We start from the raw sequence: 72,089 nt of genomic DNA, 5'->3' as shown, positions 1-72,089 counted from the left end.
AGCAGGAAAACATTCACCCAAACTACGCATGACGTAAAGTCAATTTGCAATCCAGCCGTGCTTAGGTCAGGATGGTAGTTTTGAGGAACATCTGCTTCCATAAAGCAAAACTGATCCCAGAGAATATTTTCACTTCACAGTAAACATTCTCCTTCCAACAAAACCTCATGCTGATCCCCTTTGCTTGCACAGTTACTGCTTCAAAACATTTGTGCAAGTCTGAATCAGTTTGACTTGTATTTCTCCACATAATGTCTTAGCAAATGCATTAAGGGATAAGAGGTACTCTGGAACTAATACATCTCCCTCACATAAGAAATCAGTAGTTCAGCTGAGAAAAGCCATGAACTTTAAAAAGATGTCTTTCTGTTTTATGAGGTGAAAATAATAAACCTGCCTTTGTTGAGATCTGCTTTTTCAAGAAGCGTCATGCATTTCAGAAACCCTCTGTCTATCAACCATGTTGTTTCAGAGTTGTTTTGACAGTGAGGTCAAAATTACTGTCTTACAGGTAAGAACCTGCCAACACAGACACTGGAAATTACAAGGAGATTAGCCATTGGGATAATTTGAGAAAGGAATGTTAATGTCTTTTGGAAAACTCCAACAGAAATGCCACACTGATAGGAAAAATGTTTCGAGTGTTATAAAGCAGATGTCAAATTTGGCTGGAATCTGGTGAAGATAGATCTTCACCGATTTTCTATCAGGGAAGATAGGTCAGAAGGACTACTAGAGGAATTAAAACTTTTTTTTTAAGGAGTGGAAGACACAGCTTTTTGGATCCCTTCTAGGCCAACACAGAACAATTCCAACTTTTCTGGCCTTGGATCCCCAGGTGTTAGGAAATCATAGAGAACTCATATTTATTATGCATTTCAGACTCCCATTTCTTGAGCACAGTCAAATAGGAACATATAGAATATTTGTTCATGAAGAAGTAAATAACAATCATTATCCTTATAGATATTAAAACATCTGGCAAAGTTAATTGTAGTGACAGGTCAATTAATCATAGAGTAATTTATAATTTTCAGTACTTTCCTACCCTCAAAAAAAAAACTATCACTCAGGCTGAAAATGATCCATATTCTATATGGAATAATAAATAATTTTTGGTATGAAATGTACCAATTGGCAACTTACCAATTTTGTTTATGACCTCCCTTGAAAGCAGTATAATTTTGGTAAGAAGAAAATCATCATCTTTCAGTTACCTTAGAAAGTTTTGTTTTGTTTTGTTTTCTTTTAACTTTCAAGAAATCAGACATCTTTCCAAATTAAAAATTGAAATGTTGATTTCCCCACCTCCCAAAGCCCCTACCCATGCTTGTTCCTGGGCAAGAGTGTGCTTGTGTCAGCTAAAACTGTGGACTAAGATGAGCACAAACTTAGAAAAGTGCTTTTAGAAGGAAAATAACTGGGACAGACAGAATTATACCTCTCAATTTATGACATCCTTATGTCATAGCAAATTCTTGTAAGACATCTTTTTATGATGTTTTAGACCTTGTTCTGCTTACAAAGCTGTAGCATACTTCCTCGTGGCATACAAGATAAATAGATGACTTACAATATAGCAAAATCAAATACGATGTGAAGACTGTTCTGAGTTTTTTGCTTGTTAACATACATCAACCTCGTAAAATACCAGATCTGCTGACCTTTACCCAGTAATTACCAGTTTAGATATTTGTCTTGTGCATCAGGGTGACTCTTTCACCTTCTGCACAGAAGCTTGACTGGCTTCTATGCCAATGCTATTTGTTTGGATTAATGAGTTAACATGAGAAAGTGAAGTGTCCTACTCATTCCGATACCTTGCTATGACTGCTTATTGTTGTACAACGCGCATGGTAAAAGGTATCTTCTCTATAATGAAAGGTAAAATGAAATTGACTCCTCCACGCCTTCCTGTTTCTGTCATCTTGTATGAATGTCAGGGGCAGGTTCCTGGTTCATAACCTTTTTACCTCTTGAAAATGTTAAACATAAACCACTCTCTGATAAGCGGAGAGGGTGCATTTTGCAAGGGAGTTATAGAACAGATAAGAGTTAAGAAACCTGACTTAAACTTTTCTCTCTGACTCGTGGGAAGTTCCTGCTTCATGTATACAAAATTAGTTTATAGGAGAGATAACAAAAGGTGTAGGGTACCACATCTTGTGTAATAATTATAAATTCTAAATTATAAGAAGAAACAGGAACTGTGTCTTGTTTGAGTCTTTTCTGATTCCTCTAACAAGTCAATCGACTCCTCCTGCCTATTTATGGCCTCTTTAGTGGAGGAAGGCATTTTATCTCTCTTTCTGTTGCTAGTTTTATCCAGTTATGTTTGCTACTGTGTAAACTCCCAGTCTCTTGCTAGTAGTTTGCTATCCAAAGTTTCATGTGTAATTTGATTTTGACAACATCTAACACATTAAATAGAGACGAGGTTTAGTAGCAAAGTTCAGCAAAGCATTGGTCGAACCAGTCACCAAATATGTCTCATCTGCATATCCCACCCTAGCCCATAAACTCAAGGGCCTTGTGATGAGCAAGACACCCCAAAATTTTTCTTATCTATTTCAAATTATATTTTTACCTTAACTTTCCAGATTTTAATGTCTGGTTTTGTAGCCGGAGCTCAATGCTAGGGCTCACTGTATCTCAGGTAGGTTTGCTTATAATGATTTACTTAACTGATAGTCTACTCAGATGCTGTTTCTCAGTTTCTCAATCAAGTCATTCTCAAAATGTGAGATATTACTAATTTTGGCTTGCTAAGTAACAGCAGCTCCAAGAAAAAAATGATTCCTGCTGTGAGGAGTTAGTGGGTGAACACTGAGCATGATCAGTGAGGGGAGGGAAATGTCTGGATTTTCCTTTGACACCCAGGGAGGTTTCTGTTTGTTCTGCGAGTTCTTACACAGCAAAGATTTGGCCTCCGACAGCCTCTGCTCCACTGGCAGCATAAAGAGCAACAGTAAGGGCGCCTGTCCTCAGTGACCTTTGGGAGGCACGAAGCAGGGACAAGCACAGCTGAGCCTGGCCCCAAGCTGCCCTGGGAAGCTGGAGAGGCTGGTGGTGGCAGAAAGGAAGAGTTACATGAGGCTGAGTAGGACACTGGGGAGAGAGAATAGCCCTGGGAAATAGAATAGGAAGTCTCCTAGTTGCTACAGTGCCTTTCTATAGAGTTGTTTATTGCTATATAGAAGCACCAGAAGGGCAGTCTTTTATGGTGGGGAGGTAAACAGGAATGACCTCTGTGCAGTGTTTTGAGCTTTTTAATTAGATTACATTTCACATTGTTATCATGTTTCAGCGAGAGCCCAGACTGAAAATTCTGGCTGCTACAGCTTCAGGCTGAGTGTGCTCTTACATGCACGTGTCCTTGCATACTGATAATTCACCAACTTGTTCATGTTTTTCTTACATTGCTTGTAGTGGTGTGTCCTTACTATTTCACTATTGTGGTACTGTTATTACTATGGTAGAAACACTTTTGTTTTCAGCTTTTGTGATTTTTTGCCTTTTTTTCGAATAAATAATTCAATATACAAGAAAGAACATGAAGGATGGAAAGTGACTTTTCCATAAAATTCAATAGTCAGTCACTCTTGTGGAATTTACAACATACACAAGGACTTACAAAATGCCTGAGACTTTAACAGAAAGCATGCCCTGCTGTAGTCTTCTAGATTTCCCAGGATTTTCTTGGCCTGCCCATTTACGGTTCCATGGTTTCATGGGAGAGGTCAGCTGCTTCTTCCATACACTGTAACATCAGCAAGATCTGAACAAGTGTGACATCATATTAACGAGTTCTTCTGCTCAGTGGGAAAGTTAATTTTGGCTTCAACATGTCTGCTAACATCACAGAAATGCTGGATTATGTCTTGTGGTCAACCGACATTCTTGATTAAAAATTTTTATTTCAGACCTTTAACCCACACATTTGCCCTCTCAGAAGAGAAGAAAACTTTATTGGATTTTTCTACTAGAATTTCATGTGTTTTTCTTTCTTTCTCTTTCTTTCTTTCTTTCTTTCTTTCTTTCTTTCTTTCTTTCTTTCTTTCTTTCTTTCTTTCTTTTTCTTTCCTTCCTTCCTTCCTTCCTTCCTTCCTTCCTTCCTTCCTTCTTTCCTTCTTTCCTTCCTTCTTTCCTTCCTTCTTTCCTTTCCTTCTTTCCTTCTTTTTCTTTCCTTCCTTCTTTCTTTCCTTCCTTTCTTTCTTTTTCCTTCCTTCCTTCCTTCCTTCCTTCCTTCCTTCCTTCCTTCCTTCCTTCCTTCCTTCCTTCCTTCCTTCCTTCCTTCCTTCCTTCCTCCCTCCCTCCCTCCCTCCCTCCCTCCCTTCCTTCCTTCCTTCCTTCATTCCTTCCTTCCTTCCTTTTTTCTTTCTTTCTTTTTCTTTTTCTTTCTTTCTTTCTTTCTTTCTTTCTTTCTTTCTTTCTTTCTTTCTTTCTTTCTTTCTTTCTTTCTTTCTTTCTTTCTTTCTTTCTTTCTCTTTCTCTCTCTCTCTTTCTCTCTTTCTCTCTTTCTCTCTTTCTCTCTTTCTTTTCCTTCCTTCCTTCTTTCTTTCTTCCTTCTTTCTTTTCTTTCTTTCTTTCTTTCTTTCTTTCTTTCTTTCTTTCTTTCTTTCTTTCTTTCTTTCTTTCTTTCTTTCTCTCTTTCTCTCTTTCTCTCTTTCTCTCTTTCTCTCTTTCTCTCTTTCTTTTCCTTCCTTCCTTCTTTCTTTCTTCCTTCTTTCTTTTCTTTCTTTCTTTCTTTCTCTTTCTTTCTTTCTTTCTTTCTTTCTTTCTTTCTTTCTTTCTTTCTTTCTCTTTCTTTCTTTCTTTCTTTTTCTTTCTTTCTCGTTCTTTCTCTCTCTCTTTCTTTCTCTCTCTCTTTTCCTTCCTTCCTTCCTTCCTTCCTTCCTTCCTTCCTTCCTTCCTTCCTTCCTTCCTTCCTTCCTTCCTTCCTTCCTTCCTTCCTTCCTTATTATTCTTTCTTCTTGCTCTGTTCTGCTTTGCATTTCCTTCATACAGCTTTGTAATCTTCAAAGCGATCGCACTTTGAACCTGATGACCTGTTCAGTATCAGATATGTATCTGACTTTCCTGCCTGAGGAACTCGAGCATTTCACTTTTTCTTTGTATTCTCACAGCATTTCTGTGGATTAGGAAGGGTGAATTTCCTAAATTTAAGTTCATAAATAGATAACTATTTAATATTTCCAATAAAGTACTTTTTTTTTTCTTAAATAAATGTTGGGAGAAAATGAACTGTCCTAGGTCATTCATTTAGTGATGCGAGTTAAAAAAATAAATGAATCTTAGTTTTCTAGATCTCATCTGTAACATTTACTTTCAAAAAGGCAGAATACAAGCCTAAAGATTCATAGCAAAGTTCCCATTGTTAAAAGCCCAGGGGAGTGACATAATTACAAGAATAAGAGATATAATGTAAGGAAGGCTTTGTGTGGAATATCAGTTTAATTCTCCACATTCACTTACGTCAATGAAGGTTGAAACAATCACTTTGGTGTCTGATTTGCCTCTCATAAAACCTCTGGCTTCTGGTAATAGAACTTCGGTCTGGTTTAATTCAGGATATGCACATAAGAGCAGCTGATGGTAATGCAAAACACTCCTTAATTTTCATGTTCATGTCTCCTCTGTACTTAAGATTTCAAATAATATGTTAAGGAAGATACTTTGAGCCTTCATTTTGTAATAATTTTAAGAAAGCTTTTGGAGTGTAATACTTTGAAGAGTATAAAAATTATCTCTTTTGAGAATATTATTTAATAAAATTATATATGAAAAGCCATTGCCTTTTTGTAGATATTTTAAAAATTAATTTGCCTGCAAAACAGTTTCAAATACATTTTGAAACCTCCCCTGACTGCAATATTTAATGTCAGGTGTTCTTTCTGCTGAAGTCCACGGGAAGAGATTCCTTCTTCACAGAGTTAACAACCACCAGTAAATAACCTCAGCTCTATCCAACACCACAGAAACACTGAGGCTATCATAAGATCAGTAGTTTAGAAATACTTCATGGTTTCTCCCTCCTATTATTCATTTATATGGAATTTAAAAAATAAAACATATCCTTTCCAACAGAGAATCATCAAATTATAGAATGGTTTGGGTTGGAAGGGACCTTAAAGATCATCTAATTCCAACCTCTGTTCCATGGCAGCGACACCTCTACTAGACCATGTTCCTTAAAGCCCCATCCAACCTGGCCTTGAACATTTCCAGGGAAGAGGCATCCACAGCTTCTCTGTGCAACCTGTTCCATCACTGTGACATTTAGAAATAAAGCAAAGGAAAGCAAGATATATGTCTCTCTTTGATTCCCTCTCCTTCTCTCTTGTAACTCTTTCCTGCTAGTTAACAAAGTGGAATTATGCAACAATGGAGTAAATAAATTTCATTATTGTTTTTATTTTCTTGTATTAAATGGGGCTTAATTAGTAGGTTAAGTCTTACCCATGATACCGCAGCCTTTCTTCTCCAATGAAGACATTTTAATAAAGACTTCAATAAAAGCAGTATTTTATCTACCACAGTAATATTCCTGGCTTCAAACACACATAAAATAGACCAGAAAGCAAGAGAAAATAATCTATATGGTTTAAAAACTACATGTTTTAGCTAAACTATTTTCATGTGTGTGACCATTGACACAGTAAAGTGCATGACTTCTCTGCTTGTAAATACTCAATAAATGCAAGCATATGGTATTTACCAGTCACCAGTCTTATTCAGCATTACTGTTTACTGTAAACTCTTATCATATTTTCAAAACACATGTTGGCAAGTGAAATTAAAGTAATCAGAAGGAAAAAACTGTATGTACAGGTTTTCACCATGCAGGGTTTAATCATGTTGGATGCGCTTTTTTATTATTATTATTATTTATTTATTTATTTTTGAATCCCTGAGCCTTATGTGCTGAGTCTCAGATGGCAAGAAGCAGTTAATCTGAAGTCCACATAATTTTTTTGTCTTCACAAGAACATCAATAACGATTCCTCCAGTGCATCATTTCAAGAGGGTGCTAGAGCTCAATGGATTCTGGATTTGATTTATTTAAGCAAATAATATGCTTACTGAAAGTTTTGATTGTTCTGAACCACCTTCTTTACAGGCTTTCATCTGAGAAAAAAGTGGGTTGACATTTGCAAAAATGCCATGATGTACCCTTTACATTTAAGGTGGGATACAGTTCCCACATTCAGACACATCATTTTAGATATCTGCATGTAAAGATGTCCTGCTCACATCACTGCCAATGGAGATCTAGTCTGTGTAACAAATGAGATAGCCAGATTGCGGAAATCTGGTCAGCCCACCCTAAAGTAGATATCTAAAATATTGACTGAACTTCTATTGTCTGTAATGGGAATTTGGACATACAGCTGATATGCAAGCATTGACACTTAGTCACTTAAAGGCTGATATCTGAGTCTGTCAGCTCAATTCCCTTCCCAGTAGAGGCTGTAGAAAAGCTAAGTGCAGTCCTGTAATTTTCCAGAGAGAATTTTAATACCACTCCACTAACAAAGAGAATTTGCTAATCACAAGGTGTCTAATCTCGCCTGTAAAACCACTTCATGCTGTGTACATAAGTCAGCATTAATTGAACAAAAAGCAGGACTCAAATACCCTACCAGCTATTGGGCATCCCACCCGCAAGACCTCGTCTCCTCTCTCCTGCTGCAAGAGGACCTGTGTCATGACACTGGGGTACGCTTCTGGGGGTGGCTCAGAGCCAGACCTATACCCAGCACAGCATGAATGTAAATGTTGTGTGTTCCGCGGTGTCAGAGTGCTTTGACTTCTGAGCTAACAGCAGAGAAGCGTTTCTCTCCCACCCTCCCTATCCTTCATAGCACTTCAGTGAATCTTGGCTTTATCCTATTCTGTGGCAGCACTTTTATGTACTTCTGGGGAGGGATTGTTCCCTCTTGGATTCTGCTGAAAGTTATCATAAGCTTACACTGGAATCTGGGGCTGCAAGACAGGCAATAATAGCTTTCTTGATTAAAGAATAAATAAATCTTCCAGCTCTCAGGGGAAATAACTGGGTTCTGAGCCTATATTCATTTTTACTAGGTTTATAAGTAGAGGAACATTGCAGAATGTTTCTGTTCTACAGCATTACTATACAAATGGGCTTGAGGTGTAAAGTAAATGATAAATGTTCAGATCATGTCTTCTTATTGGGTATAAGGTAGCATCCAATTTAAACAAAGTTTTTTAAAAGTCCCAATACAGTGATACTGTCTGAAAGCTCTTCTTCTGATTGCTTTCTTGGACATATGGTATGAATTTACTTGTAATTCATTAAAAGTTTTTTCTGAATGACATCAAAAGGGGAAATAGTGCATATTGACTTCAAGGATGTCTAGTAATGAGTAGTGCAGCTGGGATCTTCTAATTGTTTCCATAAGTATCAGTTCATCAGAATAGTACAACTAGGTCCTAGTGAATGACATAGAGTGTAGTAGGGACAATGAGGAGGAAAAATATATTTTCTTTTTTTTTTCTGCTTTTTTATTGACCTAAATAAATTTATACCCATTAATAAATCAAAATAAAATTTGAGCAACAATACTTTTAAAACCATATTGTTTCTTTTTCTTTATTTTTGTTGTAACTGATGCCAAATTGTTATTTTTAGAAGCTCTATTTTCCCGTCACTCTGCAATGCAGCTAAAGATACCCGAAAACATACTGTTGCTTCTCTGAACACAAGTTTACTGTGGGCCAGTTAATTAACTGATGTGCTAACTGGATTCATTCCTGTGTAAATCATTCATTAGACAATTATCAGATGATTTAGAAGTTTCAAATAGATTTTGGTCATATAGTCCAGATAATTTGGCATCCTTTTTAAAGAATAAAGAAGAATTTTTAAAGTATATGGCACCACTTATAGTTGTTTTTAAGTGTTCCCACCCTTTCTCTCATAATCACAGACTTAAGGGAAGATCAATATATTTCAAAGGCTAGTGCCTTATAATCTTTTTTGGCAAACTGTTTCTCAGTAGAAAAGCCCAGTTGTTTCCTGAATCTTTAAGAGTTATTCAGGTATATTCTTTTGCATACCTTTGCAGCACTAGCTCCTCTTTAAAAGGAAATATCCTTCATTAGACCTTTATGATGCCTATGTTAATTTAGGTCCAAACAGAATTACTTTAGAGTTCTCGTTATCTGTTAAGAAAGCAGCACAACAGAAGGAAAGTTTTGTAAAAGCCTAAGCATGACTGTGCAGTGATGCATACAAAAATGCAAAGTTACATAACTTGTTTAATATTGCAAACACATTTAGAGCTAAAAGTTCAGCACTGCATGAAAACTGTACAGACAGTCCTGATCTAGAGTTTACAGGAACAGGACAAAAAACAGGATCTGGATCTCACTAGCCCCTGAGTTGTCTCAGCAATCCCCATTCTATGTGAAGGGTTTCTTTCACTACTCTGATGGTAAATTATTACTGATACATTTAAGACTACACTGGACAAAACTTGTTTCTAAACTCTGCTCGCCTCTCAGCTGAAGAACTGCATTGTGAACTTATGGGAAAAGGAGGCAGTGTTAGTTCTCAGTCTGCAGAGTATGCAGAAGACATCAGAAAAGGTCAGCGAATACTGTTACTACTCAAATGAAATGAGGAAGAAGTAGAAAAGGGAGGCTGTAGTGACAACTGAGAGCCTACCACACAGTACTAAAAAGGGGTGGATAATTAGAAGATGCCTGTGACTTCCTTTTAAGCACTGGGGTTTGAATAAATCTGCTTTGGAACGTGGCATTCTTGATCCACCTCTCATCACAAACTATCAATAACAAATGTAATACTTCAAACCTCCCCTCAGCCCTGGCAATCAGTTTTGTTCCATCCTAACCAGAATTTGGTCCCACAGAACCCAGCATCAGGTTTAACCACCACAAGCACAGAAGTCTGAAAAGCACAAACAGCAGATTGGCAGAAATCCTACAGCTGTTGCCTGGAGTGCCAAAACACATTTCTTCAGAGGAGAATAAAGCCAAGTACATGTGAATGGGCTGCCACAGAAAAATCCAGCTACCCCAAGGGAAAACAATATTGTGATCACATAATGCAACTTTACAAGCAGAAACAACTTCTCTAACCCAAGATTTAAGCAAGGTTTACAACCAGGTTAATTTCTTCTGCTGATCTATAGTACTTCGCACACCTTAGAAGAAGGCAGCTACTTTCAGTAATTTGCTCCATCTCCCTTGTTACAAGATAATTCCTCATTAATACTAGGATGTCTTTCCCTGTTCATGCCCTCAGGAATCATTTAACTTGGAGGTGCTGCAGCTCTCCGGAGTGGGGACAACCATGGCATGGAGCACTTGCTTGGGGGGGCTGTAGAAGGTAATTTAAGAAACAACTGTGCTACTGTACCACATGGCATCCATTTATGTTATTTAAATAGGGAGCTCATTTTTATTTGTCTTCTTAATAGTAGAATATTTGAAATTGGATTTCCATTTTCACTGTGGTTTGTCCTGGAAAAAAAAAAAAAAAATCAGTGATGTGCTCATAAATGTCACGACGTGCATGGAAATAACCTCAGTGAGTAAGAACTTTTATACTGGTTTAGAAGAAAGGGACAGCATTCATTGATCTTTGGGAGCATGTAAACAATCCATCGGAATGTTATTCAGTCATAAACATGCTCTAATTATACAAATAACACCTGCTTGAGTCAGTAATGTTATTTATACATATATATATATATATATAAATACACATGATCTACAAAACTGTGGATTATTAGAGGAGGAGAAACTAGACCAAAAGAGAGTCCTTGAGAGTCCTTGCTCTCAAGATCTGACAAGGTTTGTATTGAGAAATACAAGTATTTAAAGAAAAGTAATTGTCATTTAGTAACTCCCTAAACTAATAAAATTAGGGACTAAGTAATAAATGAACTGAAATTCTCTGTGTTGCCTGCACCCTGGCTAGGGCTGTGCAGCACATTCAAAATGTTTTTCAGGTCAAAACAAGGGGCTTGGCTAGTGCTAAACTTGCACTAAAAGCATCTGATATTTCCTTCATGTTTTCATATGTGAAGTGTTGATAATTCTACATCACCTTACTTTTTAATGTGAGATAGGACCAATTCCCTGAAAAAAATCTTTCAGAAACAGGATATGTGGTTTCTACCCACAGGACTTCATTCACCCAGGGTTATGTTAGGAAAACACTATGAAATTCTGCCAGTGAACAAACCCTTTCAGTGGTTATGTCTACACCGATAAAAGTATCCAGCATGAGGAGAGGTCTATGGCCCTAAAGTTACAGATTTCAACAGGTTTTATCCTCTCTGTTCTGAAAATAACCTTCTGGGGAGGACTAGCCTCATATCTATGGTCTACCATAGACAGATTTTCCTTTGTGCCTCATGTGGTGCACCTAAAACATATTAATTACTTTTTGTGTTTTAACAGTTCACAGTGCTGTGAACAAGTGCTGAGCTGTGTCACAGTGATGTTACACAGAAAGCAACAACACCAAGAGATATTTTTAGAGTCCAAAATGAAGGATATGCATTGCATGTTCCAGGATATGGCATGACGGTGTGCAGAAATGAGGGCACAAAGGTCATGTTCAAGAACAACAGAAGATGGAAAGAACCAACATTGTCCTACATAAACTAGGTTTTGGCAGCATACTCAGGAATAAACTATTCTCAAAACCAAACCCCACCTTCATCTGAAAATGAGTTAGTTCATTCCAAAAAGAGGCCTGGAAGTTATCTAATCTGCATGCCATGTCGATGACCCACCCCAGGGTATGGAGTAGGAAGCTAAGTCATTTAACAGTGTTTGAGATGGCACCAGCTGGAAGTAGCTTAAAAGGAGCTGCAGAGAAGATGCTATGAATCTGCTCTTGAAAGTCACCAGTGGCCCACATGTCCTCCGAGGACACCTTATTAATTTTTCTAAGTGCTCTGACATTTGTCCAACTTCACATCTCTTACTAGCAGAAACCTTTGTCAAGAGTGTTGCTAGCTGTTCCACAGACTTTTTATATCTGACCTCACGTCCTTCACTGAAACACAGGATGTACCAGCTTCGTTCTGTTTTGCCCTTTGTTATGCTTATCAGCACAACAGAGAAAATAGAGCTGATGAGGATCTCAGAAGACGATCTAATCTTTCCCTGAGCCTCAAGGCAAAATCATCTATACCAAACTTTTCCTTGAAAATAATTGCTTAACTGAAGATAATTTCTTGATTAGACCTGAAAAAAAAAAACAACAGTCTAGACTCTACCAACTCCTTTAGTAATCTGGCCTAGTGCTTAACTATCCATAGATTTAATGACATTTTCCTAGTATCTGCCTTTTGACTTTCTTACTGTAATTCACAACAAATATGGAAGACTCCATATTACATTGCTTTTGCAATACTCTCTCTCTCTCTCTCTCTTTTTAAAGCAACATGTTTTTTCCACTACATCAAAACCAATTCCACCTGTCTTTCCTCATTGGTCCTGTCTTTTACACCCCTTTAATTTTGCTTTCTTCCATAATTCCTTTCACTCATATTTTCTTGAAATAACTGAAATTATACACAGCACTCCATCTGAGGACTTAACACTGCTAAGCAGAGCAAACATTACTCCGTTTGTTTCACATAGGACTCTTGTGCTTCTGTGATTTTTTTTTCTTTCCTTTTTTTTTTTTCACAGCAATTGTTGGCTTCTATTTAGTTTTCATCCAGTATACCCCCTAAATACTGTTCTGCAGAAAAAATGCCTACAGTCATTCCTTAACTGTACTTATTGATAGATTATTCCTATACATGAATAATGTTCTTTTCTTCTGCTTGAAAGAATGGACTCTTATTTGTATTTCAAGTCCATACCAAGTTTGTATTAATTGCCAACTCCTTTTATCCCCTTTGCCCTTAGACTGCCTTTGCATGAATAACAATAATCTTCCTATACTCCAATTTATTTTCATTATTCTGTTGTCATTCTTCTTTTTTTTTTTTTCTAAAAAATCATGAACTTCATTATTTCACCATCACTTTCATCTAAATTTTCTTCCTTAGAATCACAGAATCATTAAGGTTGGAAAAGACCTCCAAGATCATCTGGTCCATTACCCTACTACCAATGTCACCCACTAAACCATGTCCCTAAGCACCATGTCCAACCTTTCCTTGAACTTCTTGCAAGTTGGTCTAGTTAAAAGAAATTGTGATAAAAGAGACATCTTTGACATTATTTAGCTAAAACAATCAGATATGTTCCCACTCCCCAGTTCTGGAAACACCACAAATAATTGTTTTCCTTTGTCACAGTATTATGACTTTTGGACAACATAGCTCAGTATTTTTCAGAACGTTCGAGAAGTGTTGTGACCTATTTCTTACCTCTACTCTACCTGATTTTTTCTTTCTCCAACACTCACCTGTACTCAGACTTTCTATGTCCCTCCATTCATTGCATCAAATCTGAGAGCTTTGCAGTTGCAAATACTGTAGGAGTACACATAAGGCTTGGTTTTGGTTTGGACAATTGTAGCATTTTAATCAGCTGCCCCCTGTAAAGAAAATAGAAAACTTCTTAACTTTCAATTTTCAAATGTGAGGAAAATCCCCAAACGTTTTGACTTAATACTTAGGAGCAACTTGGTAGCAATGCAGCTACAGTACTACCTCATACATAGGACTTGTTAGTGTTAGGTCAAAGGTTGGACTAGGTGATCTTGGAGGTCTCTTCCAACCTAGATGATTCTGTGCATTGGAATGGGCTGCCCAGAGAAGTGGTTGAGTCACCATCCCTGGAGGTCTTTAAAAGATGTTTAGATGTAGAGTTTAGTGATATGGTTTAGTGGAGGACTTGTTAGTGTTAGATCAGAGGTTGGACTAGATAATCTTGGAGGTCTTTTCCAACCTAGATTATTCTGTAATTCTGTGATTCTGTGATACACTTAGGCGTTACAGAACATTTCATGGCAATACAAAAAGCCTGAAGTAATCAAAGTGCCTGTCAAGAGGTGAGGCTTTCCTTTTGTATTTATAACCATAGTTAACTAGCTTAAACAATGGTATGATTAAGCTTATCTTAGTCAACAGAGTTTACCCCACTTATTGCCCAAGCTGGTATTCTTAAACGGTGGGCTTTCTGTTTTGTACTACCCCAGCTAGGTTTAGTATGGACCACAGTGACAGAGAATGGGAGGAAAAGGATATCCTCTAAAAGACACAGAAGCCCAGAACTGTTCCACAACAGAGTGCTTTTCATTCCTGTGGGTGTTTGGTACTGCAGGTTTTTACAGCCCAACCTTGATCTGCCAGACAGTAACAAAGAAAATGATACCTTCCCTCTGCAGACATTAATTAAAATTACGCAGATTCTTTATGTTAATTTTCACATACATTGACAAAAGTTAACTATGTAGGATATACGCTTAAGTTCCATATTCATAACCCTAACAGCTAACATAAATAACCTATTACCCAGTGAATTCAGTGAAAAGTTTAGGAATAATGAGCTATTCTTTATATGCTCACTAAAACATGGTCTTATTCCAGAGTGAGGCTTCAAGTACTGTGACATGACTACAGCTACTACTACTGGTTATTAATAATATTACTGTCGAACATGAGAACAATTAGTGTGCCTCTGTACTGTTGTAGAAATGTGGGAGTTGATTGTGACTAATCCATAAAGCCTAAGGTACCTGCATCATCATGCAATCCATTTTAGTCATATTTCTGAGAAATAAGAATGAAAACAGATTTCTTTCCAATATATATATTTTTAATTGATTATGGCAAGTTTTTTCTGGCTGAATCACAGGCATAACAAAGGTGCAAGAATCACAAAGCTACTGTACCAAATATCAGTAAGGAAGGATAAAGCCTTTTATAGCTCCATCCTGCTAATTGTGATCCAGCTACATACGAAAGTTAAGAGATCAGCTACAATTAAAGTAATGAGTCAAATACCACCCATGACTGTCCATATGCAGCTCATGGGTGCAGACTGGGTGTCTTGCTGATGCTCTTCCGGGCTGTTGCAAAAGTTGAAAAGCAGTAAGTGGATACAATGCTTGTAAAATGCAATACACCTTCTTTGTGTTTGACTATTATTTTGAGGAGATGTTCCAGTAAAATTGGGTGTCTTCTGCTTTCACATACCATGCATTGCATTCTCTTTAGTACTGCTGTCTTGCTAGAGAAATTAGTTGTTATTTCCAGCCTGTGCCTTTGGGGAATTTTTGGTGTAGTTTTGTTTTGTTTTTCTATTTGTTTTTAATTATTCTGTGATTCTGATTAATAGTTCTTCAGAGTAGGTATCTCTTCTAGTTAAGTCAGTTATGGAAGGTGTTAATTAATGTTACTTGATTGTGTTTATTTCTTCATTTCCTGTTACTAGCTGCTTCTGGACAGATCAACAAAATGCATGGAATCATACTCTCTGTTTTGATTAGAAGAGTGTTTTTCAGATGTAGTGGGTGTTTTCTGAAGTTAAAACATATTTTTGGATAAAACAGAAAACAGTATTTCCCCTCCAAATCGTATATGATACTTCATTTTACTGGTCCCAGAAATGTTACAGAAGCATTACTGCAAACTACTATTTCTTGTGTTACTTCCTTGCCTTTCTACATAGACTGGAGTATTTTCTCCTCGACATATGCGTGTTTTAGTGCAGAACTTCTGCTTCTGCAAAAATGTCAAATTATGCTGACTTATTTTTGATTGAAGTATAGAGTAGTATAGCTGAATGAATGAAGATTCGTGCTAAAAGTCTACTCCTTATTTGGTTGGTTCATTGTTGTGGTTGGTAGGGGTTTTTTTTTGATGTTTTTTGTTATTGTTTGTTCATGTTTGGGGTCTGTGTCCCTCTTCGGGGCTTAATATCACTCTTGAAAGAAGAACTATAAGGGGAGTGGGGAGGTCAAAGGAGGAAAAAACTTTCTTTTCAACACCCTGTTATTCTCTTCATTGCATTATGAGATGTTTGCCCTCATCCTTTTCACACCCTTTTGGGTCTGTATATTCTAAGCTGGGGAGATCTGAGGCTTTCTCTTGCCAGGTGTGCAGTGCATAGAGCAATGTTTCTGAATAGTAATTGACACTTCAGTGCTACTGTGTGTGAATGACTGATAATGAGGCTTTGAAAAGTGAACCCTGCTCTGTGCTGGTGCGGCCGCACCTCAAGTACTGCGTGCAGTTTTGGGAGCTACAATTTAAGAAGAACACAAATTAGAGTGTCCAAAGGAGGCTATGAGGGTGGTGAAGGGTGTGGAGGGCAAGACATGAGCAACAGCTAGGGTCCCTGGATTTGTTCAGCCCAGAGCAGAGCAGGCTGAGGGGAGGCCTCATGGCGGCCTGCAGCTCCCTCACGAGGGGAGCGGAGGGGCAGGCGCTGAGCTCTGCTCTCTGGGGACAGCGACAGGACCCGAGGCAACGGCATGGAGCTGGGACAGGGGAGGGTCAGGCTGGGTGTTAGGGAAAGGTTCTGCACTCAGAGGGTGGTGGGGCACTGGGACGGGCTCCCCAGGGCTGTGGTCACAGCACTGCGCCTGATGGAGTTCAAGAAGTGTTTGGACAATGATATTAGACACATGGTCCAATTTTTTGGGTGTGTGGAGCCAAGAGTTGGATTTGATGATCCTTGTGGGTCCCCTCCAACTTCTTGCTCATTGTGAGATAAATAATAATAATAATTTTTAAAAAGTTGTCTTTAGTGATGAAAATTCTGCACACAGCTGTGAACCTTGGGGCTGGGGCAGCGAGGTATTTCAGCTTGCCACTCTGCCTTCTGTCAAAGTCTGTAAATGCAGATTCTTCATGGCTGCAGAAGTTAAAGCTTTCTGGAACAGAAAACACAGTTGCTGATGTGGGTTATGCAGGCTTAACTTGAGTCTGGAATAAGACTTCGGTAATGCTAATGAGATAAGAAAGTAAAAAAAAAAAAAAAAAAAAAAGTAATAAGCCTGACACAAGTTTCTAAGTTTTCTAGTTTTCTAAAGTGAACATAGAGGGTCCCAGTGGGCAGCAAGGCAATGAAGGCTCAGCAAGCAAAATGCCTTTCCTTCTGAGGTTCTTTCAGGGCATCACAACAAATATGTAAAATGTAATGTGAATCCCATGGGGCCAGCTGAAAAGGGAAGCTTAATTTTGTTTTAGTTCTGAACATGTTACTCAAGAACAAATTCAGCTATCCGACTGACTAGCTTAATTGACTGGGACTCAGCTTTGGGACAGTGGTATTTGAGTGGATGGGAAAACAACTAGAGTTTGTTTTTCATAAATTCTGAAGGCATTTCTGGAAGCAAATGGTAGATATTTCAGTATGTGCAGGTGAAAGTGATGAAGAATCCCTGTTTTTAGGGCTGTGCAGAAAGTTCAGCTTGTGTACCTGTTTTTTTGTTTTGTTTTGTTTTGTTTTTCAAAGAGAAGCTTGAGGGAGCAACTTCTGAATTAAGCCAAAGCAAGAAACAGTCTGACTTTTGCCAAAATGAAACCCCACTCAAATTGTGGGGGAAGAAGCGAGAATTACATGAGCAAAATGTGATGCTTTTGTGCATCAGTTTTCATGAGTTTCCCCTCCCCATGGACAAGTGACTCTACTTCATCCCCCTGCAACCTCTGCCTGACAGAACAGACGACAGGAGGGACTAGAAGCGGTCCCTGTGATACTTTTCCCAGCTAAAATCCTTCCAGCTTTATTATCGGTGAGAACAGAGTCGAAAAGGTCCACCCTGACGGCAGGGCCAAGCGGCCCGCTGTGTGGGGCTTGCAGGGCCGGAGCGCCCCGGCTGGCTCTGAAGACAGGAGCCGGTGCGTGTGCCACCAGCCAGCCGAGACCTGCTTGTGACCCCCTCGCTGAGGCAGCCTCCCGCCGGGCTGCGGCACCGACCTTCACCTGAAACCCGAGCCGCCGGAGGGCGGGCGGTGCCCGGCGCTATAAAGCGCACGGCGGGCAGCGGGCGGCCCGCCCGGCAGGCTCCGGGTGGCGGCGGGCACAGCCGGGCTGGGCAGGGCCTCCAGTGAGGGGCCCGGCCGGGGCTGGTCCCCACGGGCACCCCCGCGTGTGGGCGCAGCACTGGATGTAAAGGTAAGCTGAGGTAATACGAGGACAGCCACAGCCAGGAATCTATCAGAAAGGATGCTTATATATAAATATACAAGCTTTAACATCAAGTGTTAATGTCAGGTTGACTTTGCGTTTTGTTTCGTTATCGTTTTAGCCTACATCAAATCCGTACGTGTTTCTGCTTGTGTGTTTTAAGCTGCTATATGTGACGCATCAAGAAGAAAAGCTTGGGGGCACTGAGCATCAGTCACTTACTACCTCTAAATTTTGCTTAGCTGGTGTGTGGCATAACACACACGTGTATCTTTAGTCTTTACCACGATAACCATGATCTTGTTACAACTGTTCAGTGAAGTCTTACTGAAGCTAGTGAAGGAAATCATCTGTTCTGAAATAGATCATCCACAATAATCTGAATATGAATGATCTAGGTCTTTGCCATAGGCTACTAAAAAGACCAAAGACTGCTAAAACAGGCTACTGAAATAAGTGCCACGGTTCCAGTTTGTACTGTTTATAATATCTCCTTAAAAGTAGTCTTTTTATTGTGCTGTTATGTGTTTCTTTGTTGTTGTTAATAGGACAATGTTGGGACCAAAATAAGACTTGTGAAAAAAATGCAAATATAATGTGAACTCTTTAAATATCTACTATTTCCAAAGGTTTTGTTGCATATGCAGATCTTGCTTAATGTGACTTTTACCTTTACCTCAGAAGCATACAACAAAGAACAAAAATGAAGGATCATTTTGTAAATCCCACAGAAAAGGACCTCTCCGATGCTGGTAAGCCACATACATGGAAATGGCATGTGCATTTAAGGAGAATATCCCACAGCTCTAAATCTGAAGGTGTATTGTAAATCTTTCCTGATTGTCATAGTGGTTTTAGAGGAGATAACATATTAGCAATATCTGAATCTTTGTATTCCGTAGTGACTTTCTGGGCACCTCTGATTTTCTCCTTAGTGATTCCAGCTCCCTAAGTTTCTAGTGAGTTTCCAGTGAATTAAAGCCACCACCTAGAAAACACTTATACATGAGTCATTCCACCAAGTTCAACGAAATTCATTCAGATGGGTAAAACTATTTAGGTGGGTCCTAGGCTGGGCAGGAAAATGCTTCTAAGATAAATTCATTAAGGCAGAAGCACATTACTGCCTTTGAATGTTTCTCTAAATTGTTCTTTTTGGACTGACTGATGAAGGTATATGAAAAACCGTATACAGAGAATTATACTCACTCAGCTTAGTACAGATGGGAGACAGCTGATGTTTTGAACCCTCTTCTCCTGGTGTAATTGACAGCTGGCTCCCTACTGTGGTTGCTCATCAGTTTCTTTATCCATTTATTACATCCTGTGTTTTTAGATTTATAAGCTTTCAGGGATAGGATTCCTCTTTTGTATAGACTTCTAAACTTCTTAGTACAAAGGAAGCTGGGTGTATGGCAACTACTGCAATACAAAGAAAAAATAATGAGGGTTATTACAGGAAAAGGCATGATTCTTCAGTGAATTAGCGTGCATTCAGTGTTAAATACATCAATTATAACCTATAAGCAATTCAATTTATATCATTAGGACTTCCCTTTTTTCAACCAGTTGTGTAGGTGTTTGCAGAATCACTGCTCAAGTCTTGCTTTTAGTCCTTGGTAACTTTTCTGTATAGGTATATTTTTAATAATATTCAACTCAGAAATGAAGCTGGAAGCTTCTGAAGAGGAGGAGATGAACTGAAGAGAAAGAAAGTTTCAAAAAATATCATTGGGCTATTTCAAGAACATGCGAGAAATAATCTTTAAGCTTGAAAAGCAAAAGAATCAGCAAGGAAAGTTGCAGGAAACTGGAAGAAAATATGGAATGTTATGTTAACAAAGTCTGCTGCTTCTTCCACAGAATCTGCAAGTAAGGGATATGACAACCCTTCTTTCCAACATGATGAAGATCTTGAACAAAGTGACCAGCTAAAGACCAAGAGAAAAAAGTAGGCATTTTTTGAACTGAACGTATTGGCCATGGGTATGTTGGGTGTATGGGTTTATTTTTAATATGGCTTTCCTAGAAAAAGCTTATCTTAATTGTATCTTATATTTTCTAGGAAGGAAAATAAGCCAGAGAAAAAGGTGGTTGGCGTTTTTGAACTGGTTAGTGTCCAGGTTGATGGTCTACCTTAGATTTCCTTTTCTTTATTTGTCATTGTGAGTTGTTTGCCTATTAATTGTGGTTCATAAATCAAAAAAGGAGAAGAATCCTGAGACCTGTGAAACGCTAATGTTGATGATAGCTCTCTTTTAAAATTTGACGTGTTATGTCAGGTTCCAATCTTAGTGTATTGGTAGCACTTAAAGTAATTCAATGTTAGTGCTTTTGGAGAATGAGGTTCACCCATGCTTAGGCTGATCTTGGCTACACATACTATGAAGGTCCTTCCCTTGGTGATATTTGATAAAGGATTTATCCTGTGTTTGATATCTGAAGGATTTGCTGTCTGAAAGAACCAGGGGTACATTTTTGTTTCCATTTTCTATACAATAGCTATTAACCCTATGTGTGAACTTGCTTGTTCTGGAATAAGAGAACTTTTATTCTTCTCTGGTTTATTCCATGTCTGTTTACACTTTGGAAGTGTGCTAGGGCAGTCAACAATAAAATGGTCTCGTTTCAGATGAATCACATCCAAGAACAGCTATTGCAATTTAAATTTGCATCCTTTTTTAAACCAAAGAAATGTTGAAGGATAGGCAAGTCTTAAGATACAATCACTGCTGCAAACATTCTCTCCCGTTAGATACAAGCCAGGTGCTGATCGATAACTCACTCTTGTTTACGTTTCAAAGGCGTTATCTTGGTAAATATGAAACTCACTGGACAGCTAAATGTAATATATTGTGCAGAGAAGTCCATCACTTAGAAACATGTACAATATACATTTTTATTTATTTTTTCTAACTTTCTGCTGAGCTGGGGAGTAACCACATGTCTGGCCAACATTCCCTCAGCAACCTTACTGAATAAGTGATTTAAAGATGTATGGAATCTACTACAAAATTCTTCTCATGGTCTGATTTTGCCTTCAGCTGTAGTATCATTGCTTTTCAAAATACAAACCATTCTATGATTCTAGGAAATGTGTATTCTGTAAGTCTGCTGTATTGTAACTGGTACGAACTGCCAGGTGTAACTTTTACTCTTCCTTTAATGTTCACATAGTTTCGCTATGCTGATTGGTTGGATATACTTTTGATGGTAGTTGGCTTGATCGCAGCCACTGCAAATGGTACTGGATTACCACTTATGATCATTGTCTTTGGAGATATGACAAACAGCTTTGTGCTAAGTGGCGTGAATTCAAATGCGTCAAAAGGTAAAGTTAAAATTAGACTTTGCTGTGTACTAGTTATGTTTTGCTACAGGATCTAAGATTGTTCTCCAGACTATGCACCTGGTACCTATCAGAACAAGAGTGAAATTCATCTTGTTGCAAATTACCCAATCATATTAAACCTTAATTGCTTGAACAGGACAAGGCAGTGTGTTGGTTATGCTCCTTATAAATGAACTTCATTTTGGGTGGTACAGTAAGGAGGATGAACCACCTTTTGTATCATGATTTATCAGGTATCTACTGTTATTAGAATTTCAGAAGAAATAAATGTATGTGCATCTGCCACATGTCTGACCCTACTTCGAAAATACAAATCATTCCAAAACTGATGACCCTGTATTGTCATGATTTATCATACGTAGAAGATACTTTCTTAAATATTTGTTTTTCCCCATAGATACTTCAGTAAATAGCTCCATCTGTCCATCAATTCCAGGTATAGATATAGAAGCTGAAATGACAAAGTAAGAATCTTTGTAGTTATTCTGTTAACATACTATTGGGGGATTTTCTTTTATTGTGTTATCCCTTCAAGCAGAAGCCAAATTTTTACCTCTTCAGAAAGGCTTCACAATAATGTACCACAGACTTCCATGTTTACTGTGGTGGGATAAATAAAGACTGATTGTGGCTTTCTGTGTAACTTCTTCCACAAAATACCTTGTGGTTATACGTCCTTTTGTCTCCTTATTGCAGGTTTGCTTACTACTATGTGGGAATTGGCTTTGCTGTGTTGATCCTGAGCATGATCCAAGTATGGACATTTTTGGTTGCTGCTACGAGGCAGTCAGCAAGAATCCGTCAGAAGTTCTTTTTTGCAGTGCTCCATCAGGAGATGGCTTGGTTTGATAGTACCCAGATAGGAACACTGAACACCAGACTGACAGAGTGAGAGCTCTGTTTTTTTTTTTTTATCGTCATGCTTAGGAGGTCAATGGCAGTTTTCTTTTAAACATCTATAGGATAACCTATAGAGAGCTTTTACTTTTTTATGAAAACAAACAAACAAAACCACTACTGACTTGAAATATTACAGCTCTGAGGGAGAAATTTGTTATTGTTTTTCCATTTGCTTTGTGCAGTTTCTGTGATACATGCACTTTGAAGGGGTTATGCTACGAAATGCAGTATTCTACTTGTTTGGCACTACCTTTGTAACATTTATGAAGTACATGGCAGACAGTACTAGATAAACAGCTCTGCTTTATCCAGCTAGTTTACAAACACTGAAAGCTCTGACACTTTATTGAATGGAAATGAACTTGAGCTTACATCTAGCCAGATCTCAGACTGGACTCAGTCCAATGTCGGTTAGTCTTTGGTCCTCTTCCATATCTCTCAATAGATTTAGGGATGAGGACTATATGCATGAGCACAGACTTTCCTGGGTTTTGAGGTAGTTTTGAAAAGAGCTGTGTCCTGAAAAGTGCAAGAAAAGCTTAAATAAAATCCCTTTCAGATCTATTATCTGTACTTGCTGGGAAAGGAAAATGGGAAAGGAAAATGTGTATGGAAAAACAAAGTTTCTTCCAAATAATGTTTTTCTGATAGAGTGAAGATAACACTTGATCTGAGGCTGTAACCAAAATTAGGAACATAATGCATTGGAGAACACAAAGGAAAGTCATTTGGATAGGGTCACAGGAGGTGAGGAGGCCATTTATCTGTTTACTTTTACTTCTCCATTTGGATACTGGATAAGGAAACTAGGTCATCTGTGACCTAGTAACGGTGTATAGAAACACCAGAGAATGATAGAAAGTACAGGAAACTAGGAAAAAAAAATAAGAGGCTGTGCTTTGGCCACACAAGAGACCAGTGGTACTGCACAGTAGCTGTGGTTAGAAATTCTGCTATGCCAGTTAGGAAATGGCAAAACTTCTGACATTAGGCCACACAGCATGAAATGGGGGGAGGTAGAATGAAAGCCATTCAAAGCTAACAAATCTTTCTTTTTATTATTGTTATTTAAAGTGACATCAACACCATCCATGAAGGCATCGGAGACAAGATCTGTATATTCGTACAGTTTTTTGCCACATTTCTGGCAGGGATTATTATAGGATTCATCCACGGGTGGAAGCTGACACTGGTGATTTTGTCAGTCAGCCCTCTTCTAGCTGCGTCAGCAGCAGTTTGGTCAACTGTAAGTGTTTGGGGATTAACAAACAGAGCAAACCAGAAAAACATTACAATTTCTCTCATGCACAGGAAAGGAGAGAATGGGAGAAACCTAGTGTGGTTTTGAAATTGGGAGGTTTGTCCCACATTTCCTTTATGATTTCTGCTTCCTCTGTAGCTTTTCTGAGTTCCCAAGCGTGTACTTGCATGTCATATTCCTCTCATTCCTCTACTCTGTTTTCATGCCATGTGGCAAGAGGATAATTGGCATCAGCATCTTCCTCACATAGCATTTTCCTTGTGCAGAACACTGCCTGGGGCAGCCCAGGCACATGCTCATGATCCTCACTCTTACCTGTTAAAACAAGTGCCTTTCAAGCTCTTTCCATTCGTATGTACAGGACACCACATTTCTTGCAAATGATTTTTACCAAGTTTCATGCTGCTTACAGTTGACACTAGGGTGTAGATACAGCTACCACAGACAGGACTGAAACAAATTAATGAAATAGCTGGACAGGTTTCCCTTTCAAGCAAAGAAATGTTTTTTTTCCCCTTGTGATCTGTTGTAGCCACATTAATGGGTACTGCTTGTATTTCTGAGTGGTTACTTACTTTTTTGCCTCTTAAAGCATTTCAAATAAGGTAGGAAGAATATTAGAAGCTGTAGTGTGACTAGCATACATACTTCAAAGTTTACCACCTCAGTAGGTGATAATTCTATGCTCTGAGCACCATTATGTAAAAATGCTGCTTGTCCCCATTATTTAGAGAACACCAGTACAGTGTGTATATCCTTTCAGTATGCTGTGATATCTGTTTTTCAACTTTTCAGCTTCTGGCATCCCTTACTGCTAAAGAGCTGTCTGCTTATGCCAAAGCAGGAGCTGTGGCAGAAGAAATTTTGACTGCGATCAGGACAGTTGTGGCTTTCAATGGACAGCAGAAGGCATTAGCAAAGTAAGCTTTTTGAATTAATAATTGTATTTAAAGTGAGTTTGAGTTTGGCTCTGGGAGTTGTTTTGGTTTGTTTGTTTTATCGGAGAGTCAGCCAAAACCAGGACAGCATCATAGAACCAAATTTTTCTTCTGAATGAGATCTGGAGTCTCATTTAGAAATGAAAGCGTTGAGAGGGTTATCTTTACCTAGTTGTCAAATGCAGAAAAGCATGTTATTGATTAACTTCTAGAGCATGCGCACTGCTGTTCTTATCTTTGATTAATGACTTATATTTAAGCTTCACTGAATAATGGTCTTAAGTAAAATCATATCACTGTTTTTTATTACTTTGATTTGCAAATAACGTCTGTTGGCCTAATCCAGCATGTCCTAGTCACATGTATCAAATGACTTACCTTTTACGAATCAGGTACGGCTGATCACTAGGGACTGAGTAGAGCATTTTTTAAACTGGGGATTGTTAATCCTACATAGCTCTTGAATGATGACCTCAGAGTTAGGAAAAGCAATCTTTCACTGCACAGTGCCTTCAGAATGTTTATCTTTGCATGGGGCTTTCAGTCATCTGGCATCAGAAGCCCTGGCTTTTATTCATTTACCTGCCTTCAACCATAGTACCCATTTTTGTTTGGGTTTTCATTTGTTTTTTTCAAATGTGGAAGACTAAACCTTACCTTTGATAGGTAATGTTGATAAATGTTTTTCAAGACTTCTTCTCAAGACTAATGCAAACAAATTGCTCAAGAGTGGTATCTTGTCTTTTGTCATGATAATGAAGTCATGTATGTCTTCCATAGTGGTATCATCTAAACCTGTGAATGACAAGTTTAGATATTGTCAGAATATGTCAGAACAGATTTACTCAAAAGGAATTGTATACCTACTAGTCTGTTGTCAAAAATATTCTCTGCAGTATGTGAGACTTCAATTGCTTTTATGGCAGAAAAAAACTGTTATTTAAAAAGGGCAATGGGAAATATCAATCTGAATGGCATGTCAAAATAACTGTTTCCTCATCCATTTTCAGATATGATGCTAACCTAGAGCTGGCTAGAAGCGTTGGAGTGAAAAAGTCCATTACCACCAATGTATCTCTAGGTGTTTCACAGTTTCTTATATTTGGATCTTATGCTCTTGCATTTTGGTATGGAACCAAGCTCACTGCTGAGGAGAAAGAAAATTATGACATTGGCCACGTGTTAATTGTAAGTATAGCAATGCAGCTTGAAAAATGTTCTGCAAATTCAAGAAAATACTGATATGTAAGTAGTACGTATGATTATCCTTATTTTCTCCTAAGTGCTTGTTAAATTAGCTGTTACGAACTTGCTTGGTGTAAAATAACTGAAAAGAAGGCATTCATCTTACCTAGCTTTTGATGTTACAGGTTTGAGCAGGGCACCTGGATTCCCACTCTAATCAATGTAGAGGCAAAATTATATGCAGAGGATCTGTTTTAAGCATAGGACAGGATGAACAACCTAGAGCTGATTGTTAGGAGGCAAAGATAAATTACTTGGCTTTCCAACAAAATTCTAGTTAGCTCCTAGGAGTAAATGAATCTCAATGGTGTGTTGAATATGTACTGTGAAATCCTCCAGATCTCATTTAGGCATGTCTGCTGTTATTGTTTACTTGCAAGGATTTACCATCCTTTACTAATATGACTAAGTTAGTATTGATTTGAGACTATTTAGCTGCCTTGTCATCAAAAGTTTGGCTACATGCTTGGCTATGATACCCAAGTGACTTCTGACAAGTTCTCTGACTATGTTTCCTCATAGCAAGTGAAGTTAATTGTGTGTTGATCCCACATGTGGGACTTCAATTAGGAAACTCTGGACTGAATTTTGGGGGTCCCTTAACTTTGGTGACATCTGGAAAGCAACAGAGAAAGATGTGTTCTGTTTGTAGATGACTTTAAAAAAATAAAAATAAAAAGCATCAAAAAGAAAACTCTTTATGCCAAAAAAAGCATGTCAGTAGCATGGTGGTTTTACTGGTTGTGGCAGCTGAACACACACACCACAACCACTCTCTCACTCCCCCTACTCAAAGGGAAAAGGGGAGAAACTACAATGGAAAGGGCTCAAGGGTTGAGATAAGAACAGGGAGAGCACTCACAAATTATCATCATGGGCAAAACAGACTCAGCACAGGGAGATTAATATCATTTATTACCTATTACTAATAAGCTAAAGCAGTAAAAAACTAAAACACCTTCCTTCTCATCAACCCTTTTCTACTTTCTCCCCCTGAGCGGTGCAGGGGAACAGGGAATGTGGGCTGCGGTCAGTCCCTAACACTTCATCTCTGCTGCTCCTTCATGGCTACTCTCTGCCCCTGCTCCACGTGGGGTCCCTCCCACGGGATGCCGTCCTTCCCAAACTGAGCCTGTGGGGGCTGCCCACAGGCAGCAGCTCTTCAAGAACTGCTCCCACATGGCTCCCTACCATGGGGTCCATCCCCCAGGAGCAAACTGTTCCAGCACAGGTCCCCCACGGGCAGCAGCTCCCCCCAGACCCCTGCTCCTGCGTGGGCTCCTCTCCACAGGCTGCAGCTCTGGCCCGGGGCTTGCTCCTGGGGGTGTTCTCCATGGGCCGCAGCCTCCTCCAGGCCACATCCACCTGCTCCACTGGGGGCTCCTCCACGGGCTGCAGCGTGGAGATCTGCTCCATGTGGGACCCATGGGCTGCGGGGGACAGCCTGCTCCACCAGGGGCCTCTAAGCAGGCTGCAGGGGAACTTCTGCTGCATGCCTGGAGCACCTCCTCTCCTCCTGCTGCACTGACCTTGGTGTCTGCAGGGCTGCTTCTCACTCCTCACTCTCCCAGCTGCTGTGGTGCAGCAATTTGTTTTCCCTTTCTTAAATCTGCTCTCACAGAGGTACAAACTACATCACTTACTGACTCAGCTCTGGCCAGTGGCAGGTCCCTTTGGAACTGTCTCTAACCTGACATGAGGCAGCTGCTGGGCTCTGCTCAGAGAGGCCACCCCTGCAGCCCCCTGATACCAAAACCTTGCCAGGTAAACCCAATACAAGTAGTTACTATTCACTTCAGGAAAATGGGAGTGGACACAGATGTCTGAAATACACCTTTCACTTCCACATTTAATTTTCCTAGAAAAAAACAGAACATCTTTAGACATTTAAAAGTTAGGCACTAGTGACTCTGTAATCACGATTAACCACAAGGTTTCTCTCTCTCCCTCTCTCTCTTTCTCTCTCTCTTACAGGTGTTCTTCTCTGTGCTTGTTGGAGCCTTCTCCTTGGGACAGGCAGCTCCCAACTTGGAGAGTGTGTCTAATGCACGTGGGGCTGCCTATGAAGTATATCGAATTATCAATAAGGTAAGAATCCAAGTAGAAAAGCCTTTCAACCACACTTAAAATTTTCACCTTTCCTTGACGTGTAACACAAATGGCCAAGAAAAAAAAAAAAACCTAAACCATAAACTCTATAGATGCCTACTGCTGAAGCCAGTATTTCCATTTATATTAAAAAAAAACCTGCCTCATTATTTGTTACAATGAATGTTGGGAAACCTGGCATGTGCATCTTTATTTATGGATACAGTTTTTATCCAATATTAGATTTGCAACTCCAGAGGGAATGCAGTAAGGCACTATACTTTTTTTTTCTTGAATGCACGTATGCACAATTTCAGCTGAGCTGTCTTTTTGTTTTTGTTTTTTATTTTTGAGGGGGGATAGGGAAAGGGTGGGATTGCAGAGGGGATTAAATAGTGCTATTGAAAGCTATATTAATGTAAAGTTACGTGCTGATGTTGCTGTGAAAAATGGTTTCCACACTGTTGTTATCTCCCTCTTGCTGTGTTATTGCTGGTTCAATATCTGTGTATATAAAATAATTAAAACAATTAGGGCTAGGAAGTTCATACAGAAATGTCTACATCATTCATCCTGATGTGTCTATAACCCTCCTATATGCATAATTGAGAGCCATGTTTCAGCTGCAAGAAAGTATAGTTGAGTTATTGAATTACTGATTTTCTCATTTTTTTCCTCATTCTCAAATGAGGAATCTGTAGAATTAAAATTTGGTTCCTCTGCATTCAGCATCCTGCAAGTAAAATGTAGCTTTGTAATGGTGTGGTGCAGTGTAAATTGGTATCTAAGAAAGTATTGAACAATGTAGCCAGCAGAAATAGCAGCAGTTCCAAAAGTGTAGTAACAAGCAATGTATTAAAACCTCTTTCCAGAAACGGCTTATAGATAGCAGTTCTAAGGAAGGCTACAAACCTGACAAGCTCATAGGAGAAATCGAATTCAGAAACATCCATTTCAGTTACCCATCCAGACCTGATGTTAAAGTAAGTGTTCATGTTAGATGCACCTGCTGGACTGAAATCCTGAAGCCTGTCCAAGATTCTTACTCTAATCTTGCTGATGATGCTGTTGTTCTTTAATGCAAAATGCATCCTGTCTTGGGGGATTGTGCACTACTGGGGATAAATCCATAATGTCAAAAGACAAAGCTCTCGATCTACTGCCACTGGCTACCTGCTCACTATTCTTCTCTGTTGGACAAAGCTAAGAAAAGGATGTGTGTTGCTCTTAGTCTGAATTTCTATGAACAAGATCTATGATAAACCAAATAGGATGTTTTGTTTGATCTTGTTTTGTTTTTCCCCTCAAAATTTGTCACTAAAACTTCTAGACCTTACACAGTTAATCCATGAAGTTTCTCTTTTCAGTCCCTTGGTTGTCCTGAGTTGCTGTGATGTCCTATGTGAGGAAAGGTGACCTGTGATAGTTAGGCTTTATAACAATAGGACTTCAAATGAATTCAAACCTACCTTCCTAAACATGCACTTGGAAATCAAATGTTATTCTGGACAAATGTTAAAAATGCTGTTCAATAAGCAGATGTCCATATTTTCTGCCAGCTGAACTTCCTCAGTAACCTTATTGTGCAGTGTTATGTTGCCATGGTGATTTGCTCCTGTGGTGATACGGTTGTATATTGTTGGTTTATCTCTACTATATTCAGCAAGTAATCTCTTATTGACATTCAAAGGTGAAATACAGTGATTTGCCACTGCCTTTTGGTGATGAAGAAATGAGTAGAAATAAAGATTTCAAGTGTTAACGAGTAAAGGCTGGGCATACCAACTGTGAGGGGTGAGAATAGGGAAGTCTGCATCACTGTGGCTGTTACTTCAGATGGGTCATCTCACTTCAGTTATCTGGTGTCTGTCCCATCATGTATCAAATCATTATGCATCAAATCTGTTTCCAGAACACTGGGGCTGCTGAAGGACAGGCCCAGAGCTGGGCTCTCTGCCTAACTGAAGGCAGTTTAGTGGATCTTATTCAGCTCTTGGCTGAGAAGTCACAAGTGATAGGGCAGACTCTTCATCAGACTGTTAATCCATCTTCCTAGAAATTGTCTCCAGGCAGATAAGCTGTGTTGTGAGCCTGAAAGCCAAAAGGGAGGGAAATAAATATTTTGTCATCCTTCCCAAGTCTACTGAGTCAGCAGCTTTCCTTGCTAACAGTATCAGTTATTTAATAGGGCCAAAAAGATTCAGCAAAGATGTATAAAAGTTATCCACAATCTCCCAAGTGATTAGTGCAACACAGTGTAATTTCCCTGTGTAGACTAAACTAGATCAGAGTCTAGCTATTGTCAGTGTTAATCTTGACAACAGCTTACTTGATAAAAGAGTTAGAAATAGACTATTAGGTGGTTGTGAGTGTTTGCACCTGGAGAAATTATGGTATCCAGAATGTAGCTCTAGGTTGATAAAGTAGGCATCAGGATATCAGCTTCTTTAAATACAAACCACACTGGTTGTAACATAGGGAGAAGAGAGCAATATTGCAACTATTTTAATCTCTCATTGCAAAAACATGTGTAGGCAAAATTATAAATCAGCCTGGTATAAACAAGAAGAGTTCCCATAGCAGCCAAATATTTTGGCAACTACACAGTATTACTCATATATGAAATGGACATCTTTTGAGGTAAAATGTTCCTAAATGTGAAAATGGCAACAAAGGTACCATTTGTCTGTAACTACTCCCTGGATTTTTGAGGCTGTTAACAATAAGGATTGGGTTTTAGTAAAGACTTTCCAGCAGTTACCTTGTCAAAACAACTATTTATTTTCTAAAAGTAGAAGAAAGCAAACTTGTTTCTCAGCAATAATATTTCAAAGGTGCTAAATACCTTTCTTTGAGATTCATAACTGTTATGCCACTGTCTAAGCACTGCAAAATGGGACAAGAGAACATAGGACCCTGAGCTTCCTACCAGATCACACCAATAGAATAAATTGAACTATCACATTTAGAATACTGTGGCTGTATTAGTTGATTTGAGTGTACTGGGAATTTTCCCAGGCACTGGAATGTAATGGTCTATGTAGGGGAACTCTTAAAATGTTTCTTGGCATGAGCTTGGCCTGTTCCAGTTATCAATCTTCTCAAATAATTCCCAGGCTTGGTTTGGTAGCCAGAAGAATCCAGGGACCATTCCCAAAAGGCAGGTTGTATGTAGCCATCCTGTTTCAAAATCTAATAAACTTCAGAAGCATAGATTCAAGCTCTTTCATAACAGTGCCCCAGAATATCCCTGGCTATACTTAATTTACTGATAATGCCCAGGCTTTAAACTGTGCACCTTACTACTACCTTGATTATTGCTACAATTACCTTAACAGACTGTTTTCTAACCAAATTTGTCAAACTAAGATGTATCTTTTCTAGATTCTCAAAGGTCTAAACTTGAAAGTTCAAACTGGGAAGACCATTGCTTTAGTTGGTGCTAGTGGCTGTGGAAAAAGCACTAGTGTTCAGTTGCTGCAGAGATTCTATGATCCTGACCAAGGAGAAGTGAGTGCCTTTGAAGAAGAAAAAAAAAGCTATTAAAATAAACATGAATTTTCCATGTTGACTGAACTTTGATTGTTTATCGGATTTGAACATTAGTCTTCATAGATCTGTATTTCCGTGATTTAAACTTCCAATGTACTATCTTTTTCTGGTGGCCTGACTTCATTATTCTCCTCCTTCAAGTGTGATACCAAAAATAGTAAATAACACAAGTCTGTAAATTATATCCTTGCATCTATCTATTCAAATTTATTTTCGTTAACAGTCTTTTAAGATACTGTAAACTTTTTTAAGCAAAGAATAATCCAACAGTACTTTTTATCTGCTTTTTTTAATGACCGTAAACTAGAGAGGTTTTCCTATTTTAAGTGGTCATTTTTTTGTTTTGTATCTGCTAACCCAGAGCAAAACTTTTCATCATTACATAGCATATGTCTGCTCCACTAACACTCAACACTAGATATGAGAAATATTTATCATTTTTCTGATTGCAAATTTCTGAAGGGGCCAAAAAAATGTAGGAAAAAAAACATGCTTAAGAATAATGCTCTTTTTATATTTAATAGTCAAAGAACGGCACTTAGTAGTTGTTACAGTTAGTTGGAACTATGTATTAACACTAGTTCAGTGCTATTAACACTAAATAGTTGAGTGCTATTAAACATTGAACTATATATCACTGCATGTCAAGGTTATCAATTGTCAGCGCACATGCTTTTTAAACTTGCCATTTCCAAGGCATGGGGACAGGAATGAACACAGTTTTGTTTCTCTCCTGTGCTGATACTAATGTTCGTATGGTCACATTGAAAATGATCTAGGTAAGAAAAATAACCTCTCACTTCACGTCAGTCTATTTGGATTATTTCTTTGATGTGGTGTAAAGCATTGCCACAACAGAGAGGACCACAAACTGTGGCACAGGGGCATGAAAACATAGTAAATAGTGTGTAGGGAAGCTGGAAAACTCTTAAGCTGGGTTTGTTCTTGGATAGCATAGTTATTGGACAAAACCCTGATTTCTCCGGTTATACTGCTCCTCGCTGTTTTCTAGTTTGTGCAGTAGATGGAAAAATTACTGTTGTAACTTCTCTGACTTAGTTTTCTATTAAAGAGGACACTAATTGTCTTTTCTTTCTTTCTTTTTTTTGTCCTTGTAGATGATACTTAAGTAATAACAATGGATTTATTATAAACAAAATGCATTTCCTCAAATTCTAACATACACTTTTTTCTCAGGTTATCTTAGATGGTCAGGATATTCGGACACTTAATGTAAAGTGGCTAAGAGAAAATATTGGTATTGTGAGCCAGGAGCCTGTTTTGTTTGCAACAACAATAGCTGAGAACATTCGCTATGGCAGAGAAGATATTTCTGATGCTGAAATTGAGCAAGCAGCCAAGGAAGCCAATGCTTTTGACTTCATATCTAGACTGCCTGATGTGAGTTCATGAACTTTTTTCGAGTAGAAGAACGAAAGGTCCATTTAAGCTGGTATCCCATTTCTGACACGGAGAGTATGGGAATTTAAGTTATACTATAACTTCCCAAAATACTCATAGCCTCCAGCAGCTTTCAGTTCAGAGACTCTCAGCTAGATATTGTACTTTTGTTTGGTTGCCTTCAAAGGATTCGTGCCTAATCTGGAAAAAAAAAAGTCGATGCCTTAACTCAGGAGAAAGGAAGCTACACAGTTGTATTACCATCCATACTGATTTCACATGGCATGGAAAGAGTTGGGCTTTAAAAGAGAAGATCCAGAAATCCAAAGCATTGTCAGGAGCTGCCTGCATATGTAGTAGGAGATGAGGGAGGAAAGTGAATTAGTATGCCCTGAGCCAAGGCCATTTTTAGCAGCTGGAAGCTTTAGCTCTCCCTATACCTGGCATTCACAGCTTTGAGCTAACTCAGTAGATGCCTTACACCTTTCAAGAAAAAATAATAATAATAATAATTAGCCATTTAACATACATACTTGGGAATGGATGATGTTATGGCCTTCCTTTTGGTCCTGATATCTCTTGTCTAGAAACTGAGTGCTTATAATTGCACAGAGAAGTGGGGATTTCTTTTGAGACATTCCCTAATTTCTGTTTTGTTTTCTCTTTTCTCAGAAATTTAACACCATGGTAGGGGAGAGAGGAGCTCAGCTGAGTGGAGGACAGAAACAACGAATAGCTATTGCTCGTGCCCTGGCAAGAAATCCTAAGATTCTTCTTCTGGATGAAGCTACATCTGCACTGGATACTCAGAGTGAATCCATAGTGCAAGCAGCTCTTGATAAGGTAAGGGTTGTGTTATAGTAATCAATTTCCATGAAAAGGTGCAATAGCAATTAAGAAAAATTAGCACTGTTTTCAGTGCAGCTACCCACTGGAATCAAGAACACTAGAAAATAAAATTTGGATGGATGTTTCAATTTCAGCGTTAAAACTGAGTTTAAAACAATCCTAACTTTGCTTAGGAATCATTTCAGTTAGTAATTAGTAATAATGCTAAAAAAACAAAGACATTTATGCTTAAGTGCAACTATACCTTAGGTCTCCTGTGCTTTCTTCTCAAATCATTTGTTCATTTGCTGGTGAATTATGGTTAGCATGTTAGCAAGACAAGGCATGAGAGCTCAGTGGACTATCTTCAGGTAGAATAACAGCAAAGTATAGTATAATACTCCTTGTACTGGTTCTTCATTGAACAGTTGCTTCATAATTTTCAGAAAGCTTTTGGAATTAGCCATTTCATTTCTTTACAGAGACTGAATGCAAATCAGAACCCACACAGAACAAAAAGTGGAGCCAGTTATAAATGTTAAGTTTCTGTCTATCTTTTTCCTTTTATCTTCCTTCCTTTTTTAATTTTTTTTATTTATTTTTTATCGGCCCCACTGCTCTAAGGCAGATAGTACTGCAGAGCTGTAAGCTTATACCTGTGCCTCTGTACCCTCCAGCTCATGGTCCTTTCTTCACTGCCCTCTTACGTCAGCAATTTCCACCAAGATGCAGTGGAACCTAGCGACTTAAAAAAAATACTACATGTTTGGATGGGAATGTTATTTTACATATCTAATACTTAATGCATTTTTAAAAAGCTAAGTGAAAAATCCTGCCTTTTATTTCAGTAGTTCTGAACAGAGGTGTGAGTTACAAGTATGGCTCAAGGGAAATACAGAACTTACCACCTTTACCACCAGTCAGTTTAAATCTGAGGTAAAACGTAGCTGTTATATTCACCTGACTGCACTGGTTTTTGGTTCTAAGCTAATACAAAGATGTCAAAGTAATATTTGTATATCAGTGATATTATCACTGCAAAGTCAAGCACTAGAAGGTTGCTGCTTCAACCATAATTTAGCCTTCTTTTGCGTGTTCTTTAATTCCATGATTTCATACTAACTTTTTTGCAGAAGCTTGCTGTTTCATTTAGTGGATAACATAAAAGGAGAGCACTGAATTAAGGCAACTGTTATATATATACTTTATCCTCAAGCTTCAGCACGTTCCCACATCATGCCAAGATGAACCTTGAATCATAACTTAATCCTTTTTTCCACAGGTTTTTGATGTGTAGTCTCTAAACAGGGTTTATGAATTTCTTCTCCATAGTCCTGAGTGGAAAAAGTGGTGCTAGTATTAGTCATTTGTTTACAACTGGGGAGCAAAGAAACTAACCTCACAAATGCACGCCTCTTCTGAGAGGTCATGTGCAGATCCTTATGGTCTGATGTTTTTTCAGATAACAAGCAAAATGCTTTAAAAAGTTGAAAAGTTCTGATCACAGCTCCCAGCTACAGTGATGAAGACTTTGCACCTCTGCATATTAGGGCACAGGCATGGAAACTGCACCAAGACTGACCTCCTGTGAAGGCTCTGAGTGACGCATGTCAGATCCGTGAGCCAGGGTAGGGCAAGAATCCAAATCCAAAATATTCATCTACCAAAGCTGTCCTCATCTCCACACGCCTGTTCCTGTGCTTGTACACTGTACAAATTTTGTAGCAAGTAACTTTAAACAGGCTCCTTGTCTACAGAACATAATTGTTGCACGAGGTCCCCTTGAGTATCTCCTCCTGCCACCAAGTCACTGTGTGCTCCAGCTGTCAGCCAGGAGGGAGGTCACTTTCTCCAGCAGCTGCAAGCTGACCTGTGTGTGTGCTCAGTCACTGCATGAGGACTGTGCCAGCAACTCATCTGCATGTGGGAACTGCAGAGGGTTGGAGCATGTAACCTGCAGACTGAGGCTTTGGAGGTTCTAGCTGCAAAATCCCACCAGGTTCCTGTGGAGAATGTCTTAGCTGAACATTTGGGCTGTAGTTTATTTCGATGGGCTGGAAGAGTTTTAGGGAACGAGTAAAACACATTTCTGACTCAAAATGTGCTCCACTCCTCTACACTTTCCCATTAAGCTTTATCAAAAGCCATGCTAATGTTATACCTCCTGAAAATGTGTGGACATATTTTTTTAAAGATTGCATTTCTTGTATTATAAATGTCTAAATTATCTTTAGTTTATTTCTAATGTCGTCATGCATCTTAATGTGAACTTCTTTTGTTTTTTATAAGGCTCGGACTGGACGTACCACTATTGTGATTGCTCACAGACTGTCTACCATCAGGACTGCTGACACTATTGCTGCATTTGAGAAAGGAATTGTGGTTGAGCAAGGAACACACAGCGAACTCATGTTGCAGAAGGGAGTCTACTATTCTCTTGTAATGCAGCAAGTAAGTGCAAATTATTTGCTTTATTTATCCATTTCATCGAGGTGTGTAATGTCTTATGGATGCTAGTCTGCTGTTCTGCCATTACACACTGAAACAAGTGGCCTGTAAGTAACAGCAGTCACGTGACTGAAGCAGCAGTAATCATGAGAAATAATTTTCACTCTTTTCTTTTCCATGCTCAAAATGTCGTGTGACCTTGTGTATCCTGAATTCTCACTAGGGCTGTAGCAATAATGTTCAAGACGATGGTGCATCAGAAGAAGATGAAAAGGCAGAAGATGAGGAATATGAGGAAAATGACAGAAGTGGTTTTGTGGAGGAACTGACACTTCAAGATAGTTCTGAAGAATTGGTGGTCTCTGGGAGAAGCAGCATTCGTAGAAGATCTAGCAGATACAAGAGCAAGAGGTGCTCTTCTAAGAAAAAGTCGTCTGAAAAAAAGAAAAAAAAGGAGGTGAAGGTTGGTATTAAAACTTCCAGTTGGAATTTTAGTGATAAGATAGAAGCATAGTCACAAAACACATCATTTTTTGGGGATAGCTGACTGCCACGCAACCCTTTCTCTGGTCCTATCAGAAGCAGTACTCACCAGGTTGAATATTTGCCCTTGGAAGACAAGGGTGGTCACATCTTACCAAAATCTTTGCTTTAACGCTATTGACTTAATGAAGTGAATGAGGAAACATTTTGTGTTGTTGGTTTGTCATACTTCATAAAATTAGGTATATTATTTCATTGCTACTGAAATTTTAATTCTATTTAATTAAAACAAGCTGTGAGATTTCATTTGCAGGATTTTTCTTTGCTCCCTGGAACTCACTGTTGCAAATACTAGTGGACAATATAATCCATGCGTACCAAGCTTTACGGCACTTTAGAATATTGTGTGAAATGGAAAAAAATATACCAAAACCCTGAAGCTTTGGTGTTACCTAAATAACAGAATAATCTGTCTCCCACAGCCCCACTCTCCTGCAGCCTCTCAGTCTCTGTGCCTTAGTATATGCTTTCAAACACTGAGTTCTGGAGCTATACATTCACGTAATACACTTTGACCGATACTAAATAGGAATAAAAGTCATATAGGAAATTCAGTTTTAAAAACAGAACTTTGACTTGTCAAAGTTGACTAAAACTTGCTCGCTGCAATCCATAAGAGAATTCTAGTGGACTTGGTTAGATTTTGGGTAGGTAGGTCAAAAGGAGCTTAACTTTTTTTCCTATTTTGTACTGCTTGAACTGAAGCAATGTTTTGTGTGTGTGAAATGTATTGAAAGAGTTGTGTTTAGGGACGTGTGTTTTTTTTTTTTTTTTTCTTTTTAACCTGTCTTCTTAACCTGACTTCAGGACCATCAAAGTGAGGAAATAAAATGTAAATTCTGAAATACAGATCATGGATTCTTTGAAGTCTATGGAAGTTAGGATTTCATCTGTAATCAGATTATTTAACACACTTGTGGAAACTTCAGTGTACTTTGCATCTATATTCCTTCTCACTAGAATACAGATTCCAACTAATACATTGAACAGTATGAAGGAACTGGATCCATTCCTATTATCACTAAGAGTTATACAACTTCAAAAAATACTTTTTATCTGTGTATTTGTACAGTTTAAGACCTCATTAGAGGAAGTAGTGGATGCTCATGCTTATGACTTAAGTATTCATTACCTTCATACACACGGGGGGGGGAAAAAGAGAGAAATCAAGTGTCTAGCTGTTGTAATTATTTCAAAAAGTTCAACCCACTTTTATGGCTAAAGCTTAGCCACCCTAATTCAGCATCTGAAGCATGGGATAAAATAACCAGGAAGCAAGAGCAATGTACTTATAATCCTGCCTAATATTTTGTCTCACTTCCAATGTTTTCACTTTTTGCTTTTCCAGAACTCCCTCTGTGGAGGCACAGACACTTGAATAAATTATTAAAGTAGAACAGGACATTTTTTTGTAATCTCAGAGGAGACACAGGCTAACTCACTGTTACATATGCCTCTTTTATGCTCTTGGTAACAATGCACAAGCTATAGTTTGCAAAAGAGAAAGATGACATCTATGCTCAATTATATTATTGCCAACCCACTAGCATTTAGCTGAACTGGAGGGATTTTTTTCTGGGCTCTAAACAGTGAGACTTTTAGTTCTTTATAATGATGCAAGTGTTAAATTTGCCATTCATGGTGACCAGCTCTGTCCAACTTTCAATGAAGTGCACTGGCCCTCATTCACCCCTCATGACTTAGCCTTTTATTAAATCTTTGCCTCCGAACTTTTACAGTGCTGTTGAAGTTCTGGAGTATGGAACAGCAAAGCTGCAGTTCTCCAATATGTTTGCTCACTTGGAGTGCACAGAGAGGGCTTTCAGTAGTTTACAAAGATAGATCACTACTCAAAGCCTAATGAACTCCTGCTGCCTGAGGATTTTCATGTTTTGCAACTTTCCAAGGAAAACTTGCAGCCTTCCTTTTTTTTTCTTTTGTAGGAAGAAAATCTCCCTGCTGTGCCTTACTCGAGAATCCTGGCTCTGAACAAACCTGAGTGGCTGTATGTACTGCTGGGAGTGATTGCTGCTGCCATCTCAGGTGGGGTCCATCCTGCATTTGCTGTTATATTTGGAAAAATCATTGGGGTGAGTTTTTTCACAAATGGACACTGCAATCCTGAGCTTCATTCATGTTCAGACAGTTCCCTCTATGCAAGATTAGGTGGGATTCACTTGTATAAGTGTAGGTTTCCTGACACCTCTAAAGGTGTCTCAGATGCCCAACAGCATGTAGAAAGGCATTAGCTGCATGTTTAGACAACAGAATTACATCCCTGCCGTGTCAGAATTGCATCCCTCACTGCCTCTGGAGGCTGGGTGCTGGTATTTTTGTGGGTTTTTGTTTGTTTGTTGTTGTTGTTTTCTCTGATTCTTCAAAGACAGCTAAGATAATTCTAAAAGGCACTGACAATCGGACTTTGTAAACAATTGCTTCTGTATTTCCCATGTTGTAAGGGTTAAGTAGTCTCCCATGCATTTCCTACCCCAAATTGTTTGAAAGTTGTCAGCGCAGAAGTAGGATGACAGAGTATTGTCTTGGAGAAGACTGGAATGAGATCATAAAGGAGGGTGATAGGATTTCCAAGCAGATTGATGAGTGGTGGATCCTGTCTCTCCATCAGACAAATCCAATGAAAAATGGGTAAAAGTTAGTGACCCTCTAGAGGTAGATCCCAGTGTGACTGCACCTGACTAGTAGAGGAAAGGAGGAATAGTTGGAGCTGGGGAAAGTAGTTAGTGAGATATAGGCTAAATAGAAAGCTGGACTGCGTTCTAGCTTTCAACAGGAAGTTGAGTGCAGGCTGGTTTCAGGATCCAGAATATATGTTATGAGAAATCAAAGTAGACATGTTTCTTGAGATGAAAGTTGGTTTATGCAGCTGGCAGTCACTGTCTGTATACTCCATTTTTATTTATTTTTTTCCTTGCACAGGCTTTTCAAGAAACAGATGCAGAAAAGAGGAGTAAAAACACTTTGGTTCTTTCTCTAATGTTTCTTTTACTTGGAGTGATTACTTTAGCTGCATACATAATCCAAGTAAGTGTCCCTACGCTGAAATGTTGGAAGTTCTTAACTCACCAGCAGGCTGCAGGTATAACTTGTATCAGTGCAGTTTGAGAAGCCAAAGCACCAGTCAGAGCTTACAAACACATGCACAAGTGCAAGGGTTCTTCCTGAGATGCCTGATTTTTATTGATGTATTTACTTAAATATATGGCCATGTTTTCTATTGGTCTAAATAAGCATGGCTCCACTGAAGGCAATGTCAATTCAGCATGACTGAAACCAAAGCTGAGGGTTAGACCATAAAAGTCAAAGACCAACATTTCTAACTGACAGTCTGTAGACTCTTGCCAAAGTAAATATAAAATGGCTTTCTGAAAGGGCCATACCATCAAACAAATTCCATCATTTGCTGTTCTCTTACTACTGTTTTGCAGCTTTCAGGAAATATTGCATATTGATGTCCATCCCATAAAGTGTGTTGGTATGACTACTGCGAGTGGATGTCTCTGGTAGTGGTTGGAATAGAGGTCAACAACTATATAGGCCAATTTATCTTCCAAAGCTGTTGAGGCATGTGAATAAGGCATTACAACAAAGCTCCTGCCTTCTTTGTCATGTTCTTCCCTTTCTGTAGGAAAAGAGTTTCAGGTTCCAGGAATGTTAATGGCACTCTTCCCAAAACTTGCATATGTGCAGAGGGTTGTAGGAGACTTTTTGGTGTAATTGCTTTTATTGTGTGGCTTTATAAACAGAGATGAAGCATCAAATGAGAAAATGTGACTGTTTTTCCCCTGCAGGGATTCATGTTTGGGAAGTCTGGGGAAATACTAACAATGAGACTACGCTCCTTGTCCTTCAGAGCATTACTTCAGCAGGTATGAATTATGCAGTGAGGTTGTCATGAGAGCCAGATGGTTTTTGCAGACCTTGCAAGGTACATGTTGGATTTCAACTGTGTGATCTGGAGACAAGAAATACAAAAACATTTCTCTTCTACCACTAACTTAGAAAAAAATACAACTTGTCTGAAAATCTCCTGTCACATGCAACTTAGCTCAAATAGTCTAATTCTGAAGGAGCGTCATTGCAAACATGCACATTTCTGACACTCTAATATGCACATGGTTTGCAGCTGTTTGTGTGTACCCAGATTCCTGCAGGATGGCCAAAAATTTAATCTCCACTTGCTTAAGTCTTATCTGTTTGGCTATTCCAATTTAAATATATGTACTGCAATCCATAGTAAATAGACAGTCTGGTAACTTTCTAATGCAAAAATTCAAATTGCCCTATTGCATCAAGAATTACTTGAGAAGAGTGAAGTTACTTGTATTAAATATTTCCTGTTAATCAGTTCATAAGACTTCATGTTACTTGCATAGGACTTTTAAGAATGCATGACTTAGTACATGGTGCACCCACTGGGGACAGCTGGCAAGAGCCCTGATGTTCATAGAAACACCTGAAAGGAACTAGGAGAAGGAAAATTAAGTGGTTAAAAAATAACTCGCATTGTCTCCGGAGATACAGAGAGGGAGTAAGGCCCTTTTATGTACAAATAGAGATGAGCAACTCATTCTCTATAGTTAAAGCAATAGGTAACTTGTAAGAAGAGAATGGTTAACCTCTTCAAGCCCAAAGGAGGACTGAGTAAAAGCAGATTATAATAAAACTTGTCTAAATAGGCACATTCAGAAAAACATTACCATTAATAACACTTCTACTGTTATTCTGCTTGGAACATGTAATTGTTCGTGCCCTTTAAGCTTTTTCTTTTACTTTATTTGGAAGAATAATGCAGTTAGCTGTTACTGACTTGTACTTCCTTTTCCCTGTATGCTATCTGATCTGGAAATATTTATTCATTTTACTAGCAAACCTGATAAATCTGAAATACGATAAGAACATGTAACTTTGTAAAGCAAAAATTACTAACTTTTTTCTTACAGGAGATTGGATGGTACGATGATCAGAAAAATGCTGTTGGCGTTCTGTTAACTCGACTTGCTACAGATGCTTCCCAAGTCAAAGGGGTATGTTGATTGTTTTTTGTGTTTATTTTTTAAAATATTTTTCTTTAGAAACATAAAAGCCATTTGCAAGGAAGACTGACATTATTTCAGAAGACAGGGTAGTAAATCTACCCCTACAGACTGACAGATGCATTTAAATAGCATGTTGCTGACACTTTGAGCAAGACTTAAAGCTGATAATTTGAAAACTATAGAAAATCCCACAGATATTTATGTACCTTTCATTTCCCTCTCTGCAAGTCTCTAAGCTAAACATATAATTGTAGACTACGTCACTATGCAAAATGGAATCTGTGTATGCACTGGGGACCAGAATTAGTGGACCTCAGGTGTTTGCACCCTATGATGTGTATCATCAGGGTGCCATGAAAGCTGCATCTGCAGATGAGGCAGACTCTTACTGGCCTTAATGAAGAGAATTCTTCCTATCCCCTAGCAAATGTGCTTCATACACAAGAAGGCCAAACAAAGAAATGTTATGGCATTAATAAAGAACACCCTAGAGGGCAATACCCAAGGGAGGAGATGACTCAAGGGGCTGATACTGGAGAGGTGGCCACTTGATGCTGGCAGAAGAATATGGCAAATTGTGCACGGTTCCACCTACTGCTCATCTCATTAGCATTCTCTGGAAAAAAAAAATACTACAGGACTTGCAAGGGAAAGGTTGGCTGTTTCATTTTAAGATGGTTTTGTTTCCTTCAGATGTGTAAATCAAAAACCCTTTAATCTCTTCATTTTTCATTCTCAGTAGATATTGTTTGTTTCTTTCAGTCCTCTGTCCTCTTTTCTTATGGGCTGGTAGTGAGAAAAGAGTCTTTGAAAAAAATTAATCATTTGCATCTTTCAAATTTGCAGTTTGCTTCAGTGGCATTGAACTACATCATCATGCAGGGCAGAAATAGAAAAAGGGGATGCATTGGGTCCTCTAACTATAAAAGCCAACCAAGGGCATGAATTGCTCTCCAAGGCTATTGTGTTCTCTGAAGCGCTAGTGTCAGTAAGTGCCATGCCTCACGCTGTGCTGGCTGAAGTTTCCAAATTCATCTTTATGTGCAGCCCCTGGAACATATGGCAGTAATTCACCTTGGCATTGGTTTAATTATTACTATTTTAAATTGTATTGAACAAGAAAAGTCTTTTTAGGGCAGGAAAGTCTCTGGCAAAAGAGAGGAATTTTGTTTCCTGCCCAAGGATTTTTGTTTTTTTCCATCAAGCCAAATGTTGGAAGACGAGCTATTTCCACAGGGCTGTTTTCAGACCTTTTCTACTGCACGTCAGAGCCCACCCTGATGCTGGATACTACTCATCTCTCATTTTGAAAGCTCTCCATGTAAAGGTTATACAGGCTGGGAGGAGATAGGAGTTCTTCAGTACAAGTTAATCTTTTCCACTCATTAGCCTTGCTGAGATGAAGCATTTTTGCAGGGTGGCCAAAATGAGGTTGGGTTCCCAGAAAAATGTTAGATGAAGCAATGCAAGAACTTGAAGATGTATAGTCACACTCCTGTTGGTGGGATGGGTTAACGGATGGCTGTCATTAGAATGAAGCTCCTCTTGCCTACTGTTGTGCGCCCAACCTGCCGCCTTACAACAGTGGCCACAGTTTCATGTGCCTCAGGTAGCAAAGAAAGTCTCGGATATATGTTATACAACTGCCATGACCAACTTTCTAGACATCTTTAACCTCGCTTGAAGGCCTGAACGCTGGCAGATAGAGGAATGTCGAGGAACAGTTACATAAGTACATGCAAAATGTCAGTGCACATGACCATGCATGATTTAGTTTTCCAGCTGAACTGTTGGCCTCAAGTAAATAGTGATTTCAAGTGGTGATATAACTAACAAAAAGAAAACCTAATGATGGATATTTTGGGGTTTCTGGATTTTTCTTAGGCAACTGGAAGCCGACTTGGACTGATGACTATGACGGTCTTTACCCTTCTGACTGCCATCATTATTGCTTTTGTGTACGGCTGGCAGTTGACTTTGCTTATCCTGGCCTGCATTCCTTTCGTTATTGCTACAAATGCTGCAAGTGTTAGCTCTGTGTCTGGTCATGCAGCAAAAGATCAAAAAGCTTTGGAAGAGGCTGGAAGAGTAAGTTCTCCAATTCTAAGTACAGGGTTTTGGTGTGAGATCACTTTTAAGGACAACATTACAGCTGACTCAATTATCCAAAATAAATGAAGGGGGGAGAGGACAGGACAGGGTGGGGGGATGAAGGAAATGTTTATATATCCTCAAGAAAAGCAAAACATAGATAACACAAAACATCTGTAAATTGGGCTATAAAAATGCATTTGAATGCCTCTGTAGCAGATTTCTGGGCAGCGACAGCTGTAACAGTACTGCTATGTTTTGGGCCTGTGCTGTAGCCAGAAGTGTTGCAGGGCTGAGCCATGAAGCCCTGACACAACTGCTTCTTCATTCTGTCACAAAATGCAAACTCTTAACATGCTCAAGAGTTAGGGTGCTGCCTTTGTTTACCTGATACTGCTTTTCAAGGAGACAGAAGTAATCCATGCAAAAGAATAAGCTGTGTCTAGATGATTGAGGTTTATTCTTATTTTATTAAATAGTATTTTATTTGGATCCCAACCTATGGGATAGGGCAGAGACTGACACTTCCTACATCCTGATGTAAAGGTTCAAAATTCAAATACTTTGGCTTCAGACTCCCCTTGCCTTGTGACCTTGGGATGAGTAACATCATTGTTCTGGGCTTTCCTTCCCAGAGATAACAGACCTCAATCTCTTTTCTTAAGTACATGCTTTCTGATCTAAACTAATAAATGTTAGAGAAGAACTCAAGTATTTAGGAGATATACTGTAGATTTCAGGTGTAAGATATTACCTCTTACCTTTTATCTCCCAATTTAGATTTCAACAGAATCAGTTGAAAATATAAGAACTGTAGCTTCGCTGACAAGGGAAGAAGCATTTTATGAAAAATACGTAACAAGTTTGAATGGTCCATATAGGTAGGATCTTTTTTCTTTAATTCTGTCCTTTGAACAGTTTAGTCTTTCAGATTTATTGTAAAAATACTTCTTGCAAACTGTCCAATACCCACAAGATTAGGAAGGGTATCAATAACCTTTTCTATAGGCTTGAAACTTGTTCACTTGGTGTATTTTAACATGCTTTCTTGAATGCAGAGTTTAGAGGAGATTAAAAAAAAATAACACACATTTGCAGGAATTGCATTTTCATTATGCAAATATTTTATAAAAATTCATTTTCCTCATATTTTACAGAATATTGTTTGCTTGCGTATACATAGAATATAGGACATCTATTCACTCAATTTCAGCATGTTGGATTAATACTTGTTAACTCAGGAACGGACAGTTAACTCCCATACCACACCCATTATAACATAAACCAGCTTGATTCCACTCATGTGATATTGAAACCTCAAAATGAACTTCATGCATTTCCCTTGTTTGACCCACTATCTTTGACTGACTTTTTTGTCTCTGCTGAAATGCATTCAAACCACCAGGGCTGCCAGATTTTTCTAACCCCATTTTATTTAAATAAAATAGCCTAAAATCTGATTTGTTTCTTTCCTCCTTCAAGGTGAAAATGTAAAAGATGGAAAAGGTGGAAGGAAAAAAAAAAGATGGAAAAAGATGAAAAAAAAAAAACCCTACCCTCATACAAACCAGTATTAAAATTCAGTATCTGGTAAACTAGCATTACCCAGGATATAGGCAGGATGCTTGCCTGGACTATCAAAAGTCTCTGATTTACTGCTCAGATTGGAAAGGAGATCTCCATTCCTTCAGAGAGAGCATCCTAAACCACAAGGGCAGAGAGTCCTCCTGACTCTGATTCAGTCTGCATTCAATTAGCTACACAAAATGAAACTTCTCCAGAAGGACAGATTGAGAAAGAGAGGCTTAGTCTAAATCCCTGAGGGGAAACCCAACAATATGTCCCTGCTTCGAATTGAGATGAGATGTCTCTGCTTGGATGGGAAGACCTGCCGGAAGCCCGCAGGCAGCTCTTAAAGCTGGGCTGAAGCCTGCCTGTTTTCTTAATAAGCTGGGTCATATATGGTAGTTATTAAAATGTGTTTTTTATCTGCTCCAGTGACCTGCCCTGCTGTAGAAAAGCAAAGGGAGAGATTCAGGATAGCATAACTGAGGACGAAGGATCTCATTGCTCTAATTTTCTGTCCTAAGGGCAGTTCCATGTCACGAGGCATGGTGTTTTTAGGGTCAGGCAGGGGTGGTTTGTGAGTGTGTGCATGTTCTGGGTTATCTGATGTGGTTTCAGGGGGAGAGCTGTGTTCCTTGGAAACCTTAACCCAGAAAGTTGGCCATCCCCAAGCCAGTGTTTGCTGTTTCTATTTTATGAGTTATTTACAGAAAGTCTTCTTCCTTTATCAGAGATTCTCTAACAAAAGCCCCTTTCTATGGATTTACCTATGGAGTAGCTCAGTCTGCAAACTACTTTGTTAATGCAGCAGTCTTCAGATTTGGGGCATGGCTCATTGCCCATTGTTTGAGCAACTTTGAAAATGTGTTTATGTGAGTATAGTTTGTGAAGGTAAAGATGGATACATGGGATAGTGATTTAAATGCATGCTAAATTTAATCTAATTACAGAGGTAATGGGGTGTGGAGACTAAGGAATCTGCAGTCTGGTTGGGAGTGCAGTTTGAGCAGAAGGGCTGTTTTGGGAAAAGGTGTGTATTTGGGCAGTGAAGCAGCAAGCATGTGACCGTGCTCAGTGCACTGTCTCTGGAGGGGTCTTTGCAGTTTGACATTCCTTCCAGGCAGAGGGTTTTACGCAGACAAATGACATGACACTAACCTATACTACTTACCTATAAAGTAGCAACAAATAGTTTTTTTTTCTAATACTCTATGATATTGGGGGGGGTGGAGGGGAGGAGGGGAGAAGGGAGGAAAAGGAGCTCTAGAAATGTCATAATCTAAAGATGCTGAAAACTTTATTTTGAGGGTTTGTTTTACATGTAAAGAAAAAAAAAATGTTCCACCAGAAGCAAATGATGCTTTGTCTTTTGTTTTTAGAGTCTTCTCTTCTGTCATATTTGCAGCTATGAATGTTGGTCAGTCTGCTTCCCTGGCACCAGATTATGGTAAAGCTAGAATTTCAGCTCAAAGAATCTTTCTTCTTTTGGACAGAAAACCTCAAATTGACAGTTACAGTGAAGAAGGTGAAAAATTGGTAAGATTTTTCAGAAAAACCTTTATATAACTACTTAGTAATGCTTTATTGTCTACAACTGTATTTACATGGTTTCATATTTGTAGGGTGTCACTGAAGACAGACACTATAAAATAATAGTACTGCCTTGTTATTTTGCCTTTTTTATTTTAATGGACCATATTATTCCCACTTTTCGGTCAGAAGTGTATAGCCTTCAAAGCTTTGCTCTGAATGAACTCAAAATGATTTTTTATTCAGCTTGCCCACATTTTAAGTGGTTTCAGGAAAACACTGACAATGTCAGTTCCACTCACAGTTGCATTGTCTTTGTAAGGGTTTATGGGAGAAATAAAATCCAAATGCACTTTACTGCTGTTTTTTGTAGACAAGTGAAAGTTCTTTTAGAGACAGAAGAGTATTGCCAAAATCCGTCCTCTTACAACTGTGGAAACTCTCACAAGTAAAAATGTGCTCTTGAGAATTCAGAACTAACCTAATGAATAATCTGTTTTACTCTAGAGGTTTAAAATATCTCACTTTTAAACCATCATTGTCATTAAGGAGACTGATCTTGGCACTTAAACTGGAAGCATTTCACGCAGAAACTTGACATGATCTGGAAGGATTACGTTTGTGCATCCAGTTCAAAATGAAACCCCTTGTAGGTGTTAGGTGGTAGCCACTACTCAGGCAACTATAATCTGGTTTCATTAACTTTAAGCTCTTACACGGGGTTTTCAACCTTTATAGTTAGGATCATGCTTATTTATATTCTTGAACCAGAGCCCTCAGGCACAGACTTCAAAAGATTTAGTAGAAGGTCCTTGGTAAAATTAAACTTGAAACTAAGTATTTCTATTATAGACCAGACTCAAACATGAGCAACACTTGTGACTTGTAACTTCAGCAAAGGAAAGATTTGAGGCCCTTAAATTAGATCTTCAGCAGCTGTGCTAGTGCTGCTGTTTATATGGGGCTGGCTCCTGCCCCAAACAATAGGCAATGTCTTACTGCATGCCCCCTTTCTTCCACTTGTGCTTAGAAATCTGTCTGTCTAGCTGATTAATAACTGCTGTTACTTTTTAAAACACATCTTGTCCTGCATACTTGTAAATTATCTGCTAAAGAGTTTAGCTCTGTTACCTTAATATCTGATCGTGACCTTGTGGTTTATTCATTCAAATCATGCTACTCAGAACATGCAGTCAAGAAAGCAAATGCTGTAGTAGAAGCGCCTCGACTAAGTGCATCACAAATGAAAAATATTAACATTATTTCTGTGACATAAAGATAATCCTTCAAAAGTTGAAATGAAAAATAAATACAGGAGAGAGATGCAGAAAAATCCAAAGGATCTAGTGATTTGCATCTGGAGGTTGTATCATAAATAACAATACTGAATGCAGTCCAATATGTAATTGTAAAGAACATCAAAAGTGATTTCAAAAACACCATCCCAAACGTCTATGTCAGCTCTCATTTAACACTTGGTTATTTTAGTTGAAGCTACTAAATGCTAATATAATCATGTGAACTCTGTTTTTTTCAGAGTAATTTTGAAGGCAACATTGAATTCAGAAACATCAATTTTGTATATCCAACAAGGCCAGAAGTTCAAGTTTTGCAAGGACTCACTGTGAAGGTTAACAAAGGACAGACTCTGGCATTAGTAGGAAGCAGTGGCTGTGGCAAAAGCACATCCATTCAGCTCCTGGAGAGATTTTATGACCCTGCAGAAGGACAAGTGGTAAAAATAGATTTGTGTGGCTATTAATAATTGTTGAATCTACTGAACTCCTTATCTTCCAGAGTTCCAGAGGCCTTAAACAATCCTGGCAATATCTCTGGAGAGCTGCCTCTTTCAGAGGTATGGGCTACTGAGGTTGCAGCTGTAAACAACCTCAAGACCCCTGTCACTGCCTGCCCCTGTGCATTACTAGGCCAGCACTGGCACCTGTGTGCTCAGGGCAGAGATACCACTGAAAATAATGGTTTCAGACTGCATTGCCTCCCCAAAGCTGCTCACAACATGGTCACACGGGTGCATAACACTCATATCACTTGCTTGATGGCGTATGAGTCCTCTCATAATATGAATTCACACATTAGAGACACAGATATGTGCTTCAGACAATACAAATGTAATCCCACAGGATGTTACTGTGTCACTGTCAGAAGGGTGCAATGGGCTTTTTGATGCATTGCTAACAATATGTGTAGAAGGTCCAAGAAAACTTTCTTGGAGGTTTTAAGATTGAGCTAAAGTTGTTGCATGCAGCATCTTAGGGATGTTTTTTATGTGTAAAGTTTCCCAGTACTGTTTGGGTTCTGCAGGGCTGGAAGGATTGCAGGAACAGCCCGTGTGATGTGTGCTCCGTGCTTCTGTTTGCTAGGAAATAGAAGTGAAAACACACGAAATTAAAAACTAATGAAAGGAAATATTTATCTATACTGTTGGTTCAGTTCCACTTTGCATGAAAAATGTACTTGATTTCAGCTGGAAATCTAACACATAGCAGGTTTCCTGTTACAATTCGTTTCCTATTTACACTCTGTATCTCTGGATGAGCTCTGTAGTCAACTTGGCATCATTTTTCTGTTGCTCTTTCTAGTTAGCAGATGGATTTGATACTAAATCTTTGCATTTACAATGGCTGAGGTCCAAGCTGGGTCTGGTGTCACAGGAGCCTATTTTGTTTGACTGCAGCATTGCGGAAAATATTCAATATGGAGACAACAGTAGGGTTGTTAGTCAGGAGGAAATTGAAGCAGCAGCTAAAGCAGCAAATATTCATGCCTTCATTGAAAAATTGCCAGAGGTAAGAGATGGTGGTCTTCTCTTCACAGCACAATTAGATATTTGGAGTGGCATGGAGAAATCTAGGCAATGTGCTTATATAGATCAGAGTTAAGTGCACACTTTAAAATGAGAAAATACAGAATTGATGCTTAAAAATTTCAGTATGTGTGATAAGTTTTTAAAATCCCTGTTAAATTGTTCAAAACAAAAGTCGATGTTCCAATTAATATAGCGGTAGACAAAGGAGAATGAGTGGAAAAAATGAGGACACTGCATACAAATATGTCCTCATGTCCTCAATTTTTAATATTTTTTTCCTTTTACATCTGAAACTTCTCAAGTTGTTTTAGAAAAATTCATCTTAGAGTATTTCAGTAAAACTAAATGCTTTATTTCTAATTGGATGTGCATGCATAGGGAGTGATTCTTAAAATAACACGTGCTGATAAATCAAAAGTGAATGACGTGGCATTTAACCTTCATGCCTGCCAAGAACTTGTTTCTAGCAAGAAAAAATGCTTTGATGGTTTGTTTTCTCTGTAGTTCTGCGTAACTGAAAATGATGTAATGATGCTGAAAAATACTGCATTTTTCTTACTACTAATGATGTTTGGGATTTTGTATTGTTACTCACAAGTAACACAGATCAAGTCCATAATGTATATGTCAGGAAACATTAAATATATGGTTACTCTTACGGTCATACACTCATGGCCAAATGTCTGGACACCTTACCACTATTACTGGCAGTACTCTAATCTTTGGGGAAGTAAATTTTCTGACCAGGTATAAACATGTGGCTTATATATAACTGTTTATACTTAAGGTTTTATAAGCACCTCAACTCTATTAAAACCATTTGTACTTTTCTTTACTTTCATCATGGAAATACCTGATTATTTTTATAGCTACACATAAAATTCTACTTTTCTAATATTTCTCTCCTTTCTCTAAGAGTATTCTCAGGATTATTATTTATTTTTCACCCCTCTTCATTTTTAATATCCAGAAATATAATACCCGGGTGGGTGAGAAAGGAACACAACTTTCTGGAGGTCAAAAACAAAGAATAGCAATTGCCCGTGCTCTGGTTCGTAATCCTGCCATTCTACTTCTGGACGAAGCTACTTCTGCACTTGACACAGAAAGTGAAAAGGTGAGTAGTGAACATTACATGAACTACTTATGTCTATATACATGGCTAGTTATTTTCTGTAGGATAAAATTTTAAGAGAAATCAACATAAAGTGTTGCAGGTGCTCAGCTATGAAACAACCAGGCAGGTGTATGTCAGTAGCTTTTCCGTTTGCAAGTTTTGAATTTAAAGACAGCAGGAAGCTGTGCATATCTATTAAGAAAGTTTAAAAAAAAAAAAAAATAAGCCATATAATAACCAGCAACGTTATAAAAAAGACCTCAGAAAGATAACTCCTCAGTAGTCTTCGTGTTAGCTGTATTTGATAGTAAATACTGAATTTGTGTTCTGTTCCAACCTGAATGCACAAGAACCAATTTTCAGTGACAAGTCTGACTGGCCTCAAAGCAAAACCCTGTTGAGCAAGGGTGTCTCATATGCACTGACTTTATATCTATAGGAGATATACTGAGGTGATAACAAAGAGTAAGAAATCAAGTGTGGTTCCTACAAGTGAGGCTCTCCAGGTGCTAACAGCATTTTCACATCTGTGTGCAGATTGTTCAGAAAGCTCTGGATAATGCCCGGCAAGGTCGAACCTGCATCATAATTGCTCATCGCCTGACGACCATACAGAATGCAGACATCATTGCAGTGATCCAGAATGGCAGGGTGGTGGAGCAGGGCACCCACAGCCAGTTACTGGCAAAGGAAGGACACTACTATGCCCTTGTAAATGCACAAGTCTCTACTTAGTGCTGTTCGGACTTTTTTCACATTGTCCTGGAGGAAAAAAAAAAGCTTACAGAGAAGTAATGCAGGCTGTATCTGCCATGATGGAACAAGGACTGGTTGCTCTACCTGTTGTAATCTTTGGCCCATGTACCTGGGGAAATGAGCAGTGCATGCCCAGGAGTGGTAGGTGCATGGGGGCATCCCAAGGTCTGAATCTGCTGGGCATTTGTAGGCATCGCTTGATCAGGAGAGAGCCATATCTGGACTGGTCTCATCCATTCTACTGGTTCTAGTGGGGTACCCAGGTCTTTCTGGCCCTTCAAACCCTGACCCATAAAATTGGCACAGACTCTTGCACATTGGTACAAGAGTGTGACAGCGACTAAGTGTCATGGTTAAGCAGAGGGCTGGTATTTATGCTTGTCCCTGGGTTTTCTTCACCAACCAAATGCAGCCATAAAGTTTTCTTGATTATCTAATAACTGTTGATTCTCACAGATGAGATTCAAAATAAAATCACTCCTATTAAATTGAGAGAGAAGGGAGTGTTTGTGTTTGTTTTTTTTACCACATTACTGATACAATTTCACACATTTCTTGGGGATTCAATATCTTATTTCAGACAATAATTGTAGCAAAGTAGCAAACCTTCCATATAGAGATAAATTAACATAAAATATACCATTGTTTTTTTAGTATTTTTAAATCGAGGACTTTAATGATTCTTGGCAGCCATCAGGGCAACTTCAAAAGTCTTCTGGGGAAAAAAAGCTAGGCTGGCTCCTTTGAAGTGGACTCACATCATCAATGTAAATAGCTTTAAAAAAAATTTTTTTTTGAATAATTTTAAAGCTTGTTTCAAGTGTTGAAAAACTTAAGTTTACACAAATTTTCTATAATAGATTATTCACCTGCTCTATCCTTCATGATGCTGCACTACCTCCTTCAGCAGCTGTGGAATACCTACTGTGTAGCCCAAGAGTATGACTCGGAAGCTGTTTTTTGGCTAGCTAAACCCAATTACAGCATTTTAATTTTCCAAGGCTTTTGCTTGTGGCTTTGTTTTAGGATTTATGACCTGGAGCAACCTGCAGTTCTTTATCGCTTCCAGATAACTCTTGTCTGCTACAGCTGAGCAGACTTACAGTAACAATCATCTCCTCCACTCATCTCAATTGTTTTCCAGCATTGAGGTCCATGACAGGAAAAGAATACACACAAGAAAACAAGTGCTGGTCTTAGCTTTGCCAAAATAAATAGTCACTCTCCCTTGCACAGTCTTTTTCAGAGACTGTTACAAAGAAGTTATCACTTATTCAGGCACCCCTGTTGTGTGACTTTTTACTCATAGTAGGCAAATACCACAGTGCCTGCTGTCCTCATTACATTCCTAATTATCCAATGGACTATAATTCCCTTTTTCTTTGTTTTATTTCTTCACTGGAGTTAAAATACGTAGTAGAGTTTGATTTTCAATTTTGGGGGGGAAAAATACAAAAATGTTAGTCTACCGCTCCTTCTGTTGAAGCAAAGAGTGACCTTTTTTTCTTTGGATTGAATGCGTCTGTGTTTTTTTCCATTATAACTAATAAATTGCAACGTTGCAAAAACTTATTCATTACACTTTTAGAAAAACAAGTAAAATAGTTTTTGTATATAAAGATAGCAAGTAATAAACTAAGGCTCTGTAACAAAATGAATCATCTAACATCTGTAGTTGGTTAATGGAACATCTTTGTGGAAAATACCACGTATGCATCCATGCAGGTAAGTGAAGAATCCAAAATGTGCTTCCTACTGACCAGCTTGGAATTATTTAGTAACACAGGGGCAAGAGGAGTGAGGAAATGTGCACTATTTGACCTGGAAGGTGCTGAAACAGCTACACCACAGTCAGCCTAGAAAAATAAGTTCTGTGACTACTGGGACTTGTTTCCTCTTATTCACTCTTACAGAGGTCAACATTACCTACCATGGAAAGAAAAGTGATTACCCTTGCATCATTTTTGGCATGTTCCTCACCCCTGTTTATATAGAGCATTCTCATGGTGCAATAGCTGGACAGTCTCAGTACCAGCTCTGTATTTTAGGGATAAACAAATAAAGGTCTCAAAGTGAGATGCTTGGCAGCATGTGTGGAAAGATGGACTTGGATTTTGGCTGGGGCGAGAAGGAGCAGGTGCTGATGTCGTGACAGGAGGAGTGGGTGTGCACTGCTCGGGGCTATGGGAGCTGAGCAGTGCCTAACAGATGTGCCTCAGGGGTATCCTCCGCTCTTATGTAGTTAAAAGAGGGAAATAGAAAACATGACTGACACAAATTGCATTCATTTACTTAACAAGTGAAATGTTATTTAACATAAGAATGCGTTTTACAGATTTATCTCAATTCAAGGATAGTAAAAGCTGCTAATGTCATACCGCCCTTTAAAAGATTCTCTGCTGACCTAAGAAAACCATTAGACAAAACCAAGTCCTACGCCCCATGAAAGATGGTGGACAAGGAAACTGAGCAAAATCCCAACCATCAGTAAGAACAACAAAAAAGCATGCTACTGAATGCCTGCAAAAATACAGGCTGAGCTGGATGACTTTAGTGACTCCCTTAATCCATGAATAGATTAACTTGTTCAGCCTGTAGGCATCACCAACACACTCAGTGCTCTGATGGTTTATTTCAGACCATTCACGTCACCTTCCCCAGCTGGATATGCCCATACAGCTTGCAGACTGGCTGTGCTCCAATTAAAAGCAGATGTAAATTCAGAGACAAATGCATGTTAAAAGCACCTTTTCAGCACCAGCAGGCTGGTATAGAGATCAAAAGAATTAACTCTGACAGTAAAGAAAAGCCTATGAACTATGATCCTAAGAGCTGAGGATTTGTTGGCCCCAGCACTCTGTCATGTGCTGCCATCTACCCCAGGTGCTAGAGTTACACTTCCTTCTCCAAGAAGAGGTGGGAGTTCTCCAAACACGTCCAAAATGAGGTGAGCTGCTGCTGGGACCATGATTGATGAAGGAAGCGCATCAGCCCATACTTGCCAATGAATGCCAGAGGCCTCGTTCTTGACTAGACAAAAGCATTTAGCTCATGTACTTGCTCTATGCCAGCCCTGGTCTAAGCCTGCTCGTGAATTGATGAAGCACCATGTGCTGAAGAAGAAAATAAAGACTTCAGAGAAGGCAGTCTTAAGGGGTTTTGGAGAAAAAATTTACAGCCTCTTAAATTGACAGTCTAGTTTAATAAGTTAGTTACTAACACAAACTGAAGCCCTAGAGATGGGATAAATAGTTGACAAAAATGTGAACTAGAGGGCATGGAAACTGATTATCCTTATGGCTCAAACAGTTAATTGTCCTCATGTGAGCTTTGGAGCTCACAGTCCCAGTGGGTGTGGATGTTTCCCGTTCCTGGATGTACTATTTTGGTTTGAAATACCTGTCAGCGATTGAAGGAAAATGTTTGCAAAATAGTAAATGAATGCAACTTTTACCAGCTCGTGGTTTTTCTTTTTTTCCCCAGATGTCTACTTTCCTCTGTAGCCTGTAAAATTTATATTCACCTAAAACCTACAAGAAGTGCACAGCCTCATAAAGAAGTTATTGATAATGATGATTGTATAGCAAAGATAAATGCTTTCATGAAAATTGCTATTCTCAATCCCTTCCTTTTAGACTTTTTTTTTTTTTGGAAAAGTGGGGAGAAAGAACAATCGCGGTTTACTTAGGGTCAGCTGAAATACTAGATTAATGTATCTTTAAAAAAAAAAAAAACTGGCATTAAATTTATGAGTTTAATTAAAATTAAGGGAGTATGAAAACTTTCATTAATCTGCGGCAGGCAATAACTAACTCGTCCTTTTTTGGCTGTAATCAGCATTGTACCGATCACTTTTTACATGTGAGTTTGTAAGTACGAACGAGGCTAGGGGAGAGCTCGCAGGGCTCTTGTCATGCCAAGTGCTAGGAAAATTCCTGTCCCACTTAGAAGCAGGCCTATTTAGATGGTAATGGTAGGTGATTTCACCTAATTAATAGGGGAAATGTTAAGAAACTATGCAGGATCGTTAAAGTCCGATCACCTGACATTGCTGGAGGGTTTGAAGTGAAACTGCTTTACTGGATTGTGCCTGCTCTAGGAAAACAGCAACACTTGTAGCACTGGTAATAAAAAGTCAGATTTTGATCTACTAGATCCTAACCCATAGATATCAGTAGGACAGCTGATAACCCAGTGCCATTACCTTCAGTGAACTTGTTTCTACATTTAGCACAAGAGTTTGGCTTTCTGTTTGAGGATGTTGTGGTTTAACCCGGCCGGCAGCTAAACACCACACAGCCATTCGCTCACCCTCCCCCCTCCCTCTCTGGGATGGGGGAGAGAAACGGGAAAGCGAAGCCTGTGAGTTGAGATAAAGACAGTTTATTAAGACAGGAAAATAATAATAACAATAATAATAATAATGATGATGATAATAGTATTAATAATGTGTACGAAACAAGTGATGCACAATGCAATTGCTCACCACCCGCTGACCGATGCCCAGCCTATCCCCGAGCAGCCGGCCCCCCCACCCCGGCCAGCCACCCCTATATATTGTTCAGCATGACGTCAGATGGTATGGAATACCCCTTTGGCCAGTTTGGGTCAGCTGTCCTGGGTCTGTCCCCTCCCAGCTGCACCCCCAGCCTGCTCGCTGGCAGGACAGAGCGAGAAGCTGAAAAGTCCTTGGCCTGGTGTAAACACTGCTCTGCAACAATTAAAACATCAGCATGTTATCAGCGCTCTTCTCATCCTAATCCAAAACATAGCACCCTACCAGCTACTAGGAGGAAAATTAACCCTGTCCTAACTGAAACCAGGACAGAGGATTAAAATACTTTTCTGGACAAGGCCTTCTCTTCCATGAGGGAGCATTTCACAGCAATCAATGCTGGAGCTCCGTCTCAAAGCAGAACTCACCCACTGCCTGCTACCATGGATGCCTTTGACAGATAACTCATCTTTCTATAGAGAAACAACCAAAAGAAGGAAAGTTCATACAGTATTTGGAGCCATGGTTGTACCTTGCTGAAGAAGGAAATCAATTTTTTTTTCCAAGCTTTTATGTACATTACTTGACCTCTTTCCATGCATCCATACTGCTATGTATAGGACAAACTTCTGTTAAAAAATTGTCATGTATATAAGGTCTGAGATACCAAGGCATTTCTAAACTGTTAGGAAGGAATATAATAGCTAGCCAATGAAGCCATCAAGAGCATATATGTAGTTTCCTAATGTAAAATATTCGAGGGACTAATTTGTTAAGCCCTGATCCTTAGGTACTTGCAAAGGACTCCTAGTTTTCCGTGCAAAGGTAGAAGAATCCAGATGCTCTGCTATTCTTTATCAACTTCCAGCTGCCCTATAAGCCTTATCACAGATTGCCCATTGCTTTGACATTTTCCAGAGTTACAGCTCTCCCTGGATGTTCTCTTCCAGCTGCCTGAGCTGCTTTTCCTCCTCAAGCACCTACACGAGCACACAGAGCAGATGCTGTACTATGTGATGCAAGGCAAAAGGACGGATAGAGATGAGAGGGGATGTGCCAAAAGCAATAGAGATGCAAAAGGATTACATTTTAAATTCAAGAAAATTTCTCAGCAGAACTGGTCATTGCTCTCAGTAAGTGAATCATTTACACTGGATTGCTTCCATCTGCCACTGTGCTGTGCTTTGTCAAATATAGACTCCAACCAGCTCTTATCTACCTGAGATCCTAGCAATCATCTTCTCATTTGAGCTTTTATTGCCTACCTGGTTCATCGGCAGTTATGTCCAGAAACTATTTTATGAAGCATGTCTTTCCGTCTGGAAATAATAATTTGCTGTGCCCTTAGGGAGGCTCACACATCCGCTGTAGTTATCCCTAGCCCGTCCAACGACATCAGTATCTCATGCTCCAAAGAAAACTCACTAAGCCTTCCTGTAATTCTCATGAAGATGCCAATCTTTATTTTACCGAATGCTTTCACAGAAAGAGATCTTAAAATCACGTTAACTCAAAAATAAAGTTTTTATGGATGTTTGAATTGATCATTATATATTTGTTCTGCTGTTTCCATAGGAGTAACACCATCATTTCTTTTTAATCGATTTGAATGTCATCCATGACATCATCCTTTTTTCCATGTCATCCTTTTCATACATATTCCAAAAGCAAAAACACCTACTGCTAATCACCACTAGAATAGTTTCCTTTGTTGCAGTCTTTCAGATCCTAAAAAAAGTGATCTGAAAGTGGTTATTTTTGTGCAAATAATTGTTCAGATTCACCCAGACTTCTCAGTATTTGATCCAGCTCAGGCAGCGCTCCTGGAAAAGCACATGGTATTCTACAAACAAGGGGGAAAAGGCACTGTAATGGGACACTTACCACTTCAGACAGGTAGGGATGAAGCAATACATTAGATGACTTTTAAAGCGCCTCATCTCTCCCCAGGTGTCTTGCTTAGAATACTGTGAGCCACATCAAAGAAGTGTTTGCTTCTTTACCATAAATGTAAATGGAGACTCTCAGTTTTCATTCAGGTTATACATTTACATGAGGTGAAGGGAATGCCACCCTGGATGTTTGATCTTTCTTTAAAAGGTTGTTGCATTAGCTTATCAGTCCTGCAAATAACATTTGGAGGCCCTGATCACGAAGGCAGCTCTTGCAGACAAGGAAAGCTTTGAGGAAGAGGAAAGGCCTCTGCAGCACAGGAGAGTGAAGTTTATCCATCTGGATATCAGCAGTGCATGAAGGTTGAACTGAAAGACAAATGTTCAGAAAACAGGAGTTATTTATCCAGAATATGTAAAATGGGAGATAAATTCACACATTGCAGAAACATCCAGAAAGGCTTGAAATAATGAATGAATTAGCAGAATTAGGATTTCTCTCCCCAGATAGCAGGAGGAGAATTTTAAACAAGGAGTTAACATTTTCAGCAATCAAAATATGATCTCTCTGCCAATCCTTTGCCTATTTTTTATGAAACCACATTAAAAATAGTAAGTAGAGTTCTCATTCTCACATCTGCTATTCATATGAACATACACCTGGCAATTTAGTGTATGTGTTGCTTCAGAGGAAACTCAACAAAAGAGCTATCACTTTATACAACACTAATGGTCTCAGTTATAAACCCAGTACATGTGTTTTATTTACTGTAAATGAAGTGTATATAAGCAACACAGAATATGAAAATGAAATTTTAATGGGTCACCTTTATGATGCTAGAGCAATATGAAGAGGCATCTGCAACATGATTTACTTTTTAATGCTCAGTAAAGTAGTTTTAGTTGGAATAAACAGGGCTCCCAATAAATACTCACATGATTGTTTTCTTCAATTTCTTATTTCACACATACTTTGAGACCTGGAACAACTTTTTCCATGAATATATGCCAATCCTTCTGGGAGTTATGTTTCCCAGAGTTATGCTTGCTTTCCTTTTTTTTTTTTTTCTCCTGTTAGATCTTAGTACCTTGACATAATTATTTTACAATCCTACATTTAGTTGCAATGTGTTAATGTGCATTGATCCTGACAAATTTGCCTGTATCCATCATAGTTTAATAATATTTGCATTGATCATTTCTCATTGTTTCTTGAAAATAAATGGAATTATGGGTGGGCTTTTTCCGAGAGAAAACGTCTGATTTACCTCCTGTACAGAATAAAGTATACATATTACACTATATGAGCATACTTAAATGGATATATGGTTTAATATTTATAAAATATTTGTATATATTTAAATGCATTAGAGATTGCTTCATGGCAAGAAGTTTGGAATGAATCCGAATTGTGGTCAAATGAATCATGGGAAAATCCAATTTGCTTTCAGCATTTTGGTTCAATCTTGCAGAGTCAAAAGCAGCTTTTTTTTTTTTTTTTGACAGTCATCAAGCTTCGATGATGCAATTTCTCTGTTCAGCTTAGTCAGACACATAAGCCACCACTCCTGACTCACATACTGCTCTTGCCCACATGATGTTAGTTACACATGCAGATTTATTCCACTTTTCAGTAGATAAACCTCAGTTAGCTTTTATGTCTAGGCCTTTTAGCCATACCTCCTGGGAAAGCAATTAAACTCTGTGCACTTGAAAAGCCCAGACTGCTCACTTTATGAAAGCAGTAACAAATCTGTCAGGACCCCAGAAGCTGTCCTCTGGCTTTCATGAGGGATGGTATTATGAAAAGCTACAGAACCCACACCAACTTCTCTGACAGAACTTTTTAGAACAAAATTAAACTTCTCATCTCTCCGCTTTGCCAGAGGCTTGCTTTCTTCCAGAGAGTATAACTTTCCTGTGAAGGTTTCATATTTACATTCTGCCTCCAGCTATCCCACAACCGCACGTCGTTCTCAGAAAAACACTGCCAGCAGTGATCACCGCTGCTCTGAAACAACACCTTTGGGGAACCCCAATAAGCACAGAAGAAGCCTACAAGTGCCACTACATGCCATGGGCCCAACACCCCCAGACTGAGCATCCTTAAGAAGTATCTCTGGGCAACAGAAGCATGGTTCATACTGCCCTAGTCATAATTGCCTAGTTATTGCCAAGAATTGTTAAAGAGCTGTACTATGTGGGTGACATTTAAAACACATTTTGTTCAAGTTCAGCATTTGCCATAACTTCTTCAGCTTGTTTTCATCTTCCTGGGGAGTATAGTACATCTAAAAAATGTATTTTATCCTCTTTTCCTGTTAAACGCACTCAATCATAACGCCACCAGGACTGGCACATTCATATAAGCATTCACATGTGTTTATATTAAACTTGTACTAACACAAGTCATATTTAATCTCCCCCCCTTTTTTTTTTTAATAATTAAAAAAGTACAAGCAAAAGAAATCAGGCCTTGATAAATATTTTTTAATGTTACGTATACTGGGTTGTGTTATTTGATTAGGTAATTTGTAAATAATTTTTAAAAGCTACATAACATATCTTTTTTCTAAATAGTAGTTCTTTTTTTCTTTTCTTTTCTTTTTTTTTTCCCTCTCCAAAATCTACTGGAATTTCCTTTACCTCCCCTCATTTCTTCTTAGATTGCCCCACATATTAGTCAATGTCTCAGCTGCAACCACTGCCATGGAAAAGGAACTTAGGCTACCCTGGTATTTCAGTCTTTCACTAAGACTAACAAGGGCCCACTTAGTGAGACTGTATTACTCGGAATAAGGCTCCCCTTCAAACAGCGGTATGCCAAGAAGTTGAACACAAGCTTGCTGCATTTCATTTACCAGAAGGAAAAATAAAAATGGCCATATCGACTAGATGTCTGGAAACTTTCAGTATTGAGGCAGATGCTCCATGTAACCCCTGTTCGATGACATGTCAAAGTCAGAAGAGGCTTTACTGTAATTGTTACCATATTTATTGTTTAGACAATTGTCTCTAAAACATGCCAGCTATTTTCTGAAGCACCAGGGAGAATCCTGTGCCCAAATGAGATCAATCCAGAAAAAAAAAATAAGGGGGGGCGGGGTGGTGGAACTAAACACTTTAAGTTCATACTTAGATGGATATGTATAAGCAGAAACATCTCCAAGTCTTTTTTCAGGTCTCTGCACTATATTAACCTTCCAAAAAAAAAAAAAAAACTTGGCAACCAGTAAAGGCTGAATTAAATGACAGTCAGATGTATGTGCTTTCTGGAAATATTTCAGGAGGCTCAAGGGGTAAATGATGTGCCGCAAGGACATTAGCCATGCAGCTCTCATGTGGCCTTCTCTCTTTCAGCTCATCACATTCACTTGTCCTATCTTGCTTCAGATTAAATGGCAAACCCGTCAGCAGAGGGTGAGGTATTTCCCCAAAGTCGTTTATAACATGACTAGCATGGTTCAGCTTCAATCCTCGCTGAATACTTTCAGCACATGGAACACAATAATAAAATATCTCAAACAAAGAGTCTTACAAACAAAAAGAGTAAGCAAACTCCAGAAGTGATGAGTAATGATGCTTCAGGAAACTAACAAAAAAAGAGAATTTCTGTTGGGTATTGTTGCTCTCTGGGTGATTAGTAGGAGAGATTTCAAAAGGTCATTTTTTTAAGAAGCCTCATTATGCTCAGATCACAAGACAGGGGATTTCCTCCATCCAACAGCTGAGAAAAGCAATCTGTTCACCCAGTCACAGGTTTTAAAGCATAAGGGTCTTACCTGACACTGCTAAGTCTGTCGTGGCAAGTTGTGCCCTAGCAAATTATAATTGCAATACCATTGCAAAGATGTTCTCCCCCAGATTGTTTTGGGGGCAACAAGAGTGAAAATGCATCTGCTAAAAAAAAAAAATTATTTTGGCTAAGCCAACAACTTCAAACAGCTTGTTGAAGCAAAAATTGAAAGTATAATGAACTGAAAGCAGATATGCTGTTTATAAAATTCTTCATTAGAAATAATTTCTTAAAGTGAAAATTATTTGGTTTAGAAGCATTGAGATGAAGAGCTTCAACCTTCTCAGCAATTTCATGGCCAAAGCTATTTTTCGTATTTAGAAGCAAGCAGTTTTAACCTCCACTGGCCTTTTTACTAAATAAACTGTATATCCAAAGCCAATCACCAAGTCCTAGTGCTAATGGGCTGGAGATGCAACCCCAGTGGTTGACTCCTGCTGGGGAAGGGAGGCTGAGGAGCAGCAGATTAATAAACCAGCAGCAAGAAGAGCATGCGCACCTTGCAGAGCTCTTCTCATCCAGCTGGGACACGGACACCCCGCATACATTCATGGGTTGCTGCCCAGAAAGGAAGGTGAAAAATGGATGGAGCCTGTGGTGAGATGTGTAGAAGAGGAAAGGGAGGACAATGACAGGAAGCCACACCTGCTGCCCATCCCTGCTGTGCCTCTCCAAGCGCTCATAGCACAAACACTCATTTCAGCATGACAAGGATGGATGCTCTACACTTGCCCACCATCTGCACCTCACCAGTGGAGATGTCCCAGGTGGGACACCCCTGCCACCCCTCTTCTCCCATGGGAGGCAAATGGGGCCTGGACCTGCTGGTAGAACCCTGTGTGGGCCTAGTAGGCAAGCTTTGACCCTCTGAGGTACTTGCTTATGGTAGGAATTGGGGCTGGAGGAGAAGGGGGAGATGTCACCCATGTTTTCAGTCAAGTTTATTTTGATTACATGATCTTAACACTTTTCCTAATTGGAAAAAATGACTTGCTAGTATTAAATAAAAAAACACTCTTCCTCCTTCCTTAGTATAAATTCACACAACTCAGTGACATTTAATGCTTCAACAGATAATTGAAAATATTTTTAAGTTGCCATAAATCAAGAAGCTTGTAGAAAAAAATGTTCTTAAGCAATGTTTTAATGAGAAATTCTCTGTATCCCCAATCCAGGAAACGTCTGAAATTCCTGAGGAAGAGAAGTATTAGCAGGGCAACGTGATGATGCTCAGTTTGTACCTCCAGCTCTGGACTCTGGGATGACAAAGGTTTTGAGGCAGTTTAATGACAGGACAAGGGGGAATGGTTTTACACTAAAAGAGGGGAGATTTAGATTAGAGATTAGGAGGAAATTCTTCACTCAGAGGGTGGTGAGGCACAGCGACAGGTTCCCAGAGAGGTTGTGGATGTCCCATCCTTGCAAGTGTTCAAGGACAGATTGGATGGGGCCTTGGCCAACTTGATCTAGTGAGTGGCATCCCTGTCTATGAGGGGAGGGTTGGAACTAGATGATCTTCAAAGTCCCTTCCAACCCAAGCCATTCTGTGATTCTGTGGTTAAGGCTGAGACACTTTGGTTCTTGATGTAAGTTTAATAGTTCACACATACAAGAAGTAAATTCTGGTAATTGACCAGGGTGGTTTTTTTTTTTATTATTTTTATTATTTAATTAGGACAAAGTAATGGGGTAATGGAAAAATAGCTTTGACTTAAATCTTTCTCTTTCGTTTTGATATACACCTTGCAAGCTGTATATGGTACAATGTGATCAGGGAAAGAGATAGATTTAAAAAAGGAATTAGAGGAGGCCAAAACCTTCTCACCAGTGGGACCCTTCTGTGTAAATGACAAGGCAAATCCCTGAGGTTAGAGCCTCATCTGTGGGGATTTTCCACTTCATCACACTCAGGCAGCATGGAGGCCATTGCACATCAGCATATGCTAACACCCACAGAGAAGTGAGCTGTCTGATAAGGGATTGCTTTGGTCTGCCTCAGACTCCCATGAAGGTACCCAAAGCACAGAGCAACATTTGTGTTAAGCCAGGAAGGGAAGGAGTTAGGCCAAGAGAAGCTGGCAGCCATGGCTTTTTAATGAGCCATGTGCTGACAGGCCTGCTTGTGAGCTGTTACAGATGTGCGCCGCACAGCCTAATGAGATGCAGGAAATTCGGGAGGCCAAAAAGCCTCTTCAGACTTTCCGGTTATGCCAGTAGGATCAAAACTGCTTGTGCTCTACCTGGCATCGCTGAGAGAGGGGCATGCTTGCTGTCCTTAACAAAAACATTGCCATTTGGGGTAAAGGCACTGATGCACGTGGATTGCCATACAGGGAAGAAAAGCAGGGGTGAGTCATTAGCCAGGAACGAGAGCACAAGCAAGACGGGATCCTGAAGTGGCACGTTAATTATAGCAACGTTTTCTGTGATTCCCCTGCTACCAATCCAGATGTGCAGGAGCATGAGAGGGGGCCATGGCGTGAAATGAGACCAGGGTGAATAAGCCGGAGAGGAAGGGAAAGCAAGCCCCTGGTGAGAGAACAAACCCCCCTGGAAAATGCCTCCTGGCAGCATCATGGGCCGAGGAGCGGGGTGAGGACGAGGCACACTTCCCTGATGCTGCAGCAGAGAAGGCTTCTGGTAACTTTCCCAGAGTGTGAGTCAGCCACAGGGGCTGCCAAAACGCCGTGCCAAGCCCTGCTCTCAGATGCATGTGCCCACAGCAGCACGGCATGTGAGGAGATATTATGTCAGGACTAACCAGGGTGTCGGAACGGCCAGGCACTGCTGGGTGCTGCTCTGCGGCTCCTCCGCTTCACCTCTCTTATCTCTGGGCAGCCTAATTATCACTGGATTTCAGATGGCATTGGTAATTGCCAGGCCTGCAAATTCAAACAGATCCACGGTAAAGATCTGGTTTTATCATTAAGTGACAAATGCAACTTATTTTTAACAATCTAACTGATGAAGCACTAGACAACAGAAGCCCCAGTTCACTTACTCCTTATCGTACGGGAAGACATATACATTAAAAAGAATAGACAAGAGTCTATAAAACAAAACAGGAGACATTTACAGTTCTTTCCTAGCACAGCTACATCTGACAGCATTTGCCAGAAATGTGAAGCTACAGCAACAGTGACATCTATCGGCACACAGACCTTGCTTGTCATTGCTTGTTTATTTTACCACAACTTTTTTTTATCTGCATTAGCAATGCCATGAGTGCATGTAGCATGCTGCTGTGATTACAGGTAAAGACTTCCTTGGATAACTTGCCCTTAAAAAGCATGGAAATTTACTCTCGACTATGAACAGACTATTCTCTTTGCGCAGTAAAAGCTGCAGTTCATGCTTCTGCAATACACGCTCAGAGTGGACCCATTTTTCCCCTCCAAGATACATCCACTTGTGAAAATATGCACTTGTGGCACAAACATTTGTGATGTTAGCTTGTAAGGAGAAGAGAATTCACCACAAAAAATTCTTCTCTCTTGGGAAGCCAGTGGTTCTCCAGGCAAAGACCAGTAGAACCAAGACTGCTAGTAAAGTAAGACTGTTTCTCCCTTAGGGATGTACAGACCTTGAGGCTATGTGTTAAGTGTAGCCCCGGGGAACTATTGTCATTTTCAAGGGAAATTACGCTGTCAGAAAGCCTAATTTGTCACACAGAGCTAGGAAGAGAGAAGGTAAATGTGGAGGGAATGCAAAAAGTCAAAACATCATAAGCAAACACACAACTACCAGAACAATACTTACCACATGAAGACCTTCTCTCCATCTACTCAGAGTGCTGATTATAAGGGCAGGTGCCTCCCTTCCAGCTCTTGTCCCATCTTGCAGGGCAGTGGCTGTGGCCAGCATGCTACTCCACAGGTCTAAGCAGAACACCCAACCTCACACAGAGCCCCAGCTGCTAGGGGACCTGAACCACCTTCATCACTTCCCTTTCATCTACACCTCCTCACCTTGCACCTGCAGTCTCTTGCCTTGGGTTAAGGTCACCACATGCCCTTCATAAACACTGGTACATTTTGCAGGGCAGATTCCTACCCCGAATGCAGTTGTATAATATTGCTATTTTTTAACAGAAATACCTCCAAAATAATGTCAGTTGTAAAATGCAGAACAAACATGTATCAGGTTTGCTTTTAGTTTTCTGTTTAAACTCTTTTTCACCCCACAGGATGACAGCAGTGTTGTGTAAGCCTCCCCCATCTGCTTTCCACGTCAAAAGATTTAGCAAGATCAGCTTTTTAATACAGGCCACAGGCATTAAGCTTTCTTGTTTTTTTGTTGTTGTTTGTTTTGTTTTTACTGATTAGCAAGCTAATGCATAATATCACATGGATGTCCCATGTATGAAAAAAATCCTGTCATCTTCAGGTCTCTTTTGCAGAAAGACTTCCAAAATAGATGCTCCAGTAGTCAAAGGAATGACACTTTCTCAATCTTTTGTTAGCAGAAAATAGAAGGAAAACAAACAAGCAAACTAAAGTGCCACGTGCTCCAGATTCCCTAGCCCATGAGGGTGTTGCAGTTATGAGAGTCTTAAGTTAGGCCACTTCATGGTGATTTTAGATCACTTGACTTGCCAGACCATCTCTTTCAGTTTAACACAATTTGCACCATAAAAGTAACTTTCCTGAAGAAGATAATGAATTTTCATTAAAGCCCCTAAAATTTCATAATCGACTCCTCTGCTGCATCCCTTTTTCAATAATCCTGTTCTTTGGGAGGGTAAGTGAAATGCTCTCAAGGAAATAGTTCACACCTGTGCTTTCAGACAGAGCAAAGATCTGCAGGTTGTCCTATAGTGCCCAGGTGAATCATCCAGTGAGTTGGAGGCACCTTTAGGAAGGGTCTTAGGGGAGGTTTCCTGCAAGTGATCAAGACAAATGTGAATTTATCATCTCTTGGCTTCTTTGTGGAAGAGCAGCAATGCTGGCACACAGCAGGCTGAGCAGATGAGCTGCCAGAAAAGCATTTTGCATGTACATGTGCAAATGATGAGTTTGCCAGTGAGTGAATTGAGGTTGCTGTGATTGTTCTTCTAGTCAGAGCCCTAGTAACATAGGTCAAAGTAAACGCAGACAAATGCTATCTAGCTCCTTCTAATGTGGGCATTAGAGACTTTACCTGTTTCTTGTTACCTGGCTGTGAACAATAAACAGGTGATTTTACTCCCTCTTTTATTTGCCTTTACATGGCTGTCTCACCTTTTCTGATTTGGGGTGGCACATTTTAAGTGTTTTGAGACTTGCTTCTAACTAAAGCCGCTTGACTGTTGTGTGGCCAAAATAATGATTCTAGCTGAGTATTTGGTTCAATAACTATTATTAACTCTCAGTGATCTTTTCCTGTTTCCATAATTGTACCTGATACTGTGCATCTCAATTCAAGAGGATAAACTGGGTCCCTGGAATACAGTGTGCTCGAGTATTTCAGGGGCATTGTAAAGTCATGTTAAATCTCCAGTTTTGTTAAACCTAGAGGGTTTTTTTAAGCAGTCTTTCAGTGAAAAGATTCCTGATTATTTCAGTTGCAAGCAATTTACCTAGCACCATGTGGCTCTAAAAAGATGTAGGGTAAAGCTTAAAGGACCAGTTATTTTAACCAGAAGACATTGGTTTGCTGCTTTCCTTGTACATCAGAGACGTATGCAAGAAAAAAAAAAAAAGAGAGAGAGAGAGAGAAGAGGTCATATAAACGTGATTTAAAATGGATTTTTACTTCTACTATGTTAGCCATTCTTTGTAAAAAGTGGTGTCTAGCCAGGTTTTATTGTATTAATGCTTTTTAACCTTATAGCATCTAAACCAGCCATGTGTAAATAAACCTAAGCTAAATAAGATCACCCAATATTATGAAATCTTGTGTAACAAAAGCAGAGAAGGAAGAGACTGTGAGGAGACTGGATTTCCGTTGTGGTCGCAGTCATTGTTGTTGCCTAGGGAGAAGTGGTAGCTGGTGCATTCACTGTTAATGACTAAGAAAATAGAGCTCAAACAGAGACAAATGCTGCCTCTAGAAGAAGAAAGTAGCTTTTCTACATAGCAATGCAAGAAAATCCCCAGTGAGCAGTCAGGTCTCCTCCAGAGAGATGGTGTTTGATTAAAAACATAAGTAAATCACTCAACCATGATTTGTTTTCACATGCAGGAGACAACTTCAGCCAATTAGTGACTGCTGCTGTTTAAATTGCTTGTCAGTAAACCTGTGGCATCACAGCTATCCTGGGTGAACAGTTTTATGCATGCACTACATGATAATGCTTCCTGGCTTACAGGGTTGTCCAGCAATCATCCTGCTGGGTGTCATTCCCACTGTGTCCCCGAAGCCAGGACTGAAGATAAGGGAAAGCAAATTCACAAATGTTTTCACAAAGCTTCATTCCCTTTTTCCTTTTTTCTTTTTAAAATTAAAATTTCCCTTTTATTTGAATGTTTTCCACAGCTGATTGTATTGGTTGTATTTGTGAATCCAGACATGCGGGTTTAAAAGCTATATTAAAGCTGGAAGTACTCGATATTGATTATAATCCACGTCACTGTCTTAAGAGCAAAAAAGATACATAGAGCTTAGCTGGTCAACCACCTGAAGCAAAAGAAAGAAGCACAAGTCAGAAGGGTACATTGCAAATGACCTATGCTTTTGTATAAAGTGTCAGTCAAATTGCAATGCATCATTCATCAGTTCTGCAGATAATCTTGGCATTTTAAAGTCTCTGCAACTGTTTGGTTGCAGAGAAAATTTGCTGTGGTCCAGAAAAAGTGTTTAATGTCTCCTCCCAGGCTTCTTTCTTACGCCTGTGTCCTTTCATAATAAAGTTGGCCAGCACAGCATTGCAGGGAAAGCCATTAACCAAAACCGCCAGTCACCAGCCTGCAGATTAGGGGGACCAGCCAGCAAAGAATTGTTAAAGCAATTTAAGCATGGAATCAAACGCATTTTTAGTAGCTTTTCTACTTTTCTCTAAATTCTGGCTGGTGTCTTTTCCTGGAGTATCAAAATCCACTGGAGCTTGGACTTGGGAAGGAGCACTATCTGTGGTTTTGTCCCTAAAACGAAGTCTCCTGATAGCTACTGATACTTGAGATGAATTTGGAGAGCTGGTATTGATGCCAGTGGCTTGAAGATGGGCAACATTATCACACAGAGAGACAGACATGCACATTTTTTTCCTGAATTGCTTAACATTTTCCAGTATGTTCTGCAAAGAAAATGCTTTCATAAGACTGAAAGGCAAGGTCCCCCTCTATTAACGTTCATCCATGTGTTTTGCTGAAGTCAAATCAAATTGAAGAGGAAATGTTCTAAATAAAAAGCCTATTCCAAAATGCAGCATGTCTTTCCATTATCCAAAGACAGCAACTTTCATAATTCTGCAGAGAAAAGGCTTGTCATTTAAAAACAAATTATTTTATTGTTTCAGAAAAAAAACATCTTCCTACTCCAAGCTACATACTGTCTTCGAGCACATTTTTCTCATCATCTAAAAGTTTCTGTTCAAGTATGAAGCTTATTTTTGTGGTCCATAGCTGAAAGTTTTGCATTTACTTTTGGCAGTAGTGTTTATTTCCATCAGAATTTTGTTGTAAATTCACTAAGCCATAGAAATTCTCAGAAAAAAAATAAATAGTGTGAATCCAGAAAAGCCTGTAAAACTGAGAAGCTATCCCACTGAACTTATGTTTTGGCAAGCTATTGATTGTGTGCTGGGGGCCAAAAATCTCACCAACAAACACAAATCAGATGCTAGTAAGAAAATCCTTTAAACATATCACTTGGAGAGTTACCAGAATTTTGAAATACTGTATGAGTCAAGAGCATTACTCTTGGGGAAAAGGAAGGTCAGGGTGGAATTTGTTTAGAAAATTAAATAATTGTTATTATTTTAATGGGAAAATATAAAAAGAGATTAATATTCATAAGCTTAAGTATGTCTATAAGCACACAGTTACTCAACATGGAAAAATTGATAACAGCTCTTTTTCTTTTAAAGAAAAAAAAAGTTATACTGTAAAAGCAAGGACAATGCATGCAGCAAACACCATATACTGACTCAGATTTCTATACTCACCCTTTCTGCAGAAATATATACATACCCAGCAGAATGTAAATATGAATCTTATAATATATGCACACTGTATAAGTATTTATTATGTGCAATGATACATCAAATGCATGTAGCATTATATGTGATGTGATTATATAATATATAAATTTATTATAACTACATAGTAGTATTTATTTTATTACAAATATTTAAAAGTAAGTAGGCCCACCAATTTATTTTAATCATGTAAATAAATTAATTAAACTTTTTGCTGCATATGGCAGACCTCTCTAAGGCAATGTTAGTCCCTATGAAATTGGTAATCAGTTTTGAGTTGAGTATAGTTAACATGTTTGGGGGAAAAAAAAGAGTTTTTTTTTTTTCTCTCTGTTTTCTCATTCCTCATTTATACTTTGAACTGTCAGCTACTCCCTCAGCAAAAGATAAAGATTCAGTTGCAAAACAAATCAATGTAAAACTTCCTTGCTTCAGATGACTGTTCTCTTTCACTGTTGTGAATGCGTCAGAGGTTGCATGTTGCAGAGCCATTCCCACTTTTACTTGCTGCTTGGACATCTATAACCTTCCTCTGTGCGTACAGAGAGCAGCACTTTGCACAAAGCCAGCTTGCATCATTGCTAGTTGAAATAAGAGGAGACAACAACTGTCTTAGATGGAAGAGCCTAAAGAAAGTATTGCAAAAGATATTAACTTTAGAGAAGTATTTATAAAAATTATACCTTCTACCAAATCCACTGAGTGTAAGTACAAAGGAAGGTGAAGAGAAAGACATCTCTCAAACAGGAGCGTTTTTCATAAAAGCATGTTTTGAAACTTAGCTCAATCTTTGCAAGCCAGGTTGTGTGCTCTACACCTCATGTGTGTTTTATCACTTACAATGATGTAATTTATATGTATAATTTATATGTATTAAGCCCCAGAAGAGCTTAATACAATGTGAAGGCAACAATGAAATAATCATTTCTGGTCTGAGCTTCTGCTTTATATGCAATAACAGTGGAATGAATCACCAGTCTTAAACAAGAACTTCGTATGCTAGAATATACTATCTAGATCTAAAGGAGTTGCAGATTTAATGCTGACATGTCTTGTAAATGGAACATGCTGGTGGAGGTGACCCTGTTGCCTTGAATTATACCAGTTAATATTTTCCTTTTCTGAATTTACAGGTCAAATTCATCCCTTGGGTAACAGGGAAAATTTGCACTAGAAACTTTAAACAAGTCCTCAATTCTGTATTGAAAGGTACTCATTATTTAACCTGGCAATTTAAATTCAATTCTTGCTGATGTGGGAAGAGTTCATTAAATTAAATTACTGATGATCAAATTGAATGCAAATTACACTTCTCCCTTATTCCTCTTATACATACCATTGATTCAGTAAAATAAATTTAAGATCGCATAAACTGTTCACACGAGTACAAAAGGTGATGGAATCATTTCTGTTATCTAATCCGTTTCTTCACATCCAAAAATATTCTTAAAATTGATTTTCTGCCAAGTAAAGCATACAACATGCCTCTGATGCAGCCAGAACATCTCAGACTGACTGCCCCTGGGCAGAACTGTACACACCATTTCCTTTCTGGAACACAGATTATCCGAGCAGAACCTTCGAGCTCTGTGACCATAGACATTTCCATCTCCATGCTGTCTGCCCCCTTTGTCATTCTGTCTCACCTCCATACATGACATCACCAGCTTTCTGAAAAACTGAGACAAGGTACTGACTGAGTAGCTTAGGTCATACCTAGATTACGCAGTTATGACGGAAGCAATTACACGGTATGGTCTTGTTGCCTCTTTCATTTTCTATCTAAGTATCTTAAGAACTAATTCATATTAGTCTTTTTTTTTTTTTCCCGCACTTGACTTTTTTTTTTTCCTGCTTGACGTCAAAAAAAATCTTATTTCATCTTTATGCTTTCTGACATCTAAAATATAAATGATAAATATATTTTCCCCTTCTGGCAGATTCTTTGTTCACTTGTAGTATCCTTTATTAAAGAATATATGTTCTGAGTCTGTTCAGTTCCTGGTAACTTTCTTCTGAATAGAAAAACCTTTCAAGTGTCCTCTGTATTCAGTATCTGAGCTCTTCAACCCAACTGACTTCCCTGGATATTCAATCCAGTGGAATAAAATTCACACTAAAGTTTTGCAGTTAACATACTTATGATCCTGATGAGTAGTGAAGTCAATGGGAGAATAGATAGTCA

The 72,089-nt window shown here is 39.0% G+C and overlaps 1 protein-coding gene and 1 long non-coding RNA gene across 8 annotated transcripts; one reads left to right on the top strand and one right to left on the bottom strand.

The window, feature by feature from the left end:
• Window positions 1-17,684: 17,684 nt before the first annotated feature.
• On the top strand, window positions 17,685-52,099 carry ABCB5 (ATP binding cassette subfamily B member 5). 7 transcript variants are annotated; one of them, XM_083826126.1, is made up of 29 exons: window positions 17,685-18,093; window positions 18,790-18,857; window positions 19,969-20,056; window positions 20,171-20,216; window positions 21,283-21,436; window positions 21,855-21,921; window positions 22,154-22,345; window positions 23,432-23,603; window positions 24,414-24,538; window positions 25,567-25,744; window positions 27,776-27,889; window positions 28,762-28,872; window positions 31,274-31,399; window positions 32,639-32,842; window positions 33,515-33,685; window positions 35,960-36,121; window positions 36,342-36,581; window positions 38,605-38,751; window positions 39,599-39,703; window positions 40,471-40,548; window positions 41,623-41,706; window positions 43,603-43,806; window positions 44,590-44,690; window positions 46,107-46,247; window positions 46,755-46,911; window positions 48,443-48,640; window positions 49,506-49,712; window positions 50,703-50,849; window positions 51,387-52,099. In XM_083826126.1, the coding sequence occupies exons 2-29, from the start codon at window positions 18,809-18,811 to the stop codon at window positions 51,582-51,584; spliced, it is 3,966 nt and encodes a 1,321-aa protein (XP_083682252.1). In that variant the 5' UTR covers window positions 17,685-18,093; window positions 18,790-18,808; the 3' UTR covers window positions 51,585-52,099. The 7 variants fall into 7 exon arrangements, with proteins under 7 accessions (XP_083682252.1, XP_083682253.1, XP_083682251.1 ...); XM_083826125.1 differs by having other exon boundaries at window positions 17,686-18,093; window positions 18,787-18,857; XM_083826127.1 differs by lacking the exon at window positions 43,603-43,806 and having other exon boundaries at window positions 18,787-18,857.
• Window positions 52,100-57,497: 5,398 nt separating this feature from the next.
• Window positions 57,498-68,940, bottom strand: LOC310895191. The gene is made up of 3 exons (XR_014580525.1): window positions 65,548-68,940; window positions 64,550-64,670; window positions 57,498-58,361 (listed from the first exon to the last, which is right to left on the bottom strand). It is a non-coding gene; the product is annotated as an uncharacterized lncRNA (long non-coding RNA).
• Window positions 68,941-72,089: the final 3,149 nt, after the last annotated feature.

Source organism: Anser anser (genome assembly GCF_964211835.1).
Source record: "Anser anser genome assembly, chromosome: 2".
NCBI classification, from domain to species: Eukaryota; Metazoa; Chordata; class Aves; order Anseriformes; family Anatidae; genus Anser; species Anser anser.
The sequence above is the reverse complement of the archived record's forward strand: the minus strand, read 5'-3'. Positions and strand labels throughout refer to the sequence as shown.

Excerpts from the sequence above, each read along its gene's own strand:
- ABCB5 (XM_083826126.1), top strand. The coding sequence starts at position 18,809 with ATGAAGGATCATTTTGTAAATCCCACAGAAAAGGACCTCTCCGATGCT. Across the intron at positions 22,346-23,431 it reads CTGAACACCAGACTGACAGA|TGACATCAACACCATCCATG; the intron begins GTGAGAGCTCTG and ends TGTTATTTAAAG. Across the intron at positions 27,890-28,761 it reads TATATCGAATTATCAATAAG|AAACGGCTTATAGATAGCAG; the intron begins GTAAGAATCCAA and ends ACCTCTTTCCAG.